The sequence below is a fragment of the Nelumbo nucifera genome, chromosome 3, assembly GCF_055504915.1.
Source record: "Nelumbo nucifera cultivar China Antique chromosome 3, China Antique-T2T, whole genome shotgun sequence".
Lineage (NCBI taxonomy): Eukaryota > Viridiplantae > Streptophyta > Magnoliopsida > Proteales > Nelumbonaceae > Nelumbo > Nelumbo nucifera.
This window is the reverse complement of record NC_142651.1, coordinates 19,393,211-19,457,269: the sequence shown is the minus strand read 5'-3', so window position 1 is coordinate 19,457,269 and position 64,059 is coordinate 19,393,211. Positions and strand designations below refer to the sequence as shown.

Genomic DNA, 64,059 nt, shown 5'->3' with positions numbered 1-64,059 from the left:
ACCCAAGGCATGTGATCTTATGGGATCATCGAGTGGGTTGTTCTGTTCTCTGAAACCTATCCGATACAATCTTTATTTTGTATCAGATGATTTTAGCCATCAATTTGGTGCCTATGGGCTACGACCATCCGGTTTATGTTGATTTTTGACAAATGATCTTGCTAGTTTGGTGTCGGGAGCCATTGATCAGTTTCTCCTGCATGTCGCAGTTGTGACACATAGGGACCTTAATCCTACGTACCCAACTTTTGAACACATTAGATCACGGCCATAGGCTTCACTTGCATATACAATGCAACCATCCCAGAGACGCTGATTATTCCTTGTGGTTTGTTGAAGCAGCTACTAAAGACTTGAAATCCGCAGCAGTAGTAGGGTATTTAACAAGGGATAGACGGATTCATTGCTACTTCTATCAGAACATTTACAGCGAAGTACCCCTGAATGTGCAGAAGTTATTAGCCTTAGAGAGCTATTGGAGGTGGCACTTAATCCAAAGTTACATTACAATATTACATAGCTGCACTCAGGATCTTTAACACTAGCTCATTCTTTAGTCAAGCAGGCAATACGTCCCACTTGTATTGATGGAATTTTGTTCAAATTCTACTAACAAAGTCAGAGCATTGTTGCATATTTTGATCTTGGTTCTTGCACTGTAACCAGTAAATCTGAAAACATATTTAGAATTTGGGTGTTGAGAAGTTTGGCATCTTATTCAAATGCCTCAAAATCTTCTCAGCCATCTGCCTTGTGTTTACATCTCCGCCATGGAAAGCACTTACCAATATAGAAGGCAAGAACCTGTCCTGTGATAAAACAGAAACAGATCTGCCTCCATCTCTCACCAAGAACCTCTCAACCAGCCAGAATGATTTTTGTTGCACACTCTCCTTTCTATGCTCCCCCATAACATTCAAGAGATGCTGGATGAGATTCATTTCATTCAACAAACTCACACTCTTGTCCACATCGACCTTGTCATCCAACAAGGTACATAGAGCCGAGAGCGCAGCCTCAACCACCTCAACATTTTCATGGTCCAAACAAGCCAACAGCCTTTCCACAGCCTTGTTATCAAGCAAGCAAAAGGTGGTCTGTGAAGAACAAGCTCCTCTGTGAACTGGGCAGATTTGTGTACTCCGCTCCTTTGATGAATGAAATGACAGAAGCCTGGTTATCTTGGAGTTGGATTTTTTAAGTTGTGGTGGTCTTGATAGATTTATGGATTCTGACGAAAGGTTCTCTAACCCAATTGCTGATAGTTTCTGAATTTCATCACTTTCTGTTCTTATGAGTAGTTCTGTGAAAACTGATGCGAGGTTATGGCTTTTTGCTAGTAGTAGCACTTGAGATTCGTATAGTGTAGTTGTGAATCTGACAAGAATGCCTACTAGGCCTTCTAGGTATGAAATAGCAAACCTACTTGCTCTTGATCCAGTTATTTGGATTTCATTTATTGTTTCAAGGATTGTAGGGACTGTGTTCTTGTGGAGGAGGGCTAGATTGAGTGTTAGGTTTTGGCGGGGAAGCCTAGCTAGGAAGTTGGCTGAAACTGCATGTTTTTCAGTGATTTGGTTTATTTCAGTTGGCTTCTTGATTAGGCTCTCTGGTTGACCTCTAGTCTTGCAGAGCCTTTCAGAAAGTGTGTGCCCTATGTAGGGTGAAAGTGTTATGAGGAGTTTAATTGATGCAATTCCAAGTTTCTCATGTGGAGAATTGATCAATTCTATCAGGTTGTAGCTGACTTCAGTCTCTTTGACAACAGAAACAATGGTCACTGTTGCTTTAGGGGCATTTGTGAGGCAGAGGAGGATCCTAATGAGGTTGAATTTGACTTCATCTTGGGATGAACTCTTCAACATCTGGATGATTTTGTACACAACATGGTCTGATGCCATTGTGCGACCTTGGGTGCTTACTTGGAGGTCTTCTGGAGCTTGATCAGACTCAAGTATATTTGCAAGGATTGCAACAGATTCTTCCTTAGCATCCATGGGCTCATTGTCGATTGTCCTTTTGAAAATCTCTTCAATCATGATTGGCACCGTACCAGCATTCACAAGTATTCTTCTGTTAGGGCTGTAGGATGAGATCTGAACTAGAGCTTTTAATGCTGCCTTCCTTGTTAGGGAGTTTCCACTGTGCACCATCTTAATCAGAGGTGGAGAAGCTCTCTCAGCCACATGTGTTCTGATCTGCCGTGCAAGAACAATTTCTCCAAGGCACCTTGCCATTTCCATTTGCATCTCTTCTGTACCTGTTTCAAATTTTTAAGAAAACAGAAGTGGTAGAGTCTTGCTAGATATTTGAGTTAAATTGGTGCAAACCATCTGGTTATGGTTTCTTGGGAGATATAACACATATATCTATTTAGAAAGTTTAGTAGTTTAGTGATTCTCAATTGACGATTATAAGCCATTCATGAAAATGGTATTTCCAAATTTTCATTTATGGATGGATATAGACCTCCTAAAGGGAACTTTCTCAGAAACAAATAGTGAAGACATTTCAAAATAAATAACTTGTTCAATTTTCTGATCAAATAACAATTTTATGTTTTTAAGTGGAAAAACCAGTATCTACTCAAATTCCAGGTGATCTTGACTCAAGAGAAGATAGGAAACATCTTTATCATGGACTCATGGTTGCTTCATTTTGTCTTCATTTATGTAAGATCTGTTTGGTTTATGTCCTATTTTAACCTTTGCATTGGGTTGTAACCTAATGGTGTGTGTGGTCCCACTTTAAGTTACAGTGGGCTTTGCATAATAAAAGGTTTCTTTTGTATGTGGAAAGTGAGAGAGATTTTTAGAGAGAAAAAGAAGCAGTGAGAGAGGGTGCTCTTGGTGTGAGAGTGTTTTTTCCCTGTTGTTTGGGTTCTTTAGGTTTGAGAGAGGAAAGGGAAAACAGGTGTACAAGAGTTAAGGGTTAGTTTGGGTTCCAAACCACATGGTACCTGTATTGCTTCTCATTCTCTTTTATACTGAAGAATGGTTTCATCTCTCCCGTGGACATAGGAAGTAAGGCTGAACCACATAAATCCTTTATGTTCTTGGCAACTTCGCAGAACTTGTTTTTCTTGTATTTGATTGGATTTACTTTGTTTTTATGTTTCTATTGGGTTCTCTTGGTTGTTGTTTTATCTCAAACACTGTGGTTTCATCCTGTTGGTGGTTGTTGTGAGCCTAACAAGATCAAACATAACAAAAGAACTTTTTTTTTGGAGACATGCCAGAAAGATGATGCTCACATGTAAAACCTGTGAATATCAGCCATTTATTCTACCATAGTATGTATTGAAATAGTTTATTCAAAATTTAATGAATCTTAAAGAGAATATATTTGATCAGAAGGTTTTGTTGAACTAGTGATGCATATCATGAAATATTAAGACATTATCTCACACAACTTCCACCCCCTTCTGAGGAATATCAGTCTCAGGAAAAAGAAACAAGTAGAAGGAATGCCTACATGGAAAACTACAGTATTAGGTTTTTGTCATCTCTGCATAAGTGAATGTGCAGATGATAACACACAGAGGGATACTGATGATGCTGCAAGATTTGATGATATACCTTCAATAAGATGGTGTAGAAGTGGTTCCAAAAGGCCATTCTCTGCCATGCACATAACATTTTTTGAAGATGTTTCCAAATTCTGTAGGATTTCATCAGCTTTCTCAGCAGCAAAGGGATCATAAGAATAGTTGTATTTCATTGTGATCAGCATCAGAATGCACCCAGTAACTGATCCAATCTTCTCACAAAGTGATTTGCACCTAGAAAGCTCAAGCAAGAACAGCAAAGATGCATGTTTCTCTGGAAGGTAGTTACTTGACAACATTTTGATTGTTGTTGGAATTGCCTTTGTCTGTTCAATGATATCCTGCAAAGAGATCCAAACCATGTTGCAATTTATCAGATGTAAGTTTTCATTTTTGAAGTCTCTCCCCCCCCCATTGACCAATCAAAAGTTTCATATAGTTACATAATACAGTTACTGTTTTGTTGTCATACCATAGAATAGGAACATCATCATGATATACAGGGAATAACACCATGTAGGCAAGGAAAGAAGGAAATATGCAGTGAAGGTTTTATACCTATGGTCAGAAATGTCAAATTCCCAACAAGTAGCAAGTATAAAAAACTTTTTCGATTTATAGTGTCCATCTCCTAAAGAAGTCACTTTCCCTTATATGGAATGTTAAACTCTTTTGCCAATGTCAGACATGTTTTAACCCAAACGAACCCAATATGCCTATTAATTTTGAAAAAAATTGTCATAATTGAAAGAGATTTCCCTTATATGGAATATTAAACTTATTTTATATATAAGACATGAAAAATGATAACTAGAAGAAATGGTCATCCAGTACAACCACATAACTAGTCAATTATAAAAACCATGGTGTAATGCAGGGATCAGTCAAGCATTAGTTGCTCCTCATTAAATTTGTGTTGCATTGGTAAAGGAAAAATAACAATATTTCATGGTTAGAAGTTAGAACGAATTAAACCTTGCCCTCATCATCTTCCTTGACTAGTAACCGTAATGTGTCCAGTGTTGCACACCTAACCTTCCTGTCTTTATACTCCAGAATATGAGCAAGTAATGATAACATTCCCATGTTACGTGCCTGTACTTTATTTTGTTTCTTCTGTTGGCAGAGATCTTGCAAGTCCTTTAGTGCCTCAAGGATCATATTGTCTGAGCTGGCTAATGACAAAGCTGCCCGGGCAACTTTTATCCTTGCTGCTTCATTTCTTTCCTTCCACTCTTCTATTGTGGTCTTTAAAGCTACATTGGTGTTTAAATCTCTAGTTGATAGTTTTTTCCCTGTGGTTGGGCAGATTACACCTGAACTATCTTCAAACTTCTTGAACCACTCTGTTATAGCCCTCCTCTCATAGGTCACTCCATTTTCAATGGTGACTGGATCATCCATGATTTTCTGTGTGAGTGGACATATGAAAGCTTCATATAGAGGCTCAATGTACTCAGCCACCTGTGGCAATGTTTTCAAATACTGGTTACTACTGTTTCTAAGGCTCACTTGATCAATGAATTTCATGCCTTTAGGGGAGCCGGTGAGATGTAGCATATCTATTGACTGGAGATCATCAGTGAAAAACTCGGCATTGATGGAATAAAGATCTGTTTCTATTGCTGTGTGTTCTTCCTCTGGTAACTGTTTCAGAGGCTGGACATGTATTGTCTCTTTAGTCTCTGGTACTTCAGTCTGACTGTTTTCAAACTTAACATTTTGAATCTCCTCTGAAAGAGACTGGACCTGTACTGCATCTTTGGTATCTGATGCTTCAGTTGGACTAACTTTAAAGTGAACATTTTGCATCTCCTGTGAAAGAGACCTGATTGCAACTTCTGCATATTCCTGCTCTTTGAACATTGAAGATGGTATTAAGCTCAACCCCTCACCTATGTCTTTTATCACTCCCTCCAGTTGTTCTATTATGCTTTTGACTTCTGCATCTAGAATTGAATGGCCTTTGGTACGACATTTTTCCATGAGATCCTTGGCATGATTGATGCTTTTAGTTAGAGTTTGTAGAATCTCAATTGCATTTAGTGGTTTATTCTCACTAAACTGCAACTCAATTATTGCTGGAGAAGTTCGATCGAGATAGCATCCAACTTCCATGAAGTTCTCCTGTTCTATCTCAACACATACAACTGAGGCTGTGATCTCAGAAATTGTAGCCAATAATGTCTGTCCAAGAACTACAATTGGACTTGTATCTTCAACCAGCTGAAAAGGAAACGAAACAGGTTATTTTGGTTGTAGCATGGGACCATTCCCAAGTTGCTTTTACACTTCCAACAACTGGCTACTTATTATGTAAACTCAAGTCAAGAAGAAAAAGAAGAAGAAAATCCTTCCATCAGAAAGAGAGTCTCAAACACACTGACCCACCAAGGGCCTAGTTTATCATTATACTTTATTTCATATGTAAATATATAATTTGAAACAACTTAGTTCAAACTGTGCAGTATGACAAAATCAAAAGAACATACTTAGAATTAGCTAAGGACCATGCAATAGGTTTGCCCTTTCAGGTGCATGAAAGTGTTTCTTAATAAATAGCCCTACTTTAGGAGAAATAATTAGCTTTTTTTTTTCATGCCCCTTGATAAACCTGCACTAAAAAGGCAAGTTTAGGACTTCTCTAGGAATGTAAGACCCATTCAGTCCTGCTATGGATTGCCTACTAAACAGGACTAGTGTCTCTGATACTATTATAGCTTGATAAGTTCCTAGAATGACTGAATTTGGCCTTGTGTGTATCCAGTGAAGGGGATGACAATGTAATAATGTGTTGAAGTGCAAAGTATTACTCGGGTAATTAGAGAGAAATTTCTAGGAACTTATCAAGTTATCAAATTATCAAAATGAAGTGAACCACCCAAAGTTGGGAGAATGACGAACAAACCAAAGAGGGCCCTCAATTGTCATACTTGCATTAGTTTGGGGCTAATGCTGATTAAATATTAATTGGGACTTTAGATTTCTTGGATGCAAGTGCTCTTTGGAGACATCTTTTTGTTGTCTCAGAATTCTAAAAGCCACAGATCAAGAGTGTACCAAAATATGAACAGTAAGCGGATATTAAAGAACCTGAGAACCTCTTGTTAAGATTACGATGCTTGGAGACTGATAGAAATCAACTAAGAGTGTAGCTCTGTCAGAGTTCTGATTCTAAAAGCCACAAAGGAAGCTTAAAGTATTGATAGTTGGCATGTGTTAGAGAACCTGAGAAACCACTCAGTAAGATTAGGATACTTGGAGGCAGATGGGATCACCCAAAAATCCAAAACTACCATTCTGTCAGAGCTCTGATCCTTTTCTTTTTCTTTTTTTCTTCTGAAAAATAACAGGGTTCTGATTTTTATTTTCTTGTTTTCTTTTGGGAAGGAGGTAGGGAATATAGTAAACTTGGTCAAAGTGGTACTCTTTTGGCTCTTTGCTTCAGTTCTTTCCCTTCTCAGCTCTCAAGAAGATGACTGCAGCGGATTACCTTGAAAAATTAAAGCCTGTAAAATGGTCTGTCCGTGCCCCAAAGTTGAGGCATGGGGCAGTACCTAGTGATAGCATGTGAAGCAATTTCTCTGACTTGGAATGGTTCAATTTAAATCTCCAAATCCTTACAAAGAGTCAATCTGTTATTACCTTCAATTTTTTATAACTAAAGAAAATTCTATTGAGATTAAACTATTACCTGATAGTTTAGCTTTAACTGAAAATTTGAAGAGCAAATCTGTTATTACCTATGAACTCTACCTTGTTTTCCAGACGAGTTTTTTTTCTGGGTTTGCCAAAGAATGAAAGAAACAAAAGGAAAAAAAAAGGAACTTGTTTTCCCAGAGTTTTCATTTAGTTTTCGTATTTACAAACGCTGTTTATGGGCTGATAATTTTTTGGTTCATCTTAATTAATACTCCAAAGTTAACCACTATGTAATCTATCTGAGCTCCAAAAGATTAGCATCATCCCTCCAAATTAAGTATGATCAACCTTTATTTACAAGTTAGAATTTAGAAGACTCATAATGATAAACAAAAAAGTTGGAGGAGATAAAATTAGAATTGCTTACCGACATATGACTGAAGTCAATGAACTGCTATCTCAATTGTTCTTCCTGGTAGGAGAATCCAACCTCTTATAAGTTCTCCACTCCTCATGGATGCTGTTCAAGAAGAGAATCCAACCTCTTATAAGACACGTCACTCTCTCTCTCTCTCTTAAATGACTTAGTCACAGTGGCCGGAGAATGAGCAAACTTGAACGGCTATGGATTGGTGGGAGCTTCTTTTCTGCCATTTTTTAAAGGGTTACTTCAATGTGGAAAACCTGAGTACTGATTCGCATGCTGATTGAGATAAATCGTGGTGTAATATCCAATGTATTGAATCAAGCGGCATCTGGGTTCCGATATGAATGTATCGATTTATCTCAGTTTAAGAATTTAATGAATGTAGATGTACTCTAGCAAGTAGCAACCCATTGAAACGGTCTCTTCTTGCTTCTAACTCCATAGCCCGTGCACTCCAAGCAGCCATGGACTTATCAAACATGAACTCATGCTGACGTTTGTGTCCCCAACCAGTGCAATCCAAGCTTAACGAATCACCAGGACCAGGTGTAACTGCTAGCCCAAAAGTTGATAAAGTGACCGTTTGAGAGGGTAGAGAAGGCTCGAAGCGCAGCGCGCTGCTTCTGGCTTTCCGAGGTGGGCTCTACACTGAAGCTATATGTTTGGTGAAAAATCGGGAGAGCCCAAATCGGCTAATTTGAAGGGCTGTCCTCATCCTCTTTGAATATAGCTTATCCGGAGACCAGAGCGTTTCAAAGCAGCTAATTGCTGAACATTCAGAGGGTTCGGTGGGCGGTTGCTTCCATTATTTACTTCCGTATGGGGAGAACCCCTTACCCACATCCCAAACTCAATTAATGCTGACGATGACTTGGTTATCGAAATGAGAAGATTAGGTTAAGACTTAAGGGTGAAGCCTAGTAGATTAGGTTACATACTTTTTTGACTTTTCTACATGTTTTAATTAAAAATAACAAATTAATTATTATTCTATTAGTTATTACCATGTCCACAATGCCTCCTATTACTATATGTGAGCCAATTGCTTTCTTTTATTAGACTTCTTAAGTGAGAAAATAACTCTACCCTTTGAAATTTGTAGCGTTATATCAATTTTTTTTATTATTTTTCCTTCAACATGATAACATTCCATCAAATTTCTTAATTCTTATTTTTCAGAGAGTTGAATTGTCGTTATTTTTTCCTCTGTACGCTGTGTTTGGTTGCAATGCAATTTTTGTTTTTACTAATACAACTATATGGAAGTTAAAATGTAAATTCTTGCTTAATTTTGATTTGGATTTTACTTAATTCTACTTCATGTCTTAATTTATTTTATTTGCATTGAAATCAAATAAAATAAGTTGAAATTTGAAACAAAAATATGTCAGAATTTACACTTAAATCATTTGCACTGCTATGGGTTTTGCATCAGCACAAATTTATTTGTATTGCAACTAAACACAGCAGCAATGATGCAACCGTTGGTCTACCTCCTTGTACGGGTGTCAATTGGATTGGATTTGGTCCAATCTGATCCAGTCCAATGCAAGCCCATTATAAATGGATCAGGTCCAATCCAGTCCAATTAATATTTTGGACCAATCCAATTCAATGTCTGGACTATCCAATCTGTTCGAATTCGTTTTGTTTTAGATTGGTTTCAACCTAAATCTGATCCATTGACACCTATATTCTTCTTTTATATCAAGGGACCAGATATTGGCTTAATCCAACCCAATCCAATATAAATTTATTATGGATGGACCAGGTCCAATCCAATCTAATAATTATTTTGGATCAAATTGGTCCAATCTAATATGTCTTGTCGGTCCATCCAATTCGTCCAAATTATTTTGGACTGGACGGATCCAATCCAAAAACAGTCCATTGACACCCTTGCCTCTTCGGGTAAAATTGCACAATTAAAAAAGGATCCTTCATATTTTCTAAATGGAGAGCGCAAAGAAGGGAGGTGAGAGTATTCTTAGCACTGACAAAATTTTCTTCTTCCGTTTCATCTTCATTTCCTTGGGAGTTGGGATCTCTGAAGCCAATCCACACTGTAAATCTTGGCGTTTCTTCACCATGCCGTCCAAACCCATTTTGGAATATACGTGCGTACGGGTGACTGGGTGAAGAAGATGATGATGATATGTAAAACGAGATAGGACCCGTCCTGAAATAAACATGAAGGTTACCAGTTCTACAACCCATTTTATAACGTCAAGCTACTTATTATATTAACGTTGATTAATTGTAAATTAACCAGAAACAAGATCTGATTAGACATTTCAGCTTCCAAAATCTTATCTGTACAGCCTTGCAGTTGAAGGACCCATATTTACCTCTATTTTTTTCAAAAAAAAAAAATAAACATTTACTTCTACTTTTTCTTGGTGTTTTGTTCTTTGGCGCAATAAAGGAAGAAAGATTCTTTTCTTTTCATGTGAATAAAGAAATCATCAAATACTTGCATGATGCAAATGATTGGAATATTACTAAAACACCTTTTATAAATATTTAGACGATCAAAAGATGTAATTGAAACTTAAGAACTGAATTTTCTTAACTAATTTAATTAACTTAACTTACTTCGCTTAATTAAGTTATTTTCAATTATTAAATTAATTAAATGGTGTAATTAAGTTATGGGAAATTGTCTAAAACTCACCATGAGTTTTCAGCATTTCTCTTAAATTCACAACTTTTCAAAACGTCTAAAATTCACCATGTCAACAAGTTTTTATTTTTCAAAACTCACCTTCCGTTAGTGTACCATTAATGTTTCTTAACAGAGGTGTCCATATCAGCATAAATAACAATTTTTATGACCAAATCACCCTTGAATGGCAAGTTAGAGGAAAGGAGTCTTTTTCATTTTCTTTTTTTACATTTTAGTGTTTTGTTATAACTTCTAATGTTTTTTTATAATTTCTTTTTTTTTTTTTACATTTTTCTATTTTCTACAATCTATAAAATTTTCTGCATTTTTTGTTATTTATTTGAAATTTCTGTGTTTTTCTATAATTTTTGGTGTTTTTTCTACAATTTTATTTTTTGATTTTGTTTTTCAATTTCTATAGTTTCTATAATTTGAAAATAATTTTTTATTTTGTGTGCAATTTCTATAATTTTTTATATTTTTGCAATTTCTGTGTTTTTATGTATTTTATATTTGAAAATATTTTTTGAGCTTTTTTCCTTTTTTTTTCATATCTAACTATTAAAATATATGTATATATTTTATATTTTCTATGAAGGTTAAAATGGTAATATATTAACAACCGTAAGTCTCTTTAACATCAAGTTAGTGACTTGATGAGTTTTAGACATTCTGAAAAGTTGTGGTGAATTTAAGAGAAATGCTGAAAACTCATGGTGAGTTTTTGACAATTTCCCTTAAGTTATTAACATAATTTAATGTCCTTCAATTTTTATATTGATTTTTGAATAGGTTATTTTCATTGTATAGTCTATATACAAATACGAATTAATAAATTGATCAATTATACAACAACCTACTAAAATATCTATACCTCTTGAAACCTCTCAAAACTCTCTCACATCCCCAATAATAACAATATATATAAGTATGGGAAATGTGCCTAGATGTGACAATTGGGTTGGGTGGGTCGGGTTCAGGTTGGATCAAGACATTTTATGTTGATTTTGGGTTGGATCAACAAATGCTGGATTTTGACCCTAAATGTTCAGGTTAGGATTGGCCCATGGGTCAATTCGGGTCATTTTTAAAATAACTATAAATTTAAAAAATAAAAAAATATATATAAAAATATCAAAATTGAAGGAATTAACCTTAAAATTCCAAACATGATATAAAAACTTAAGCATTCAACAATTCAAAGAGTAAATGATAAAGAGTAAGAGACTAAATAGTAAAAATTAAATGGTGGAAACTTTTAACAATACATAAATAGTCCCCATTAAAATTGACAATCGGATCAATGAGTTGACCCATGACCCAACCCGACCCAAGCCAATTTTCCTGGGTCGGGTCGGGTCAATCTCAAATTCAGGTAGCTGGATATGAGACATTGACCCTGTTTTCCAGGTTGGGTTGGGTCAACTTTTTTGCCAAGTCTGCATATGGCCGATGCAACTGAAACGTGTTGTGGGGTTGGTGTGTACAGACTCCTGAGTGATTTGTTGTCTATGAGATTTATACCGTACATGAGGCCGTGTGATAGCACCCATTTATTTCGGGTTCGACCCATATTATAAATGGGTATTGTATGATTTACAGTGTCCATTCGTCAACTATTTTAATAGATTCGTATTATACACGGGCCCTGCATTATTTGTAAAGTAAATGAAATTCATATATTTTACATTGCTTATTTGATAGATAACTATCCCCAATTAGGAGTGTTAGTGGCCTGCTGGGTTTAGGGGAGACAATAATGTTATTGTGCTGGTTGTTTGGGTAGTCACGTCCGGACGAACAATGCTGAAATCTATTTTTCTTATTTGGGTGGCTATTTAGAAAAGGGAGAATTTTCATAAGTTTAAAGTGATGATATTACTGTGACTATCTATTAAATACAGTAATTTATTGATAATTACTGACGAATAACAGTAATTATTGTTAATTATAATATTGATAATTAATTGTTATTAAATTTTAGTAAATTACCAATAAAATATATTACTGTTACGGTAATTTAATTAACAATAAATTTGAATGTATTGATAACTCAAATTAATGATAAACATTGACAATAATTTATAATCAACGTTAATTATCTTAGATAAATTAAAACTTGGTTTAAATTTTATTAGTCAGTTAGAATAAATGTTAGGTTTTAAAAAAAAAAAAAAACATTTTGATTGATAGTATTGATTGCTTAATTAACACAAAACTCCCATCCACTTGCCTTAGTAATGATGCCAAGGTCTTCAAGCCAATGTGGAATTCCTCCTCACAAAATTGGTCCTCACATTGGCTTCACCATGCACGAGGAACATATTCCTTGAATTAAAACATACAAGCATGAACTTTAATGGCAGCAATTAGTATTGTTGGAAATCAGTTGTTGATATCAGCATATCAGCATCCCATCTTTGTCCCTCCCACTATTTTACTATTATTTGGGGTATTGTGGGAAGTCAGTTGTTCATATCAGCATCTCATCTTTGTCCCTCTCCCACTATTTTACTATTTTCCCCCAAAACAATAATTTGGTTAAAAATTAACTATAAGGCTTAAGTTTACTTGGCGATATTATAAGGCTCCTGTTGCTCCAATTTTATTTTAGAAAGCCCGCGCAACGCACGAATCCCAACTAGTACAACATTCAAATGTTAGTATACTTTGTCTTGGTTAAGTATATGTGTAGTAGTATATATGGGATGGGTTTGGTCGAGGTCAAATTGTCTCCATTTGACCAGATCAAGTTGTTAAGTCCTAGTTGGAGCCTTGAGGCGCTTCACTTCGGGTTCCATTCAAACAAAACAATGTGTAGTTTGGCAAATTTTTCTGGAAAGATTTTTCAGTAATTTAATGATAAAAAGACTATTAAGGCTCAGTTTGGAAAGTGTATAAATGCAAATATGTACGGCGTAAATATATACAAAATATAAGGTTTTGCACTCTACATATTTGCATTTGTATTCCTTTCAAACTCAGCCTAAGCTTTTGAGATATTGCCTTTAGGCTCAGTTTGGAAGGATACAAATGCAAATTTGTAGAGTGCAAAACCTTATATTTTGTATTCTTTTGTATGTATTTGCAGTGTACATATTTGTATTTGTACTCCTTCCAAATTGAGCTTTAAAGACAATGATTGTTTGGCAAGTGGCTCAGTTTATCGAGCTTATAGAGGCATGTTTAGAAGCTATTTGTCACATGGAAAGACCAGAAAGTTTCACTTGAAGCTACCTGAAAATTTGGCGTTTTCAGTCTTTTTGTGTCTTTCCACATACACGTTTTCTTGTCTTACCAACTTTAGGACCAAATGGAAAGAAAAGACCGAGTTTCAGTCTTCCAAACTTGTCGAAGCCCAAAAGTCCACATGAAAAGATTTGCTAGACGCCACCCAAGTTGAAGTTCAAGTTGGAGGCACTTCACTTCGGGATTGATTGAAACAAACCCAACCTGTTGACATCCCTACCGGTTATGCATCCTATACAATGCATTAAAGGTAGGGGTGCAAATGGATCGGACCATGATCCGATCCGATTTTTTGTTGGATTTCGGGTTGGATAATAAGATGCAAATGAAAATCGAATAGGATTCGGATCACCCCCTATCCGATACAACCTATATGTATATTTATAAACATACTAGTAATTAAACACATGCGCTACACATGAGAAATTTTCTTCATATTAATTACTTGAATTGTAGATATATCATAATTAAGATAGAAGATGAAAATTAACAAAAGTAACAATATGATTAAAAATAAACTAAAATGCTTGTAGAAAATAACAATTATTATTATTATTAAATTTTTATCATAAATAAAAATAACTTTTATTTTAACAATCATTTTTTTTTAATTTGATGAATATATAACATAAAAAATGTTCACCAATGTTTTCGACAAAAATTCTGTACATTTTTCATTTTTGGTGTTCTATCATTTTTTAAATATTTATTATTCAATTATGCATCATGAGTTTATTTGAAAAGTTGGACCATTAACCCACCATCTAGATATCTAGATAAGAAAATACCTTTGCTTTTATATTAGTTTTAAATTAGGGAAAGATATAGTTGGAGCCAGTTGTACATTTAAAATTAAGCTACAAGTTGGTCCATAAACAGATAAAATTCTGACAATTGGCTCTACATTTCAAATTATAAAACCCTCAATATGTCATCGAATGCTTATGTGACTGTTGCCAACATGGGACTCTTAATCCATATTGGACACAACAAAAAGCTTACATCGAAATTGCCCTTTAATGTTGGGTGATTGGAAAAATAAAAAAAGGATTTTTAGTTTCTCTCTCTCCCTCACACTCTTTCACTCTCATAGTCATCTTTATCTACTCAACGACTGTGTGACTTGAAAATAAATAAAAATGTTTTTAGTTTCTGTATTTATGGTCTCTATATCAATTTCTCTCATTCTCTCTCTTTACCTATCGTTCTCCCTCAATTTCTTTCATTCTCTTTCATAGTCGATCTCTCTTTCTTAATTTCTATCGTTCTCCCTTAGTTTCTCTCCCACTCCCTCTCTAGTTCTTTTTTTTTATTTTCTTATACACTTATATGGTATTAATTAGATTGTATAAAAGAGCATGAGACCAACTTGGTATGGTTAAAAAATCATTACACCAATTTGATAAAAATTCACAAGAAACTCTTGGCTATGAAATTTACACCAACTGAAGAATGATAGAGATTGAGGGAAAAATGAGATATTGATCGAGAGGGAGAAGAAAATGGGAGATTGAGGGAGAACGATAGAGAGAGAAAGAGAGGCTTTGGTTTAGTTATAGACCAAAGCTGAAAGAGTGGGAGAGACAGATGGACTAAGAGTATTTTGTTGTGTCCAACATGGACTAAGAGTCCTATGTTGGCAACAACCACATAAACCTTTGATGAAATGGCGGGGTTTTTTTATAATTTGAAATGTAAAGCCGGTTGTCAGAGTTTTGTTGGTTTTTGGACCAATCTGCAACCTATTTTTAAATGTACAACCGACTTTGACTATAATTTTCCCTTTAAATTATATATTTCATTTACATTATATAAAATATTTTTTCACTTATCGCACTTAACTTTTGTTTGTTTGTGGTATCATTTGACTCAATACACTAACCCACCATCTAAAAAGAAAAGTAGTTTGATTTCTAGGTTGACATTAAATTTTGTATTACATTTCCATCATTGATAAAATTATTTCTTATGTATAAAACATATTTTTGTTCAATATAATGAATGCATAATATTAGAGATGTACCCAATATTTTATTTTCTATAAATATAACATTAGATATGTGCCCAAAATTCTTTTATTTTTTTTTGTGATTCTTTGTATTTTATATTATTAAAAATTTTATTATTTGACTATGATTTTAACCGAAAATTGAACCGAAAATTTTGGTTTCAGTTCGATTTTTATTTTTTTAGTTCGATTTTTAAAATTTCAGTTTATTCAATTCGGTTTTTAACCGAATGCTCACCCCTACATATTAACATGATCCCGAGTTCTTGGATTGCTTGCTAAAGAAGTAAATACCTCTATAACGTAAAGAGTGACTTCTCAATCAATCTCTTCTTCAGTGTGGACCCAAGAATCATCCTCCCTTTGAAGGAGAGAGAGATTCTATTAAAGTGGCGCCAGATGAATGATCATTTGCGGCAACCTCGGATGTCACATGACCCAACGACCTCCAATAACAACCAGACACGTTTTCCTTTTCAACTTTTTGAAAAGAGTAAATTTCTTAAACTACCCTTATGGTTTAGCTAATTGACTAAATGTACCCCTAGTCCCCTACTGTTTGAAAATTGAATGACACTACCCCTATTGTTTCTAACAATTGATTAATCCTTCTTTTTCATTAACGTGTGTCAACAGAGATGTGAAAAAGACTATTTTACCCTCTACTATAGGTTACTCGGATCTCTCCCTCTCCTTCTCCTTTTCTTCACCGGAACTACCAGAACCACAGGAACAGCCAGAATGGCAGATGATGACCGGATCTCAGATCTGAGTATCTCTCATATCTCAGATATGGATTCCTTGAGAGATAGTCAGATCTGGGTTCCATACTCGAATATTTCCCTATCATTATCCTCTTTCTTCTGATTTTTCATAATGGAATCGGGTAAAATTGTCACATCTATGATCCGCAGCGACCATGGAATCGGGGTCTGGCAACAGTTGATGCCGCAACAACCCTTCTCGTCGACTTCTCTGCCTGAACAAGTCGAGATGCAACCTACTGTGCTGTTGTCTTGATGATTATGAACGAAAGCACGGTTGTTGCACTCGACTGCCACGAAGACATTGCCGCTTTGTGAGAATAAAAATGGGCTTCCTTCTAAACTGATGCGTCCATGGACTTCTGTCTCGTTGGGGCTCGAGAATGTTGGAACGTTGATACACAGTTCTCCATTCATCAATATGTTCAGAACTTCGAAGCGACCAGTGCTTAAGCTTAGGAAGGATTTGGGGTGGGTAGAAGATCGATTGCAAGTTATCAAAAATTGTTTGCTTTTGGAGCATGGGTTTCCAATGCCGAAGGGGAAGGAAATACTGACATCCCCACATCTGTCTTGGCACCTAGGCTTCGCCAAGGATGTTGCTTCTACGGCCGGTGCTTCTTTAAGCCATAATAGTATCATTAATGAAGATAAGAAGAACCAAAGCATGAGACGCAGAGCCGTTTTCATCTTCTCTGAAGTCTGAGCAATCCTAGGCAAATTGGGCTCGGTGAGGGTTGGTCAATCCTAAGCGAGAACCGTGCCTTAAGGACCTTACTCAGATCTGGGTTCCTTAAAGACCGAACCAGTTCAGTTTACTGTTGAAAGGAAGAAGACAGTAAAGGTAAATTAGATTTAAATATATATATATATATATATATATATATATGTCACATATATATAAATTTAATGAATGTAAACGGTAAGGGTAGAGTTAGTCAATTATCAGAAATAGTAGCAATAGTAGTCAATTTTCAAACGGTAAGGATACACTTGGTCAATTAGCTAAACCATAAGGGTAGTTTAAGAAATTTACCCTTTTGAAAATTAATTGTGGCATCTAATTTAATGGGCAGATTTGTGAGCAAAATCCAAAACAACTCAGCGCTCTTTTGAGTTCTGCCAAACCCAGCCAATTAGCCTCCCCTCCCCTTTCAACCCCCTTCTCTCTCAGCAACCCTACCCCCATTGAAATAACTCCGGAACACACTGGCGATCAACATTAGCGTGTCTCATTCTAGACCGGTCTCTCTTCTCCTTCTGTTTTGTACACATGAAGCTTGAGCTTCTTTTCTATTATATTACCAACATTTGTACATGCTTGCCTCATCAACAACCCATTTGTAAGTTGCTATAAGATAGTTATCATTTGTTTCATTTCTTTTCAATGTTTTTCGTTTTCACGCTGTTTTTAGTTTTTAACATCCTTGCGTATTCTGAACTAAGATTAAGAATCCATAATCTTTCATTCATGGTTATTGTTTATTTGTTTCTAGGGTTCTAATGTTACTATATATCTTCTGTGATAAGTAAGTTCATTTGATCTGTTTAGGAATAAAAAAAAGAAAAGAAGTTCAATGTCTCTGTTTTTAGTGAGTTAATGCTTTACATTGATATGTTCTCTGGTTGTGAGTGCACAAAATAGATTATTTTCATTTTAATTTTATGTCGAATTAAATGAGGAAAGAGAAAAAATATATCTATACTACTTTAAAAAGCACGAATAGCCTTAGTAATATTTTTGGAATTTTTTGAGGACAAAATTTACCTTTTCATATTTAAATTTATTGATAAAATGAGGACAAAAGGGTAATCAATTATAAATATTAAAACCAGTAGAAAATATACAATTATAAGATATTCAATGCATTCAATATATCCTCATTAAATCCAACACTTAAGGTATTAATTTGCATTCACCTTCATTGAATCATATGTTTAAGGCATTTTTATTTCTTCTCATCATTAAATTCTATTAATTAAATCTATACATAATAAATTAATAATTCCAATAAAATAAAAACATACTTTTAAAATCTACCCAAAAAAATAGTGTTTTCATCTAGGCAGTGGTACGAAATTAAACCATTTCATGTCAAATGGGTCAATCCATGTTGTCACAATTAAATAATAAAATTCAAAAATAGATAAAATGCAAAAAATATAGAAATTAAAAAATTGGGAACATTTTTAACATAATATATTTGACATATTAAACAATAGTAAGTATGATAAATAACAAATGTTTTTATTAATGATGGAAATGAAATGTTAAATTAAAACCAATTAGAAATAAACTATTAATGGATAAAGAAATGTTTTATCCAAAAAAATTAATTTTAATTTTATAAAAAAAAATTATTTTGAAAAAGAACTATTTTCTTCCCTCCCAATGGTGGGTTAATAAATGATGTCATAATTAAATAATAAAAAATTAAAATATATAAAATATAGAATACAAAAAAAAAGAACAAAAGAATAAAAAGAATTGGACATATCTCTAATATTGCATATTCATTATACCAAATAAAAATACATATGAAATGTAAAAAGAAATTTTATTAACAATGAAAATGGAATGCCAAAGTTAAAATCAACGTATAAATGAAATGATGTCATAGTCAAATAATAAAATTTTTAAAATTATACAATATAAATAATAACAAAAATAAAAAATATTTGGGCACATATCTAATGTTATATATTCATAAAAATAAATATTGGGCACATCTCTAATATTATACATTCATTATCAATGATAGAAACGTAATATAAAATTTAGTGTCAACCTAGAAATCAAATTATTTTCCTTTTTGAGTTGTGGGTTAGTGGTTTGGGTCAAATGCATTGACCGATGATATAATAGTTAAATAATAGATCTTTAAAAAATAAAAAAAGTATAAGTAATCAAAAGAATATATACAAAATTATATATTAATTATGTCAAACCGAAATTAAGTATGTTAAGTAAAAATTATTTATATAATGTAGATGATATATAATTTATAAAAAATCCAAAAGTAAAGCTATTTTCTTATCTAGATGGTGGGTCAATGATCCAACTTTTCAAAGAAACTCATGATGTCATAATTGAATAATAAATATTTAAAAAAAGATGGAACACAAACAATGAAAAAGTACAAAATTCCGTCACATTTGAGAACATTTATAATGTTATATATTCATCATAATAAATAAAAATATTTGTTAAAATAAAATTTCTTTTTATTTATGGAAAAATGAAATAAAAAATTAATAATAATAATAATAATTGTTATTGTAATTTAAAACTTCCATATGCAACGCACATGCACATTTATTACAAGCATTTGATTTTATTTTTTAATCTTATTCTTACTTTTGTCAGTTTTCATTTTTATCTTAATTATGATATATCTAAATTTTAAGTAATTAATATGAAAAATTTCTCACATGCAATGCACGTGCTTAATTACTAGTATATTTGAAATTTAAGTATTTCACTTTAATGAAGTAGCAATTCATGTTGGAATGGCTATTTTGATTCGAACTGTTTGATTGGGTCAGAATCTCATTCTCATTTCTGCTGGAATGGCATTCTCCCATTTGAGTGAATGGCCATTCCCTGCCCCTTCCTTGGGAATGAAATCTCATTCCTACTGATTTCAATTCTCATTCTCATTTTTGTCTGATCCAAACAGACTGGGAATGACCATTCCAATTCACACTGCAAACCAAACGGACCCTAAATATATGTGATGAAAAATTGAAAATAATTAAAAAAAATACTTATATGTTTTGCTCTTCTTTATATTAACTGTTATCATTTTTCTTTTCTTTTAATAATTTATTAAAGTGTTCAAAATTTAAATCGGATTGGATCGGATTCATATATCCCATCCTTCCCAGATTCGTCTTCAAATCACCATTTGTTTTTCTTTAAATTTTAAATTTAAATTAATTAGAAAGCTTTCTTATTTGTGCATTGTATAGGTTGCATCATCTGATAAGGCAAGTAAGTGTTTTTAACTCTAAATTTAATATTTATTGCAATACATGTTTATTTGAATTGAACTTACATGGGCCCAGTTCAATTAGACCATGCCACTTTAATTTCTAGTAACAAAAACCCGTACATTACACGGGTCCCACTGGTGAACTACTAAAATATTATACATCAAGGGCTGGCTTTTATTTTATGTGATATTTTTTTAGTAGGGTTGCAAAATCTGGTATTGGATTTGAGGACTATTCGCTGCATTGGACCTGGGCCCTCATGCCCAACCCTTCAACATTTATTCTATTCTAAAACGAGCTCACCCTGTTTTATTCTATTCTACATTCCTGATGAGTTTTTTGTTTTTAAATTCTTTTGAACGTGTGACATGATAAATGCATCTTCAGAAACATGGAAAATATATTTTGTAAACCAATGAAATGAAAAATAAGCCAGATTTTTGGTTGAGATGCTGAATTTAACGTGTATAGTTAAAATCTAATATAGTTTAAAGTTTCAATTAAATGAGAAAAGTCAGAACATCATTTCAAAATTTCTCTCCTAACAAAGAAGAGAGATTCACGTAACACCATAGGTTAAGTGATGTGGATACGTTGAATTTGTATTAACTGACAAATCCAACTTGGAACCTGATGAGGGCCAATGACTGACATCCCTAGCTATGCATTATTATAAGGACTTATGTCTATCACTCCTATAAGGTTGCTGAAGGTGGATTGCACATCTTAATTTCCCATGTCACATGCGATATGTACGTCAAGAAGTGTTGGCTGTTGCTTCCTTTTATTATTTATTATTTTATTTTTTTAATATATTCTGCTTCAAGAAACAATAATGGTTGTGTTCTGTTCCTGCCTCTCCACGTCAAACCACTATTGCTAACACCGTAACAATCCCCAAAATTATATCCCTTGATTATTCACCATTGTTTTCATCCAAAAATTATTAGCCATCAACACATGCAGTTGTGCCACCCTCTAAGAGAGGCCAAAATAAATGAAGGCTCACGTCTATTTATAAAAGTGTGAAATTTTTTTTGGACTAAAAGTATTCTCTATTTTTTGTTTGACAAGGAGTATAAAATTCATTTTATGTTAATTTTAATGTCTATTAAAATGGTCATATTTGTGTATTTAATCAATCTCTAATGATAAGGGCTTCAATTATTACTTTCCACCTTATTTAATACCCGCTCATTAAATCTTATACTTAAGGTATTAAATCCTATTTTCTCTTATTAAATCTTATATTTCTAATTTATTTTTCACTAATAAATGATACTAATTAGATCTATGTCAATATTTTTAACAATATAAACTCATATATTTTAAAACTGATTCAAAAATAAAATCGTTCTTTATCCAAGTGGTGGCTAACCAATTCAATCATCCGAATCAAATTGATCAACCTATAAAGTCATAGTTAGGTAATAAAATTTTTAAAATAAAAATAAATATAGAAAATTACAAAAGATGTAAAAAAATTAGATACATTTATGATATTTTTATTAATAAAATTAAAAAAAATGTAATAAAAAATAATTATTTTTATTGATAATGAAAATGAAATATAAAAATTATTAATAAATAATTCAACTTTTGGATTAAATGTGTTAACCTTTAATGCCATAAAAATTAATAAACAAAATAATCACATAAGAAACATATCTTTTTTGGATCCAACCCCAATTTTACATGTCTTGTTGACTTGTTACCGTAAAACCAATTTAATACTGAAATCAAGTGATAAAAAATATAGAAAGATAAGAAGGTAAAGCAAATAGAAAAACTCAAAGAAAAGTTAGGCTTATGACTTAGGTCCAACGTGAAGAAGGAGATGAAATAAACTGTAAAAAATGGCAATGTAAAAATACAAAATTATGCAAACACTCTCACTCTAATAGAAACCTTAAATTCCAACACACTCCAATTCTTACTCTTTAACTTGTTATTAATCTTTTCGTGCAAACCAAAGATACATAAAATAGCCCTAACATCGAAACATAATTTATTCAAATTACGTCTATAAGCTAAAAAATAGATTGAGTTTATAACATCCCAAGAACTCCACTTCCACCACAACCTAATATGAAAATTTGCCTTTTGGTTATTTTCCACAAATATAGGTCGGGAAATGGAATAGATTGCAACAACATTTCAAAACATAACATGTAAAAGAAAACTTCAATGTCAGATAAATTAGTTGTTTTCACTAACAGATAAAAATAAAAAGGCATTTAGCTCAGCTAGTTCAGTTTTTATTATGAGAAGGCCCCATGCCTCACATCTGTGCCCCACAGCACATCCCCACCTTGTATTGGGGATATCTCGCAGTAATGTTTCATCACTTACCGTACTTGTTATGGGGAAATGTTTCCAATATAAAGTGGTAATGTGTTGTGTGGCGCAGATGTGAATTCCCCTCTGATGCAAAATTTATTGACTTTCACTCTAGGAATTTACATCTGCTCCTCACAAGAAGGCACCCCATAATGTCCCACAAGGCATCCCTTCCGTGTATTGAAAGCATCTTCTAATGATGAAACTCCCACTTCTAAAAGAATGCAGTTGATTAAGGGGATGGGATTAGTGACCACAGGTAACAATAGTGTGTGAAAGAACTATAACGAAAATAATTTATGGAAAAATACGGACACACTCATGGGATATCTGATTTCCACTGCATAGCTATAAACATCCCCTCAATTATTTATGTATATAGATGCAATTGCAGAGTTGATAATTGATACCTTTTTCTTTTCAGCTTTCAGAGCAGCCTTCATCCTCTTCTTTCTCTGCCGATTGCCATAAGCGTCAGCATTAGCACTTCTCCATAAGACTCAGCATTAGCATTACCAATAATCGTTAGGGTATCACGTACATTCCAAAGCGAAGAATGAAATGGGCCCACTGTAGTGCTGGATTCATGAGTGTTAACTAGATTCCAACCTGACGATTGCAGACGGGCTCCACTTGCTCAATCAAATTTCCGAAACCATTAACTTTTATTTGTTTGGACTTTGGACCCACCTCTCTTTTTCTGCCTCCCCTGCTACTTCAACCTCCCCCTACTTGTGCTACACATGTCATAGGGGCTGGCCTATATTTCCCCTCCAATAAGTGGGCCCACCGAAATGATCTGCGCGTTGATTAATTAGCATCCAATGGCTTTTCTGACGATTAGGGACTTGATTCGGATCCAGTGTTTCTTGTTGATTCATGGTCGTCTTGTCAACACATTTAGATGGGATGTGATGGTGCGCGATCATGCTATTTCTAGTTGGAAGGCGGTAAATTGGACCGTTCTGCAAAATAGCGGATTAGAAAATCCGGGGTAGCTAATCTGATAAGGTCGCTCCGATGTTTAAATTAGTACTTTATGCTGTAAATGCGACCTGAATGTTTGAGAATTTGAGTGCTAGTGAGTAGAATAATCACGTACACTTTTGCCTTGAGGTTTCATGTCTCTATATACTGGAGTAGTTGTGGGCGTTACAAAAGAGCTCTGGGATCTCCGGGCTGTGGAGATGAGGTTTGTTCTGTTTTTGAAGGAGAGTAATATATTGATAAGGTTTATCTTTACCTCCGATTCAGGTGGAGCCGGGACGAGTTCTCATCGTGATCTCGAGAAATTTGGGATCTGTTGGCTCATTGTGATCTTGAGAAATTCAGGATCTGTTGGGGAGGCCTTTGGAATCGGTTAAGTGGCGTTTCCGCTCATTAGCTCCGAGTTGGCACTTTGATTCTTTAGTCTCGAACTGGATTAGGTGCCAAGATGCCTCTACACCGAGGTGGTTTTTTGGGCCGAGGTGGCTGAATACCCGAACTTCGAATTTTGCGAACTAGGCTTGTCTGGTTGAGTTGTCACCCTTCGATCAGATCGCGCCTACGTGTCCCCTTCTTGCTAGGTCGTGCCAAATCACCCTTCATCAATTGCCCCCCACTCCTTGTGCCAGGGGTCCTAACCCGATGCGGGGAGTTCATGAAGAGTCCAGGTGGATTTGGTGCGAGGTCTTAGTCAATTTGGAGGGCGAACCGTTGGTCGGGCCTGTTCAACCATCTGGCTCAACCACGAAATGACCCAGGTCGCGTCTTGGGCACGTGCATACGTCACACTATTTATAGATTCCGCAGACGCCAAAGGGCGTCAACCGATTTCGTCCTCGGGTAGCGTGCAACTGGTTTTCATGGGAGCCTTCGGATCATACAAGTCTCAACCGTTGATTGCTGGATGTGGTGAACTATAAATAGGGGGCCGAATGGCCCATTATCTTCGCCATAAATCATGCAATTGAGCTCTCCTGAGATCGCGTCGGAGTCCTTCAACTTGCCACTCTTCCCTTTGTGTCTGAGGTCATTGTTCCCCTTTCCTTTTCCTGTCCAATATGTCTAGTGCTAGCATAGATAGGCTACTTAGCGACTCTAGCGAGCCCGAGGGTGCCGAGGTGCGGTCCTCGGCTCCCGCCAGAGAGGCCAGCTCTTCGCTAGAGGGCTCCTCTTCACACCTTTTAGGGGAAACACCTTTACCCGACGTCGGGCCATCTCGGCCTGAGGAACCTAAACCTCGGGTAGAGCGACCAACCTCTGGAGAGGGGGTCCCATCTTCTTGTCGGGGTCGGGATCCAGACGACTTCGGCCCTTCCACAATGACCTCAGACAGATTTTTGTCCTTGGTAGCCCATTACCGTCTTCCCAATGTCCTTACCTCCAGTACTTCTTTGGGTCAATACCCTTGGGTTCACGGTCACCACGAGCTCACGGTTTTTGAGGAGCAGCTCGTAGCTGGGTTGTGCTTCCCACTCCACCCTTTCATCATAGAAATCATTAAGTTCTTCGACATCACCATTGACCAGTTATACCTGAACTCCATCCGAACCATTGTTGGCACGACCTCACTTTTCCACGAGTATAACCAACCTCTTACCCTAGACATCTTTAGTTAGATCTGCTCCATCAAGAAGAACTCTTCTTGCCTGTGCGGGGACACCTGACAGAGCTATTATATTTCCCCTCGCCCTGGGTTCAAAATTCTATTTGGTAAACCGAACAAAGTACCCGCCTGAAGAGGAGGTACTTCTTTGTTCGAAATCCTGAGGGATGGCCATTCCCGACTCACTGGTGAGTGGCCATTAAGGACCCCGGAGTGAGGCTAAATGTTGAGACTAGGGTGGTCATTAATTCTTGGAGGGACCTCGACCTTGAAATGAAAGATTTCCTGGCTAAGGAAAAGCTTGTACGAGTTGGGCTGAGTCCTCCTGGTAGGCCTCCACCTCAGCACACACATCGCTTTTCCTTTTTTTATTTTTGCACTTGCTTCAGTTCGTGACTAACTTTTTTCCTTTTCTCATACAGAAGCTATGACAGGTGTTGATGCAACTAACCTTTTGCGGAGTGTTAAGAGGGGAAAGAAGAGAAAGGCCTCGAAGAGGTCCCGTCAGGAGGAGGTCGGTCCTTCGGTTCTTGCCCAACCCGAGGTCGCTGCACCAGAGCCGATCTCGATCGAGCTCCCAGAGGAGGAGGTTCACCCCCAACCTCTAGTTGTTGACCTAGACGAGGACCAAGACAAGGGGACCCCACCTCGCGAGCCCGAGGGTACTTTGACGCCCGAGCCTCAGCCCCCGAAGGAGAGCATAATGACTCTGCGGCTCGGGCTTCTTAAGAGCAAGGATGCCATGTTTTCTGCAGAGGTCGAGGAATGGGCTGACATGCCAATGAGTCAGCTCGGAGGAAGAGCGGCTAGTTACTGTATAGTGGTGAGAAACCTACCCCTTTGTTTACTTTCTTATTCTTCTGTTAATGGTACTTACGTCTGTTTTTTATTTGCCAGGTGAACTCCGCTATCCATTCACTCGTCTATTAGTCTGAGATCCATTTGAAGCAAGCCTAGGAGGCTGAAGAAAATGCTCGGAAGCTTTACCACGAGCTGGATTTAGCTCGGGGTGAGGTTCTTTGAGCCAAGAAGGGAGCTCGGAGCCAGGAGGAGCTGATCGTTGTACTGACGAAGGAGAAGAAGAAACTCAAAGGGGAGAAGGAGGCTCTCCTCTGGGAGAACGAGAACCTCGAGGCGATGATCAAGGAGCGCACCGAGATCTTCGACACCACCATCCAAGAGGCATAGGTTCAAGAGAGAGATCGCGCCATCGAGGAGTTCAAGGAGTCCCCTGAGTTTCGCGAACTCCAGGTCGAGTATGGATCTAACTCGTACCGGTCAGCATTCAAGCTTTGCAAGTGGATGATGCGGCGAAAGTTTCCCGAGCTCGACTTCGGATCTGTTTCCATGTCCACTGTCACTCCTGAGATGGCGAAGGAGGCTGGCGAGGAACCCAACTTCTCTGAAGGGGAGAGTGACGATGAAATTCTCGAGGCGAGGCCATCAGGGGAGGTAGGCCAAGAGGACGTGGAGGAGAACCACATGGAAACCGACCTACCTACTGGAGGGGATTCTGGCAGATCTAATGCTTAGTTGTGCCACTTTTCTTGGACCCCCCTAAATACAATGTATATCCCGGGCCTCCGAGCTCGGTTGTAGTAGTTTATTTTTTGTACTTGAACTTCTATATCAATGAAATACAAGTGTTTTGCAATCTTTGTGTGCAAATTTTTCTAAGTGTAGATTACTCCCGAGCTGGCGAACTAAACCAAATAGGAGTGAACTTTTTTCTAAGTATAGGTTGCTCCCAAGCTGGTGAGTTAAACCAATTTGGAGCGAACTGTTTTCTAAGTATATGTTGTTGCCGAGCTGGTGAGCTGGTGAGTTCGACACTAGTAAGAATGATCTAATTGCCATTGTATGCCAGGGCGATCAGACACTGTAGGGTACATACCCGATCTGTCTATGCCTGGGTCACTTATTTGCCTAAGTGTTGGTTATCCCTAAGTGTCGAGCTAACGAGCTTGACTCCATGTGGGATTAACCTTATGTTGTTGTATGCCGAGGTGAATTAGACACCATAGGGTTTGCACCCGAGCTGTCTATGCCTCATAGGCGATAAAGATTTGTATGCTTATGCCGAAGAGGTGACTAGGACTTGTCCACCTATGCCAAAGAGGCGACTAGGACTTGTCTGTCTATGCCGAAGAGGCGAATAGGAGTTGACTGCTTATGCCGAAGAGGCGACAAGGACTTGTCCGCCTATGCCGAAGAGGCGACTAAGACTTGTCTGCCTATGCCGAAGAGGTAACTAGGACTTGTCGTAGTGCCGAGGTCTTCTGTTAGATCGGCGCCATAGCCCTTAGGCTTCTAGGAGTGACTCGCAGTCCTCTTTCAAGTCAGTCGTCTTTTTCGACTAGTTCGGTGGTCACATAGACTTGAAGAAATTTTGCCATTGAGTTACAAGTTCATAAGTAGTACCTTCTTAGGTTATCGATATTCCATGCTCGTGGTACTTGCTTCCCTTCCAAAGTCTCGAGCTCATATGTGCCTTCCCCTAATACCCGCTTTACTTGGTATGGACCTCCCCAATTCGATCCAACCTTGTCAATGCCGGGCTCAAGTACCATAACCTTCCGAAGAACCAGGTTACTGACGCGGAAGTGTCATTTTCTGACCCAGACGTTATAGTACCGAACTACTCTTTGTTGGTAAGCTGCGGTCCAAATGTAAGTCAGGTCTCGTACCCTCCTCTACCAGGTCTAGGTTGGTATGGAGCTTGTCATCATTCGTTTCCTCATTATAAGCCTCCAATCGTAATGTGGGCACCTCTATTTCCGTCGGGATCACCACTCCTGTACCATATGTGAGGTTGAAAGGGGTCTTACCTGTCGTGGTCTTAATAGTAGTTCAGTAGGCCCAAAGGACACAAGGCAATTCATCCACCCACAATCCCTTGGCACGGGCTAAGCGAGCTTTCAACCCGCAAAGTATCGCTCTGTTAGTTACTTCTGCTTGCCCGTTCGCCTAGGGTGTGCCGCCGAGGTAAAATTTTGTTGAATCCCCATTTCAGCACACCCGTTTTGAAACTTAACATCTTCGAACTGCTTCCCATTGTCAGATATCAACACTCGAGGTAGTTCGAAGCGACATACTATGCTTTTCTAGAAGAAATTTTGTATGTTGCGGGCTGTGATCGTTACCAAGGGTTCGGCTTCCACCCACTTCGTAAAGTAATCTACTGCTACAACCAAGAACCTCCTCCACCCACTTCATAAAATAATCTACTGCGGAAAGGGCCACGGGCTAGTGAGGTATTTCAAATCAGCAGCAGGTTGATGGTGAATGTTGGCATGCCTCTGACACCTGTCACACTTTATGACGAGCTTGAGTGCATCTGCCTTCAACGTGGGCCAATAATAGCCTTACCTTAACACTTTTTGTGTGAGAGCTCTGCCCCCCAAGTGTCCGCTGCACAAGCCTTCATGGGTGTCGTGAAGTACATGCTCAGCTTCTGAGGGTTGCAAGCAGCACAGATAAGGGAGCTTGAAAGATCTTCTGTATAGCTGTTTGTCTACGAGGACGTACTTAGCTGACTGGCGCTGGCCGCATTGCGTTCTGCAGGTAGGGTCCCGTGGAGCAAACAACTCACAAGTGGGTCGATCCAGCTGAGTTCCGCTTGTGATACGAGAGCGACCTCTTCTGCCCCTCGAGAATGCTGGGCCAAGGTAAGTCCTCTATGTACACAGTTCGCATGGTGTTCTACTCGTGCTATCTAGTCGCGACAAGGCGTCGGCCTCAGCGTTTTCGGACCTCAGAATTTGTCTGATAAAGCAGGAGACGAAGCTGCTCAAGATCTCTCTAACTTTGGCCAAGTAAGTTGCCATAGTGGGGTCACGGGCTTCGTACTCACCAATGACTTGTTTAACCACTAGTTGTGAGTCGCTGCATAAGATGATGTGCTTTGCTTTCATTTCCCTTGCTAAGGTTAACCCGTCGATCAGTGTTTCATATTCTGTCTCGTTGTTCGATGCCTCGAATCCGAACCGGAGAGCATATTCCAGCTTCACTTCGCTTGGACCGTACAGTATCAGTCCTGCACCACTTCCCTGCTGGTTGGACGAGCCGTCGACGTGGAGGATCCAGGGTTCCTCGTCCTACGTCAGTTCCACTCTGATTGGGACTGATGCCGCATTGGTTGAAGCTCCCGTCGTGTGAGTGAGCTCGGTCGGCTCGGGGGTCGCTGTGCTAAACGTGCATTCTGCTACAAAATCGGTCATGACTTGAGCTTTGATTGCTGGCCGAGGCTCATACCGGATGTCGTATTCGCTTAACTCGATGGACCACTTCGTTAATCTCCTAAACAGCTTAGGCTTGAGTAGAATATGCCTCAGGGATTTGTTGGTGAGAATGACGATAGTGTGGGCCTGGAAGTACGGACAAAGTTTTTGGGCTGCTTTGATTAGTGCGTATGCTAATTTCTCGATCTTCGGATATCTAGTTTCTGCATCCTACAAAATTTTGCTAACATAGTAGATGGGTCAGACCCAATCTACTTCTTTGATCTGTACCGAACTAACCACTTCGTCGCTCATAGAGAGGTATAGTTTTAACACATCCCCTTCTTCGGGTCGAGTTAAAACTAGGGCGTTACCTAAGTATATTTCCAGCTCGTCAAAAGCGAGCTGGCATTCTTCAGTCCATTCGAAGTCCTTACTCTTTTTTATGGTTTTAAAAAAGGGTAAGCACCGGTCTGCCGATTTGGACATGAAGTGGCTCAGGGCGGCTATCCGACTAGTCAGCCTCTGAACCTCTTTTATTTTTCAGGGTGGTCTCATGTTTATAATCGCTTTTATTTTGTCCGGGTTGGCCTCGATACCGCGCCGGTTGACTATATAGCCTAGAAATTTATCCTAAGTGACTCCGAAGACGCATTTATTCAGGTTCAATTTCATGTTATATTTTCGTAAAATTTGAAAAACATCTTTTAAATCGTTTAACAGAAAATTTAAAATTTGAAAAACATCTTTTAAATCGTTTAACAGAAAATTTAAAATTTGGGTCTTTACAACCATGTCATCAACATAGCATTCTACTTTATTGCCGATTAACGGCTCAAAAATCTTATTTATAAGGCGCTGGAATGTTGCCCCAACATTTTTCAATTCGAAGGGCATGACCTTGTAACAATATAACCCAAGCTCAGTTATGAAAGCGGTATTCTCTTCGTCAGCAGGATCCTTCCTAATCTGGTTGTAACCGGAATAGGCATCCAGGAAGCTCAGCAACTCATACCCTGAGGTCACGTCCACTAAGCGGTTGATCTTGTGTAGTGGGAATCAATCTTTCGGGCAGGCTCTGTTCAGGTCGGTGTAGTCAACACACATGCGCCACTTGCCATTGGCCATTTTCACCAGAACCGGGTTAGCCACTCAGCTCGGGTAATGGACTTCCCTGATGAAGTCTGCCACGAGGAGCTTCCCAACCTCTTCATCGACTACCCTCCAACGTTCTAGGGCGAGGTTGCGCTTCTTCTGCCTTACTGGCCTGACTAAAGGGTCGGGATTAAGATTGTGAGTTATAATTTTATGATCAATTCCGGGCATTTCTACTGCGGACCAAGCAAAAATATCTAAATTTTCAAGTAAGAAATTTACTAGCTGAGTTCGGAGTGGTTCGCTGATCGGGGCACCGATTTGGAGAGTCTTGGCTGGTTCGGCAGCAGAGACTGGTATATGGACCGTCTCCTCTTTCGGGGTAGCTCGTTCGTTGAGATACTCTACTGGTCGCTCAAACTCGACATCCTCTGCTAGCTTTACTTTTCCTTTTAGGGCAGTCACGTAGCATTTGCGTGATTCGAGATAGTCACCTTGCACGACTCCCACTCCATAATCAGTTGGGAACTTCATCACCAAATAGTAAGTGAATACTATCGCACGTAGAACATGTGTGATGGGTCGACCTACTATGCTGTTGTAGGGGGAGGGAGTTGCGACTACCAGGAACGTGTACTCAAATTGCACAATGTTTGGCCACGTGCCGGCTTCCACGAGTACTGTGATTCGACCAAGAGGTCTGACCTCCTCATCGTTGAACCCTACCAAAGGAGTATCTGCCGGTTTCAGGTCGCTCTGCTGTAACTGTAGTTTGTCGAAGGTCTTCTTAAAGGGTATATCTTCCAAGCTACCTGAGTCTACCAAGATGTGTTTTACCTCGAAGTCATTAATTCTTAGCTTCACCACTAAGGCATTATCGTGAGGGTACTGGAACCCGCGCGTATCGTCCTCAGTGGAGTAGATCGGTTCTTCGAGCCGATGTCACTTTAGCGGGTTCTCCCCTACATTCTCTAACTCACAGACTGAGGTCCTCCCGACTGCTGATGTACACCCAACGATGATGGACCCGCCAGTGATCATGTTAATTACCCTACGGATTGGTTTTTCCTTTGGCAACTGTCACGGTGGTTGCTCATTCTGCATGTTGACCTTGGGGCCACTCCTCCTCTATTCCCCCTGTCGATCTGTCTGTCGATCTACTTGTCCCCTCTCTTCTTGCAAGATGAAGTTCTTCAGGTATCCGCGGCGGATAAGTTCCTCGATCTCATTGCAGAGATTCCTGAAATTCTTTGTGTTGTGTCCATGATCTCGATGAAAATGGCAGTAAACATTTGTGTTTCTTGTTGTTGGGTCTCCCCTTAGCCTGGGAGGCCATTTGACGAAAGAGGAGTCCTTAATAGCCATTAGGATCTCTCATCTCTTAGCGTTCAAAGGCGTGTAGCTCATTCTCTCCACAGGTGGGGTCCTGGAGCGCTGACCTGACTTGCGAGTTCGCGAGGGGGATCCGCTTCTTGACTTGCTTCTTCCCCTGCTCGGGGACTTGATTTTCTTCCTTTTCTGCCCACCATTACTCGTTCCTTCATTCTCTTTCTTCCTTTTTTCGGCGGTGGGTTGTCAATCTTTTGATTGATCTCCTCCTCGGTACCGATGAACTGATCTACTAACTTAAGAAATTCGATGATGTCCTTTGGTTTGTTAGCTACCACATGCCACTTAAACTCTTTATGGGTGATTTCTTTCTTTGCTGTAGTGAGGCGTACCGCCGGGTTGAGGTCCGGTATCTGCAAGCAAGTGTCGTTGAAGTGCTTTATATAGCTTCTAATTGATTATCCTTCTCTCTGAACCACGTTCAGAAGGCTTTCCTATGATTTTAGACACTTCTTGTTGGTAATGAAGTGCATAGTAAACAGGTTGGCGATCTGGGACCAGCTTTCGATGGAGCCCGACGCGAGGTTCCGATACCAAGTTCAGACTACCCCCTTAAACGTAGTGGAGAAGGCCACACACATGCAGGACTCATCGGCCCCAGCTAGGTGCATATGAGACTGAAAAAAGTCCACATTGTTGTTGGGGTCAAACGACCCGTCATACTTGTCTAATGGAGGCATCTTAAAATCTTTTGGCATTGGAGTTACCAAGAGCTCGGGAGACAGAGGGGATGACCAACAAAGTAGTGGAGGCACAGTCTTCGTAGTCACTGAGCTCGTTTCTTCCTTTCCTTTAGCTTGCTCTTCTTGCTGGCCTGGCTTCGTCGGCGGGCTGTTCCTGGCCGAGGGGTGGCGTGTTTTGCGACGTCACCGTTGTTGGTTCTTCACCGGCTCAGCGTTGGTGCTGTTGACTTCAGTCTTGTCTGGTACTTCGGCCTTGTCGCGAGGTAGATCCTGGTTCCTTCTCGTTGGATTCTCTTGGTTGTGGGGCTCGAACTGGCTATCGCGATGGACAGAGAGGTCTTGTTTCGAGATCGCACCTCAAACTCCGAACTGGTTATTATCTGCTCGCGAGCTATCATTTTCTTGCTAGGAGTACCGAGGCGGATTGGGCTGACTATCCCCATACCTATTTTTGAGATTTCCTTGCGAGATTGGAGGAGTGTGCTAACCATCTCTCCTCCCACAGGGTGAAACCCGACTCCTGAGAGGAATCGGTACACTTGTGAGGTCTCTACACCCCGATGGGGAGATCGGCTGATGTTCTGGTTAGTTCCAGGCCGATTCGGGTTCTGGCCCTAACGGGGCCCTAGGTGCCGGGGTGGAACTGGCTACTGGTTCGGTTGTAGTGGAGGGAACTAGTGTTGATTCTGCTGGTACAAATAGTACTGTTGGTACTGTTGGAACTGTTGGACCTGCTGCATCTGGATCTGAATTGCCCGAACGCACTGGACGTGGTCATGAAAGTAGGAATGCCCAATTCCAGGGGGAACCACGGATGGCTCAGAGAAAGTCGCACCTACCACTGGGAAAGTGGGACACTCACTTGCAAGGTGCTCTATGGTGCAGACAATGATGGGACTCCGGACATTGTGAGCAGAATGGTGAACTGGCCGATACATACCGTAGGACCTTGGAGGAAGGTTGATTGCTAAGCTTGCCCCCCGGTGACGTTCATCTCGATGCTTTTTCCGGTGTGGTTGGAAGATGCCATTGCGGTTGCGATTGAGTTTGAAACTATAAAGAATTAGGGATGACCTTTCGGTCGAATTTCCACAGACAACGCCAATTGATGGTGCGCGATCTGGCTACTCCTAGTTGGATGGCGATCTGAACTTCAATTGGGCGGCGAATTGGACCGTTTTGCAAAACAGTGGATCAGAGAACCTGGGGTAGCTAACCCGGTAAGGTCGCTCCGATGCTTAAGTCAGTATTTTATGCTGTAAATGCGAGCTGAATGTTTGAGAATTTGAGTGCTAATGAGTAGAACAATCACACATACCTTTGCCTTGAGGTTTCATGTCTTTATATACTGGAGTAGTCGTGGGCCTTACGAAAGAGCTCCAGGATCTCCTGGCTGTGGGATGAGGTTTGTTCCGTTTTTGAAGGGGAGTAATATGTTGATAAGGTTTATCGTTTACCTCCGATTCAGGCGGAGCCGGGACGAGTTCTCATCGTGATCTCGAGAAATTCGGGATCTGTTGGGGAGGCCTTTGGAGTCGGTTAAGTGGCATTTCGACTCATTAGCTCTGAGTTGGCACTTCGATTCTTTAGTCTCGAATTGGATTGGGTGTTGAAGTATATCTACACCGAGGTGATTTTTTGGGCCGATGTGGATGAATACCCAAACTCCAAATGTTACGAACTGGGCTTGTCTGATTGAGCTATCACCCTTCGATCAGATCACACCTACGTGTCCCCTTCTTGCTAGGTCGTGCCAAATCACCCTTCATCAGGATGACTACAACTTTTGGGGTCACATCCTCTGCCCATAGATTTTAGTCTCAATTCTTGTCACATGGCAACTTCTCAATAAGTGAACTTGTGACTTATTAAAGGTCGTGATCAACGGATCAATGGGCGATTTTTTGTATGCTATAGACTAGAGAAGGTTTGATGTATATGATCCAATAGCTAATGGTAGTGGGACCTTCCTATAGAACTGTTTCCCTTTTATATATGGTATCAAATCAAATGGGCCCACCAAGCATGAGTAGTACTAGCCTACTAGGATCAAATCCACCTCATACGTTGTGGTTGAGATTCATGCCCGATCTCACCGACTTTATCAAACGTCAGCGTTTTATGTTTTTTTTAGTGTACTACTCAATGGTAGGAATGGTCCACTGCCATGGCCCAACGGCACTGTCCATCTGCATCTGCATGACTCAAATATATGAGCAATGTAGACCCCCCTAAACCTAAAGAAAACATTTTTGTATGGCTAGTGGCATAGTAACGGACAAAATAAAAGAGATCCTGTTTCAAGGGTGTCCGATGAAATATAGAAAGGATCTGAGTGGTCCAGATGAACAGGCCTGGCTTGGCAGGCAGGCAGGCAATACGATTAGCCGTGGCAGCGTAAATTATTGTTTTAATTAACTAATGAAGAACCTTGCTTAGATAGTAGGGTATTCTTTTTTTTTTTTGGGTCTGCACACGTCAGATACACGTGGCGAAACCGTGACCGTGCTTTTATAAACTAAGCTAATTAGTATACCATATTTTCATATTATATTACTCGTTTTGCATTATTGCCCAAGCATGCCCATCCTTGAACAGCGTATTTTGTCTTTTTTTCTTTTCCCAAATTTAAATTTCTAATACTGGTGGTACACTTGGCAGACAGTATCATCGTATGACACGTGAATGAAAGTTAATGGCTTAGCTTATGACACGACAAAATTTGTCGAATTTTATTTTGCAATTTGCAGTTTACAATTTTTGGTTGGTATGTGCAGGTTTGCCCTTTCATTCATGCTTTTAATTTTTAAAAAGTTTATTTATTATTCGAGTCTGACGAATAGCAATTATATACTTCTTGGACTAGTCTTTTCCAGCCTGACCATTCCTGGTTCTGGCCTTCGGAATTCTGATACGTTGGAAGCTATTCTCCGGACAAAGACAAAAAAAAAGGTCTTGGAGTTAATTGAAATTACAAAAAATGCCCCTTCATCATTGAATTGAACGGAGAGTCGGATATTCACACGCAACCTCTGACGGTTAGGCGAGTCTTAGCATGAAAAGCCCTTTTTCCGGTTTCCCATCTTAATTGTGGTGTGGTGTGGTTTATGTACAAGAAGACAAAAATATTTATATAGCGTGGTCAACTGGTCTATGCCTTGCCGTTGCCGTCCCTACGAGACGAGATGGTTTCCTTTTTTATACAGAATTGGTGGAGCAACCAGATCCAGATGTGCTTTTGGCTTCTTGAAGGGCTGATGTGGCTACACCAAGTAGTTTCAAACACGTCACCGCTCATTTTTAGCGGATACGTCGTCAATTCGTTTTCCCGCAGCCGCGCTGCTGCTGCTGCTGCTGCTGCTTGTAAATTGTAATCATACATTCATACTAGCGGCCTAGCGGGGTTGGATATTTGGGTTTTTACATTTGGAGGCCTCCTGATCTGATCAGCCCATCCCATCTCCATAAAATTATTCAGAATTATCAGGGCAAAATTGTAATTCACTCTTTTCCCCCCAAAATATCTGAGATTCTGAGCCTTATTAACGCAGAAACAGTATCAGCGTTTCGGTTTTGGCTTATCTCTTCTCTGTTGTCTCTCTCGAGTTTCCTTTTGATGGCTTTTTAGGGTTTTCGACGTCGACGGAGACATCTTTGTTTCGTCGGGTCCGGTAAAAATCGATCAATTGACCTTGAATTACAGTTCGAAACGAAGAGAGACGACAAATTCGAGGTCACTTTAATCCATTGCGTGGAAAAGTGACGTTTATGTTTCATCAAATCGTAGATGAGAACCGTAGAACGTAAACAATACGTGAGGCTCTTTTCTGAGGTCTTTATATCACGAAAGGAAAGGGGAGGTCTTGAAGGAAGGGTTCAGAATCAATTCTCTTCCCTTTTCCTGGTTCCCCATCTCGTTCGTGGTTTGTGCTGGATTTTGCATTAAAGATGTTGGTTATAACCGTTTTGGTTAAAGAATTTGTTGTTTTTCCAAGTTTTATTACCATCTCTTCGTTTCCTGGTTTCGGGAATTCTTATTCGTAATCCCTGGGTTTGCTCTAGGATCTTTCGACTGCACTATTTCGAGACTGCGAGCTGATTCCGAAGTAGTTCAGATCTTCGGATTATTTGATCTCTGTTGTTTGATGGTTAGGGAGCAATAGGCCTTAACAAGATTTGGATTTTGAACGGTTTGGGGTTTTTTCAGTTCCAAGTGTCGAACTTCCGCTTGCCAATTCTTTCAAACCAATCCACTCAAACTCTGAGCCATTCTCGTCTATAATTCAAACCTAAATTTCGATCTTCCGTTTTGATTCATGGTACTTCGAGTTCTAGAGTTTAGATTTAGAAGCTTGTTCCAACTTCCAACTAAGCATTTCTGATACTTTGCAGCTTTAAGCACAATAGATAGCGATTGAACTTGGTTTTTGGGCTAGATTTCTAGCTTTCTAGGTTAAATTCTTCCGCGGTTCTGAGTTAAGCCTTCTATATAGTTCCTTCTCTCCGTAAAAGTTCCTTCTTTTTAAAATTCTTTTTTGTAAATTCCAAAAATTCTTGTAAATACTAATTCTGTTGGGAAACCTACATCAATAAAATGACTATTGCAAACTTTGCCGCGGTGAAGGAGAAGAGATCATCACGAAAGAACAAACAGGTTATTGACGAAAAAGCTCCTTTGTTGCCGAGAAGACAAGATGAAGATTTTGAGTTCCATGAATTTAATGGAGCTTCCTTTGGCGGGGCTGTATTTAATCTATCAACCACCATCGTTGGTGCTGGAATCATGGCTTTGCCTGCGACCATGAAAATTTTAGGTCTTGGCGCAGGAATAGCTTTGATCATCTTCATGGCGTTCCTTACGGAGGCTTCCATTGAGATGTTGCTCCGTTTCAGCAAAGCAGGGAAGACAGTTTCATATGGAGGAGTTATGGGAGACTCCTTTGGGAAGATTGGTAGGATGCTGTTGCAGATGTGTGTTGTCATCAACAACGTTGGAGTGCTTATCGTGTACATGATTATTATTGGTATAATTTTCATCTTTCTTCTTCTTCTTTTGGTTTTTCCCCTCCTTTTTATGTTAGGTTTTCACTTGGTGTAGTCTTAACTTCGATTTGCTCTCATCTGTTGCTTCTGGATGTGGAAAGATAAGGGTCTTTGCAAATAATTGTTGTTCTTCCTTTATTACCCTCAAATCAATCAACAATCCTCATTCATTATGTGTTGTGTGGATAATAATCGATGATCTAATTGTTTTGATGACTTATATTATAAGGTGATGTGCTCTCTGGAACATCTGCAAGTGGAGTTCACCATTCTGGTCTCTTGGAAGGCTGGTTTGGAGCACACTGGTGGAATAGTCGCGCCTTTATTCTGCTCGTCACAACTCTTGGTATATTTGCTCCATTGGCATGCTTTAAGCGTGTAGGTAAGCATGTTTCTATTAATTTAATATTAGATATCTAACAAACGCTTTGTTTGTGGGAGTAAGGAGTTACCCTTCTCAATTGCTGTATCTGGTTAGTATGCTAATGGCAATAGTTTTTATTGCTGATATCCATTTTTATTCTAAAATTTATTCTTAAGTCCATTTCAGTAGGTTCGGATATCCTTGTAGTTTGGTTTATTATCAATTGAAGAATTGTGAACCCCATGAATATCCTGATTCGGTTCAAATTTTGTGGTTTGACTTGTGGTAGGCAGTTCCTGATTCACTTTAAGTTTTATTCCAGATGAATTTAAGGGCATAGTCCTTAAATCCACACTCCTTAAGTCCTTAGCATTTACACTGGATGAATCCCTAGAGGCCTTCCAATATCTTGTCGCTATTTTTGATTATTAATGGCATGAGACAAGGCATTACTACCTTCCTGTATTAGGTTTTAACCTCCAGCCTCGAACTTCCAGATTTTCACAACTAAAAGTTAAATTGCAAATATGGAATTCAGAGTAGTAGTAGATATATATATGATTTGTTGTCATGTTTGTTATTCAGTTTATATAAATGGAGAAATTAATTCTTTATTTAATTAAATGGTCTATTGACTAGCTTTTAATTGTTCTTGTACCCATTGTTTGGTGAAATCAAACAATGTGTCATTGCAAAACTAATCTTCTTAATGCTTGTAGGCTTTTCACTTATTCTAAACTTTTTTTACCTTTTCTCATAGATGGTAGTTTTTATTTTGTTTGGTGACTTCTGACTAGATTCCCGTACTTAATATTTTTGTTGAAGATGTTGAATATATAATGTTATACCGTATTCAGAGTTTCTTTTTTTTTTTTTTTTTTTTTTGTGGTGGGGTTGGTGAAGAGGAGAAATCTCATATTCTTTTATTGTGCAGATTCATTGAGATACACATCTGCCTTATCAGTCGCACTTGCTATCGCATTTGTTGTTATTACTGTGGGAATCACGATTGTCAAGTTGATAAGTGGAAGTATTGCAATGCCCAGGTGGCTTCCTAATGTTACTGATATGACGTCATTCTGGAAACTCTTCACCGTGGTTCCTGTCCTTGTCACAGCATACATCTGCCATTATAATGGTATGCAAGCTAGAAATAGAAACTGCATTATCTTTCTAATATGAAAACAATTGCATAACTGGCATTCAGGGAACATAAAAAAGGGTTCACGGCTTCATGCACAATATTTCTTTCCTTTTTTCCTTTTGTTTCTTTGGCCTAAGTTTGTTCACAATGCAAATTCATTTGCACTGATGCAAAAGTATGGGAATGCAAATGAGATAAATGCAAAGTATGGTTTCTTTAGTTTGTTTGCAATGCAAATGGACTAAAATAAAACTCAAAGCAAAGTAAAACCCAAAGCAAAAGAGAATCAGAATTTACAGTTTTCTAATTTGTACTGGTGCAAATGAAATTGCAATGCAAACAAATGGAGACTTGTGTACTTTACTGAAAAGTGAAAAGGGATGTTTATTTTCTGAATTAATTGTTGCATGTGCTTGGTTGGTGTGTCTAACTTCCTCAACTTCTTGTAGTGCACACAATCGACAATGAACTTGAAGACTCTTCCCAGATCCAACCAATTGTGCGAACTTCACTTGCGCTGTGTTCAACTGTGTACATAACAACGAGCTTCTTTGGGTTCCTCCTTTTTGGTGAGTCAACCCTTGATGATGTCCTTGCAAACTTTGATACCAATCTTGGTATCCCATACAGCTCAGTGCTCAACGATGCAGTCCGCGTTAGCTATGTCATCCACCTCATGCTTGTTTTCCCCATCATCTTCTTTGCTTTGCGGCTCAACTTGGATGGCCTCCTTTTTCCCTCTGCCAGGCCTTTGGTTTTGGACAACCAAAGATTTGCACTGATCAGCATAGGTCTCATTTCTCTCATCTTCTTGGGTTCAAATTTTATACCTAGCATTTGGGATGCCTTCCAGTTCACTGGAGCAACAGCTGCTGTGTGTATAGGGTTCATCTTTCCTGCTGCCATCGCTCTCAGGTGAGTTAACTTACTTTATGTCTGGAACTCGTAGGAGGCAAGCTATTGCATTTTGGATGGCATGCTGTAGTTTTACATAGAAAATAGCCATTTTTCCTGTGTGTAATGCTGCATTCACTCATTGATGTTATGATATCTTATGCTGTGAGACATGTCAATCAAATGAAAATTTGATTGGCAATGCTTTCTCCATAAAAAGCGATAGTGGTGATGTCTCAGCTTGTTATTTTCTTCTGGGAAACTTACAGATCAAATAAATCAAGAAGGCACCAAGGCAAACTTGTGTTTTATGTCTTTATGATTAACTTGATTGTTATCCATAAAAGAAGTGTTTGATGAATAAACAGTAAAAACTTGATCAATTACTTGTTTTCTTTATTTTAATTTCCTACTTTCATATTAAAAAACCATAAGCATTAATGGGGTTTTGCTAACCAAGGTTACACGTACCACAAACCTCCCAACCCCCTCAAAAAGTTTGTGGTTGCAAGGCATGTCAAAGGCCTGTCTCATAAACCTTGCACTTGTATTGTTACTATTCCAGGCCTTGTAATTGAGAATTCATCTTTTATAAATGATATTCTTTCAAGCACATTTGTTGTGTAGTTGCTGCAAGTCTGTTTGTTGCAACAGTCAGGTTAAGGTTTATATGTGCCTTTTTAACCTACTGGTAATTATTTCTGAAAATTAAAAGAAACAAAGGAATTTAAAGACTTAAAACATTAATCATAAGAATTTTTTAGACAAGGACTGAATCATAAGACTTGAATTGAAACACTTCAGATTCACAATTTGAATCATAAATCACATAGTAAATTGTAATATTTTAATAATTACAGGGTCATCATGCACATGCACATGCAGCATGAATTCATGATGGATAGATTTGCTTCTTTACCCCTTGCTATTTCTACTTGCTTCTCTCTCTTTCTCTCCGAAAATTTCTCTTGCTGATTCAAACTTTGGAATGCCCTTGAATTTCCTGGATGATTCCATTGGATAAGAATGATAATCTAACTTGTTTCGTATCTCTTGATTGTTTCAGGGACCCTCATGGCATAGCAACAAAGAAGGACAAGTTCTTGTCTGTTTTCATGATTGTTCTTGCGGTTTTCTCGAATGTGGTGGCCATATATAGTGATGCCTATGCTATGTTCAAGAGGAACTCGTCACCACGTGCCTGATAGCTTCCCCTGTTCGATTGAACTTTCGGTGGTCAGGACTCAGGAGAGTAAACGTGGACGGTGGACCGGTGATATGCACAGAAAGAACTAAGAATAGCAAGATCAATTGGAATCCAATAGAAAATCAGAGTTTTCTGGGATGGTTTGATCGGTTCAAATTACAAGAAAACTCAACTCAATAGTTAAGTTGGGTTGCTCTGCTGGTCTAAAAGAGAATAAATTCTTGTACTGCTCTTTGAGTTTGATATGTAGAGGTGTGTTGATTCAGGATTGCGTTAGATTCAAACGTCTCTTTTTCAATGTAAATGTCGTGTGCAATAAATGTAAATGCTTTTCTTTTTTTTTTGAAAACTTGGTGAGCATTGTTTTTTTTCCGGTGAATATGAATATATGATGATGATAGCTCAAAACTAGCCTAAAGTTGTGGTCAGGCTATTGTTTGCTTATAAAACGTGCATAATCGTTCATACGATTAGTCCGTTTTAGTGATCCTACCATGTCGATAATCAATAAACCCAGCACCAGTAATCCTCCATAAGAAAATAGTTTTTTTTTTTTTTTAATCCAGCCATCTTTTATACAATGTATTGTGGTCACACGATGAAAAAGAAAAGGAAAATTATATTAGACTGCTCGGAGACTGGAGTCATATCTGATGATGCACAATCTGGCCGGTCTTAGCTGTCGATGATCTTGCCTCTGAACTAAGTAATAGGGACCTGAAACGGAAGGAGAAGCGAAGCTCCGGAGAGAACCCGGCGTAAGGGCTCCGAAGCTGAAGTTAGAATCCTTCAAAGGCAAGAATAACCAGATAGTGCGAAAGTTAGCATACCTCGTTCCTGGGGGGTAGAAGCCTTTTATAACCACCTCGCGCACTCACTTCCAGGCTTTCGTCAGGTCGGGCATGATTATTTCTGAACTCCTGCCACTTCGGGTGTCATTTCCTCTGGCAGGACAGGACCGCCACTGTTCCTTTTGTCGGAGCCGTCTCTGCGGCTAGTGATGACGGTTGCAGGTGGCGGTGGCAGGGCACCAATTGAAATGCGGCTGTCAGGCGTCAGATCCCAAATCAGTCAGGTGCGTCGCCCTCGGATACGGACGTCCTTAGTGTCGGGTACGTTTGGCTGGCCTGGTGCTTTGGAAGTGAAGTGTTGGAGTGGCGAGCGAGGTGCCTTGAGTTCGGTTTGGAGTGTTCCGAGCTGCCATGGGCCAGCTCGGATCAGCTTTGTGAGGCTTGGGGCCCAGCATAGTTTGTGCTCCTTGCAGGGAGCTCGGGTTCTCAGTAGGGAGCTCGCTCTTAATAGGGAGCTCGGACTCCCAGTAGGGAGCTTGTTCTTAATAGGGAGCTCGGATTCTTAGGGAGCTCGGACCCTTAATAGGGAGCTCGCTCTTAACAGGGAGCTCGGGCTCCTAGTAGGGAGCTCGGATTTTAGGGAGCTCGGGCTCCTAGTACCGAGCTCGGACTTAGGGAGCTCGGGTTTTAGGGAGCTCGGACCTTTGACAGGGAGCTCTCTTAACAAGGAGCTCGGACTAAGTACAGCGGTCTGGAGTTCGGGCTCAGTAGTAAGTTTGGACTTGCTTCCGATGTTCGCTTTGGGTGCTTTACTGTCCCGAGCTGCTTGCCTTTGCCACGTGTCGGGCGATCACGAGGTCGGGCCAAATTTCCCTTCATCAATATCCTTTTAAACTAACATTCTTTCTTTGCATTTGGGAATGGTCATGGGTTGTATCATTAAATTGATGTTTTTTTTTTTTCAAATTTGTCAATATGGCGCTTGTTATGTGTCTTAGGAGAACTCACCCCTAAAAGCTAGTTGTTAGAGGGAGGGAATCCAGACACATACACCCTACCAAGCATCCCATGTTACCGATGTGGGATCAATGGATCATAACATTCCACCATGCTCTGCAGTTCCGATGCTCATGTAGACTGGTTTTGCATTAGTCCACCTAGTTTCGGCCGAACACTGCAATACCAACATCACCATCTGTGCCACATGATTGCAACTGAGAGGCATAATGTAGGCTCTGATACCATCTGTTATGTGCCTTAAGAAAACTCACCCTTAAAAGCTAGCTGTTAGACGGAGGGAACCAGACAGACCCCACAACAGCATCCCATACTATCGATGTGGGACCAATGGATTGTAACAACGCCTAATTCAATTTTGCTGTTACACAGTCGAAAAAATAATTAACAAATAGAAAGAAAACTTATATTAAATAGATACGTAGGTATCCACCCATACTAGCTTCAAGTATTGCCGTATTGGCACAGAATACCACATAAGTATACATGTAAACCACAGCTTATGACCACTATTTACACCCTTAAAATTTAAAAAGGAAAAAAAAAAAGGACCACTATTTACACTAGATGCGGTATTTCAACAACACTAAATTTGAAAAATGGAAGGTGCTAAACTAATTACACTCGATGCAGTTCTGGAAGATGTACACTAGTCTAGAAGTTGAAAATTGGCGGTCTTTAATCAGTTTGAACCAGACCATTATGCACTTTCACATGGCGTTTCGCCGCTGATATCTCTGATGCCTTGGTTTCTTGCTTTACGCCAATCTGAACCTTGTCAAAGACAAGTTGCTTCATTCAATTACCAACTGTAGGTGATGTTTATTTGAGTCATTTTACCATCGCTGCTAGATCACTCCCATGTTATGTATTTCCTCCAACCTCTTCATGTACTGGGTAACATTTACCTGTTAGCTGGTCAGTTTCTCACTTTCTTGTCATGTCTCCAAATATCAGCCGCGAAAGCTGGATTCACTAGGGAACTGCCTTCTGCAAACTGTATCTTTAATTGTGTTTGAGCACAACCTCTATTTAAAAACACAACCTACTTCTAGGAAACTCAGCATATGCTTTGCTAGCCCATGGATGAAAGCATGCAAACAAAGCCTCCATTGCCTTGTAACTTAACAGCAGAGGTAGAGAATACTGGTAAGAATCATGATGCAGCAACTAAGTATGATGTAGCAAGGCATAAGCTGCAGATCAGTTGAAGAAGTAGGGTGACACCAGAACTTCATGTAGATCAAAATCTCCACACTCTGGCAAAGGAGGAAAACTTAATGCTGGGAAGGACTGTTGAAAGCTCTCCAACAACTGCATATGCAAGCAGGTGATGAAAAACATTATTATTAATATGGCTTTGGGTTTCCAATAAACAGTTAACCAATTTCTATCTAATTAAACTTAAATGAGAATAGATATACTGCAACATACATATGTATGAATACCTTGTTTTAGATGATTCCCTAGCTAGGGAGGACTAAGATACTCAGACATGGATACTAACACAGACACGAGTTGCCAAGTTTAATTAAATTTCTAACATGTACATATTTTAAAAGTGCTAATGCTATAAGGTATAAAGAATATACAAGTGTTGATGCAGTATCCAGTGTCATATCAAGTATAAAGAATATACAGAATATTGTTTCCATATCAGGTATCTGGGTATCATAGAATAAGGAGTTCTATACCGGTGCCTCCCTGGGAGGTTGACCAAAGTAACTGGGTAATTCTTTGTAGGGATATGCTATTTGTTAGGTTTGACAAGCTATTTTCTGTTGTATTTTTTAGCACTATTTTTTTTTTTTTTGATACATACAAGCTAGATGATTTGGAAGAAAAAATGGCAATACCTATAGCTAATAAAAATTGATGTTTATAAATGTTAATGCATGGTTAGAGATCCTTCAGTTGACATGTTTCAATCCAAGAATTACAACAATTATAACTACGTAATATACACATTCCAGTACCATTTTAGATGCTAGAACTGTGAAGAGACAGCACCAGTAGAAGGATTTGACACCATCCACTAACAAAGAATCATAAAACAGGATACCTATAGCAAATCCCATAAAGTTGGGATAGGATTTTTAGAGTACACATTCACCATCTCCTCCAAATAAGTAATCTTTTCACAAGAAAAGGCAAAAATAAATGGAAAAGGTATTGGATTAGAGAGGATTTGGCCTTCACAAAGTTGAATTTCAATCAAGAGTAGCTTCTCTACCCAAGTTGTAATTAAACATTTAAGAATGCAAAATACTTTACATTTTCCATGATTGGTGTTTCATAGAGTTCAACAAATTTTTCTCGGAGTATCTTGTTCATTTCATCAACATCACATGCGTGTGTCCAAAATGAATCGTGAACTCCTGTAATTAGGGAAGGTCAGATGCAATAAAAATGTCAGAAATAGTAAACGAAAAGATGAGGATTGCTACAAACCTGCAAAGTTTAAGCCTGCCCTCTTGCAAGCAACTGCAGTCATCATCATATGAGAACCATCAAGAGAGTGAATAAAGTTGGGTGGGAAGGCTGTTCTCTGTCGCTTAACCATGACCTATAATAGTTAAAGCAATAATGAGGAAATACTTTTACAGGAAAAATTATGGCACAGGAAATAAATGGTAAGAAGTCAGTTCCAACAATCAATAACATGGTAAAATTTTTATAAAAAAACAGAAAGACAAAAAACAAGTTATCAATCTATGTTAGGCACATACAACTAAGATGCAATTAAAGTCTGGCACTGTCGTTGTTCTTACAAAATTTATCACCCGACATAAATACAATTTTTCCCCAAGTGGTTGGATGACATAGCTAATTACATATTTGCATTTAACAAAGTTTCTTTTAATAGATCATGAAGAAACGTTTGGTGAATATACACATTGTCATTACCCAATGCATAAAGTAATCTTGGAATTTTTATCTCACTAATCCCATGTAGAGTACAAAAGTTACTCTCATATATCCTTTGTAAAGAAGCAACTGCAGTAAATATAACAAAAGGGTTCTGGCTGAAAAATCTTGTGCGGTGCTTCACTCTGGTTAAATCTAATGAGGTATAATGGTATATATTTCAAGGGGGAACTAAAAGCACGCTGAAGAGGAATTTTGGAAGAAATATTTGGCTACTTACCACATGATTCATAAGCTCAGGGTCCAAAGACAGTTATCGTTTTGAATGTCAGAAAGATTTAGCATTTGTATTTTTCTCTTATGAAGGTGCAGGTTGGTGTACATCAGTACATGGCATATATTTACTATGATCGAAATGGCAAAACCATCAATTATTGTGATAGTAGGGCTCAAAAAACAGAAAGAGAACAAAAAAATGATTAGCACTGCAACTCTGCAAAATGTACACAAGGAGATAAACCATAGAAGCAAGGGTATAAATCATGACAGGAAATATCATAGGTCACCAACAATAAGAAACTATCCAGAAATTCTTTTATTAGAAAAATGTTTCTAAATATAAAGCGCATTTAAATAGGTGCACTGATGTTTCTATGGAGTAAGATGCACAGGTGCCTGTGTTTGTATATATTGATCAGTGATACCCTATTTCGTTATGGTCTACAACACTAGAACAAAATAGTTTAAAAATTCAATTGTTTGCATGTGAAACTTATGAGCTATATTTGATAGTAAGCTCAAACACATTGATAACCTGCTTAAGGTCCCAAGATTAGAATCTAAAGGGAGTTAAGTGCAGAGGTGGAGGCATGTGAGTGTGTGGGGGAAGAGGGATGATAAAGCAGATTGAATAATTACCTTGTCAGTTTCCCGCTGCAGTGTCAAAACCTGAAGGGAGGTTTTAATCTGCAATCAACACAAAAAAGGAAGAAAAAAACAATTTAGAATAGCCACCAAGTTTTCTCACAGGAAAAGAATGCAACAATGACATTGATAAAACCATGTAAGTGCACATCTAAACAGATATTTCAGAGATCACTTACAAGATGCCTTCCTAATTTGCGGTACGGTTGCACAACAGGCAGCCCAAGAGGGGTGGTCCAACGCACTGGCTGATTTTCTGAAGCAATTATCTGGTGGATTTTGAAGTTTAGTGGACAGCAATTGTAAAACCTTACAAACTAACAAACTAATGATAATTATCATGGACCAAAAAAAGAGAGAAATATAAGAATAAAAACTCAAAAGGGTCCACAGAAACTGATGACTCAGTGACAACCTAGCATAGTTTCATTCCCTTTCTCCATGGTTCAGGCTGTACTTCTGTATGGTCCATATTAAGGGTGACTCTCAAGTGGTGATTGGTTGCGTGAGAGGTTCTTATTCTAGCTGTGGAGATATTGACAGTCTTTAAGTGCCCAGAAAACACAAGAAGAAAGTCTCTAATCCACCCAATCACTTGTTTATCTTTTGGCTATACTTGCATTTTTCCCTGCTTGACATGGGATGCAATTCTTTCAGTGTGTTTGTCCTTCTTAATGGATGGGATCTTGTTCTCATCGAGTTCAAACACACAAGTCTTGCTTGGAAAAACGACTTTATAGGGAAGATATAAAGATTAAAATGAAGATCTAAGGTTCCAAGAAAGATGTGGACAAATAAAGATTTACAGGATTTCAGAACCAACTATCAGAAAAGCTAACCTTCACCTGTATGTTAAAGGTGTTGTAATTTTGTAACAATGTTGCCATTAGCAAAGTGATCTTTTAGAAGATTTAAATGGTGGGGTACCCTCTGGTTTCTGCTATATGGAACAATGATGTGATAGATATAACTTGGTGGGGTACCCTCTGGATAGGCCACCTGTTCAATCCTCAGGTCCAAGTCAACCATAATACCCCACCTTGTATTAGTGTTTTACTTAGCAATATTGACCATTAAAAGTTCAAATAGTTCAACATAAAACTAACCTCAAAAGTAAGGGGTTATTTTGAACACATGGCAAGGGCTCAAATTTGGCCTATTGTATTAGTAGAGATAATCTAGAGGAATGTGTGGGGGCCCTAAACCAACTTGCCATGCTGAAGATTCATTGGTCATCATTAAGCAATTCAACTAGAAAACCTGCCCCCAATATATATAGATAGAGAATCTTGAATGTTATTACAAGAGATAATTCATAAATTCTACATAGGATAACTGAGGTGAAAAATAGGACCAAACCCCATATAAACAAACTAAATGGCTCGCTTTCAAATGCATGTTATACTAAGCAAAATATAAATCATGAAATAGATGATGCACAATACCTTTGCACAGTCACCAAGCCAGCTCATGATACTGCGTGCAGCTTTGAACATCTCACCTAAGGCAGTTATGGTAGTCTGCACAAACAACAAAAGACGATTTTATCACTAAAAACCCCCTGAGAACATATATAAAAGAAAAGGTTGTTGTGCATCTTCCAAAAATGACTGAAAAGTACTATGCACCCTAATGCTGTCTGCAGCAAATACTTCTGTCCAATAGAAGTAAAACTGTAGAACTATCAATTCTTCTATCACTTACTTTTGCCGCATAACAAGATGCACCAAACAGCTCTGATTCATCTGCGATGGCATTACGTTCCTTCAACCTCCTCTTGATCTGGTCACGGGCACCGATGTATGTGACACCATACACTGATGTCATTACTGTTTGCTTCACCAATTTCCTATCCACCTAGAGATGTCCAGAACCAATCAACTGTTAGTTATACCAAAATCGGATACTCTCTCAGAAGCATAATAAAATTACCTAATTCTTATAAACCCTAAATAAGCAAAGTGAAGAAAAAGATATCATTCATGTTTCAGTGTACTCTGACCAGCCTAAATTACCCTACCAACATATGCATCGCAAAATACTATTCAAAATATGATGAGAAAATAAATTAACCTGGTTAATTAAAAGCCTAGCATGCATTGCATTTGGCTCAGTTGTTGGATCTTTCTGTGCATCTCTTCGCATAATATCAAGAACTCTGGATTATGAATATTATACAATCAACTAGATTAGTTCCCAAAGAGATCTGAGGCTCCAACAATTATATCATCGCACAATTAGAAATCACAGAATCATGATATTATCCATTCTTGACTAAGATGAAAATCAAACCCTTCTCAAATCTTAATTTATACTTCTTGATTTTTAACAAACTTTTAGAAACCAGATACGAAATTTCATTACTTGTCAAGCTGGGTTGGAAGCACCACAATAGCATAAGTGTCATTGTGTTTGCTTAGAAAGGATGAGACCTTTTCCTGCATAATTTCATGCCTTTTATTCCAGGAACTGCAATAACATCTTATCCTCTGATTACCAAGTTCAAAAAGGCATCTGTTCTCTCTGCTCCCAAATACTCCCTACAGATAGAAGCTTGTGGAACACCACAAAATCATCCTTTTGTGGCATTTCACTTTTTTATCATGAGACTGATTTTAATGGATAAGAAGCAGGTGACAAGATATTAAAGACCTAAAACCATTAATAGGCCCCACCCCAATACAGCCCTCAGGAACCTTACAGATCTTTCTTCACTCATCAGATACCTTTCCTCCATTTCCTTGAACAGCTTCCTTGTCATTCCCCCCCCCCCCCCCCCCCCCCCCCCACACACACACACGACACACAAACACCACCAGACCTAAGGCCTTATTTACTTGAACTGCATTTTCCACTACCTTGTCCACAATAAGAGAAAATGAGGATGATACAAAGCAAAAGGTCTCAACCATTATCCAAATAGAGGAAAACAGGGAAAAAATGAAGAAAGAAATATGGTGGACAGGCCATATTCCCCATGTTGGACAGAAGGGACAGTCCATGGTGCCTTACTCCATTCTGTCAAAGGGCTAAAATATTGGCAGCTAGATATAATAGCACACTCTGTTGGATCATATCAGCCAAGAAGCTGGGTGGTTCTTTGGCTAGAAGTGAAATAGGAAGGAATACATCTTATGAGGGTTAAACTCTTCCTGATTAAAGCATGTTTATTGTTTTAATGACGTTTATGGGGAGACTATTAGCTCAGCCTAGATTGTTCTTGGATGTTTCCTTTTCTTGTTTTTGTATTGTAGCATGCTACCTAACTCTGGTATATCTGCCTTGTTTTTAAATTTTAATATTTTAGAGAATGGAAGACTGGAAATTTCTCCTTTATGTAGCAACTCCCATTTACATTTCTCTTCCTATGCCATGTGCTCTCTAATTCTTTCCCCTGACGCTGTGCTTGTTTTGATGTAAAAGGGGAAGAAATATAATTAAAATATTTAAAGTGGAAAATTTTCCATCTCCTATGCTTGAAACAAATGGATGCAAAGAAAATTTTACTGAAGGGATGGTTTGGAAGAGAAAGCTTTTATGCATTTACAGGAAGCAGCATACCTAGCAGCTACTCCTGAGTAAACATCTGCAGGTTTATCTCCAGCAACCAGGTTCACTGCAGCTGCTCCCAACTGAATAAATAGAACAATTTGAATAACAAAAAGACAAGAAACATGTTAGACAGAAGCAGACAGAAGTATTAAGAAGCAGTGGATGGTTTAGTCAAGAGTGCATTTCTAATTCCATCTAACAGATAATCAACACAATGATCTAATAATGGTAACATAAACATGAACCCTGCATGTAGAAACCAAAATGAAAGGGAAAGTTTAACAGATGATATTTTTTGGCTAGCTGCACAAACACACAAGGGTGAAAATGCCTTAATAAGACCATGTTAATGGAACCAAGTAAGAAAGAAAATAAAGAATATGAAACATTAGGCCTGTCAACGATTAGATTTTTTTAAGAGAATAACGATTTCAAAGAGACTAGAAAAAGGGTACATGAGAAGATGTACAACTGTAAACAAGGAGGGACTCTCTGAAGAGATTACAAGGGCAGAAAGCAATCACTAAACAAAGAATCCCTATGGACCCCAGATTTGGCTAAACCATCAGCCAAAGAAATAAGTTCCCTAGGGATTCATCTAATCTTTAGTCATCTAGGCCATGATGTCTCTTGCCTCGCCCAGATTGTGTACCAGTTGCCAAGGGCCATGTCCTTCTCCCCTAACCATTTTATGGTGTTTTCAGAGTCTCCTTAGATGGTTAGGAGAGATAGCCCCAAATTCTTTGCAATTTGGAGACCTGTTAAAGCAGCCAAAATCTCACATTTTGTAGAGTCCACAATCCCTATTGGGCCATTAAAAGACCAGCAAATATTTCCATATTCCTCCCTGATCACACCTCCAATCCCTGCCTCCCAGGGATTGCCTACAGTTTTTCCACTAAAGTTTAGTCTTGTTCCCACCTTCTTTCTAACCAAGGGGTCCTGAACAGAGGCTAGAGACAGGGTAAAGGAGTGTAAAATTTCCACTAAATTCCTTTGTAAGTCTGATAGAGAGAAACCTTTGAAAACCTCAGAGCTTGTCACCCATGTGTAACATAAAAAGGTTACATAAGAAATAAGTTCTTCAGTGGTTATTGCCTTGTTTTCAAAAAAATTGCTTGTTTCTTTCTTCCCACATTCCCCACATCACTGTAATACTGCATGAGTCAATGTGCTCCAATAGGCTTTCCCTCTCTTGCCCAAACCCCTACCTAGTCATTGCTTAAGAAGCTCCAATACATGTTCAGGGGCTGCCCAGCTGTAACCAACAAGGTGCAGGAAGTGATTCCAGAATTTTCTTGTTTCCAAACAGTGAATAAGGAGGTGCTCAGTAGATTCACCATCATGGAGGCACAAGATGCAAACGTGAGGGGAGATACATAATCTGCCTTTGTTCTTTTCCTGGATCAGACCACAAGTGTTAATTCTCCCCAAGCCTCCCACACAAAGAAGGAAACTCTCATGGGAGCAAGGGGAATCAAAATTTTCTTGTAAGGAAAAAAAAAAGAACTTTGCTCACCTGAAACAAGAGTCTTGAAAAAAGTCTTGGTCAAGAATTTACCGGCTGGGTGAAGGATTCAAATGTTATGGTTTACAGAAGAAGGGGAAACATAGACCTCCCATAGGGAGTGGAGGATGTTAGTAATTTCATCAATCTTAACGTCCCTTGGAGGTCTTCTAAGGTTCCAACTAATCCCAAGGGGAGAGGGAGAGGAGCAAGATGAGCAAGATGCAATGGTAGCTTCCTGAGTTTCGGATAGGTGAAATAAACAAGGGTAAGATTTCTCCACCAGAGGTCAGTCCAAAACTTAATCTTGTTTCCATCCTCCCACCCTATCTAACAAAGGAAATACACTTTGGTTCCATTTGGTTTGCAGTTGGAATCAGAATCAGAACCAGAATCAGAATGGTCTATTCCTCCTGCCAGTTTGGTTTATACGGGAATCAGAATCAGCTATAATGGATTCTCATTCCCAAGGGAGGGGGAGGGAATGGCCATTCCCTCAAATGGGGGAATGCCGTTGCACCAGGAATGGGAATGGGATTCTGATTCTGCCAACTAAACAGTTGGAATCGGAATGGTCTGTTCCGATTCCAATTCTAGACCCTAATTCCCGCGAACCAAATGGACCCTTAGTGTAAGTTGAGGAAGTTATCCATACCTAGATTTGGTTCAAGACCAGATTGTTCAAACGAGAATGATCTGATGCTGAATGAGGACTTAGACAAAGGGGGGAAGGAAATACTTATATAGGTGTGGTAGAGGCCTGGAAATTGAGACAGAAGAGGAGCCAGGTAAAGGTTTATATCAAATCATCGCGACCATTGCATGCCTAAGAAATTATCAAACTTGAGATCCCACATGTCTCTTCTTTTTCCTCAATTTAAGAAATTTCATTTCTAATTCTCTCATGAGGCACCAATCAAACAACAGGAAAAACTGCTGGTTCAATTTTCCCTGTGATTTGATAAACATGAAAACAAAATGTTTTACTTATGACTGAAGTTTAAATTATAGACCTCCATTTCCAATTATACAAATTGAAACCATCATAAACAGAATTTAGCAATATAAAGTAACATGAATTAATAATGAATAGGAAAAGGCATTACCTTGTCTCTTCCAAGGGCAGCATAATGTTGTAAGCCATTACATGATCCATCCTGGACGCATAAGATAGAAAAACAAACATTAATGAATCAAATTTTCCTCTATTACAGATCTAGATACATATATCTATTGATATGAAAATATAACTCAAATCTAGGTACAGTAAATGGTCTCTCATTTGTAGGGCATAGGAACCAGATTATAAGGCAATTAAAAAAGGTGGTTCCAGGAGAAATTTGATGACATTTCCTGCAAATATTCACAATTAAATAATTTGATTTTTTATATTTCATATACTGTAAACCTCACTTTTTTGTTACTAAAAAATAAATAGATAAGAAGAGAAAGTGTCCAACTTATCCAATACTCTGGAGGTTATTTACTTTTTAAAATTCATTTATTGGTAGCACAAGATAAAATACAACTAGTACAAGCTCAGATGTTGGAAGACCACAACCAAAACACAAGATGCAAAACCAAACATGGACAAATAGATACTTAGGTAAGTTCATATATGAATACAGTTGTACACCCCCAATGCCTTGTCTGGTGCTCAGTATATAAGAATAACCTTGCATGCTCAGAGGAATTTCAATTTTATTTGTTTTCATTTTATAACAGTTCAAAGGAGTTTTAGGAAATATAACAGAATACAAAGCATTTAGAAAAACAGGGCTAGGTGAAAAACACCTAGCACCCACCCAAAAACACAAAAGGACAGACACCAACTGTTCACTCCTATTTACTCCTTTAGCAAGTGCATCTGCTAGAGTGTTAGTCAATCTCCTGATCCATTTTTAACAAGGTTTTCATTCTTCAGGCCAAAGACCTAGCCTCCCATGTTTTTATGTTCAGAATTTGATGAATAAAATACTAATTACTTATATACATCCTTATTGTTCCCTCGCCTGTGAAGAGAGAAAATTTCCCAATAAAAGCCTATGGAAATTAACATTTTTATAGTCCACTTGCATGATTATTTGCATCACAGAAAAATTACAAGAGAAAGATTTTTGACCATAAGAAAGTACCTGGTGGATGGGTATATGTGAGATCATGGTCTCTGGTGAGCAACTCCTTAATGCTTCAGAGAGATTGATGCATACTGCCAAGCACTGAAATGGATCGTCTGCATTTAACCACCAGCGCCTACCTTCCAGTGGTCTGTCTGCAGAATCAAATATATCATCCAAGTGGTTCTCTGTAAATGCTATCCGACCCTCATAGGATAACTTGTCCACACCACCAGCATATAAATTTGCCAAATGTATCTTCAGCCACCGTAAGCCAGACTTTCCAAGAGGACGTCCTTCGGCAAACTCCAAGATTCCTCGACACAGGTCCGAACCAAGATGATTTAAATATGGGTGCATGGGATATGCACGGCCTCGAAAGTCAAGATTGTGTGGATAGAAGAAACCATTCTCATCCTTCATTCTCCTAGCTACCTGCTCTTAAATAAGAAGAATTGGTCCACTCTATGGTGGTGCAACATCTATTAAATAACACCAAAATATGGGGTTGGAAAGAAATCTTCTTACAGCAAGTTTAAGTTCTGTGTCACAACGCTGTGAGTGCCTCTCACTGTTCTCTTTCTTCACAGCCTTAACTTTCCATTTCCATTTCTTGAGTTCTGCTTCATCTTCTGTTTCAGGTTCTTCTGGTAGAGGAACCTGAAGCAGACAAAATTAAAGATCATTTTTATCAAAATAGAAGTTAAGTCAGGGCTTCTCACACAAGTAAATTCAAGTGTGTGCATTTACTAGTTTAAAGTATTATTATATTATATTATATATGCAATGGTGCATGTATAAGTTTGGTGATGTTTGTGAATTTCCATTCAATAACAAGGAAAATTCATCATCATCTTCTAATCCATATCCTAACTATATGGATTTGGCTACATGAATCCTATTTCGTCATTCTGTTATGCCATATCCATTGTCAAATTATGAGCACTTAAATCATTTCTTACTACTTCAACCCATGTCCTTTCTGGTCTACCCCTAGCCCTTCTAGCTCCTTCAACTTGAAACAGATCACTTCAATAACAAGGAAAAATGCAGCCCTAAAAATTAGTTTACTAGTAATTGGTAAAATGCAACTTACATCTTCACGGTCAACCAAATCAGCTAGACGACCTCCACTAGCCCATATTCTGTCTACCACACCAAGTACCCTTTTGTTAATCCTCCATTTGGTATTGCCAAGTGTATCCAGTGCCTGGACAGTTTAGGACATTGTTAAGGCACTATTGCAACAAAGAACAGGACGAAGAAAGTGACAACACATAGAAGTTACACAGCCATAGTCATGAAAGAAAATGAAAGACTTTTTTTTCTATCAGTAACATAACAGAACTCAAGATTAACTTTTAAACAGCAAGAAACATGGAAAATGACAAGGAATGAACCCAAAGTTTTCAAACCTCAAAAATTGGTTCTAACTGCTTCCTTGAAGTCCTCTTAACTGCTTCCCGTTGTTGTCTTGCTCCATGAGTTCGCATGACATAAGATGGTAAAAATAGGTATGCACCTTTATCATATCTGCCAAAAAAAATATATGGGAAAAACCATAACACAGCATGAATTGACCACATAACTTAACAAGAGGAAGTTCACATAAATATCTGGCTAACATTCTCAACTTCTAATAGTAGTTATTGTCTTATATAACTACTGGATACAAGCAAACAGAAACTTATTTACACTGTGATCAAGTAGCTCATCTTATTTGAGAAATAAAAGTGTGACTAGTCAGAACTTACCTTGTTAACTGAACTAAGCATTAAGTTAAAAATAAAATGAACTCTGAAATAAAGACATGAAGTAATCAGTAGATTCTGGAATGTCATACCCTGTCCAATTGAGTGGAGGCACCAACATTGGCATATAAGGGATCACCATGTGCCTTGCCTGTTAGGAAAAAAAGAACATTTGCTTATGATCTAGGGCCTAATTGGCTTAAGTTGAGATTATTATGCAGGAAACAGTTTTTCATTTGGAAACACCTCAAGGACTTAAGAACATACAAGTCTACAAATATGCTCACAAATACATGCAGTAGAGAAATAATTGATTGGTACTGAAACAAATCAACTTCAATCAGGCAACACCAACCTCTCTAAAAACAGTAGTTCAACTTACAGTTCTCTCTAATCCCTTGCGAACTAATGGGTCACATTCAATAAGCCCATATCTTCTGCTGGTTTTCCTGTTGAACAAGAAGAAATGTTCTTCTAATAATGTTCAACATAAACAAGAAAAAAGGAATCTAGGTTTCTAAATCAATCACACAGGACAAAGTCCTCACTGTGATTCTTTTGTAATAGTTTTAAGAGTGTGTCTAAAAGCAGGTCGAATATCCGGTGGGCCATCTGCTAGCTGATCAGCTGGAGATTGTATATAGGCCGTTTGCATCAATAATTCAATAAGATGGCTTCCAACCTGGAATATACAAGAACATGGCATGAAATTTTACATACAGAAAACTGGAGAAACCAGGAGTTTTTTTCCTGTAAATACAATCAAGGATACATACCTTAGCCTGAGCATCCTGGCCCCATGGCTTTGAATCATCCTGGCTCTTCACTATCTGCCGCACTTGCTGCAGCTTTTGCTTTTTCATCAAATCAGTAACCTTTTTCCTTAATCTTTGTTGTTCTTTGATTGCGGGATCAGATTCACCACCTTCTGCTTTCTTATCTTTATCGGTCTTTTTCTTCGTCTTCTCCAAAAACTTGTATATCCTAACCTGATCCATCCCAACATTGTTTAAAAATGAATACTTGGTGATGTGGTAGAAACCCAAGATGGTGAATAAGGGTGAAATAATGATAGTTCAAAACCAACTATATTTGTTTGCCTTGCTTGAGCAGAAACACCAAGTTTTGCCACTGAAAACCTAGCTTCATTCAAGACACAAAGAACACAGAAGGATGAACTTCCCAAGACATAGAGATGTGCTAGTTCGCACACTCATCCTGCAACATTGACTCCAAATCAAAAACCACCCACAGATGCATAAAAGGAGGAAATGAAGAAGGTTTAACACGTTGAGAAAGAGTATAACTAGATAAAGAGTAGCAAACTATATTCAAAAGGAAAAAATGCAATGGAATAAAATTTGGAATCCAAGGCCCAATAAGTGAGAATTTTGCCTCATGCAGCTCTCGAAATACCCAAATTTACATAAGAGTGGAGCTATTGCTATACAAGAAAGCCTCCCAATACCCAAATTTATTTATACTACTATAAAATGCACCAAGGGCCTGTTAAGATTTCTGGACTTTTTCTTGACAGAAATTGCCCATGTTTTTTAATTGTCTTCATTTGAAGATGAGGGCAACAACATCAACTTGATCAATTGTAGCATTTACTTTAGAAAATTTTTTGACAGATGGTGCCTATGCTTTTCAAGCTATCCTTGTTTGTCTAGCCAAGAAAAATTATAAACCCAGCTGTTATAACATTTATTTCCTCATAAAGTGCCTTGTAGGGGTGCAAGTTGGGTGGGCTTGGCCGGGCTTAAGCTCAACCCAGGTCCAACCCTACAAATTGGGCCTAAGGCCCAAGCCTGACGTCAAGCCCAAACTGTCCAACCTGGGCCCAGCCTGAACTGAAATTTGATGCACTCGGGTTAGGCTTGGGCCCAGGCCGGTTGGTCAATCAGCTCACATTAAAATTTAATATAAATGTATGTATATATGTATACATGTATGCATATATATATGGTTTAAATATGCATAATATGTTTGTATTTGCATATGTATGTATATAGGCAGGCTGGGCTCAGGTTAGGATAAGGTAGGGCCGGGCTTGGGCTGGGCCCAGACTGAGGCCCTAAAATCCAAGCCCAGCCCATGTAAAATTGCAGGCTGGGTTGGCCTGGGCTCAGGTTGGGCCTGTCCAAGTTGCATCTCTAGTGCCTTGGGCATTTGTAAAACCACTCCCTTCTAGCCACCAAACAAATATAAAAAAATAATTGATAATCTACACTAAATCCCCCTTTCTTTGAATATAATAACTCTCTATGTGAGGGCAGGAATCATAATTTTAACTACTACAATAAGTTTACTCTATTTCCATTCATTAAGTTCTAAATTTAATGCACTGACTCCCATTCTCTATCATTAAATCCAATATTTGAGGCATTTTTGGTTTTCACCATTAAATTCCACTGATTAAATCTACACCCAATAATTTTAAGGGTAATTTGCAGATTAGTACCCTGTACTTTGGGCCTGGTCTCATTTTGGAACTCGGATTTCAAAACATGCCAATCCAATACCTGAACTCCCAAAATGTCCTAGTTTAGTCCCCACCATTAGCTGTCCGTTAAGTGGCCTGTGAAGGGATGCAAATGCCCTTCGGGTATCATGTAATTTTCTTTATCAACCACCCAAATGCCCTTTGGGTTGTTCACTGTTGCTTTGGTTCAATCTTGATTCTTGAGGAAGAAGATGATAAACAATGTCTTATTTTGAAGGGTAATTTTGACCTTTTCAAAAGTTTTAAGTTGCACATGTCATCACGTGATACAGATGACTGACAGACTGCTAAGAACAGAGACTAAACTGGGGCATTTTGGGAGTTTAAGTAATGGATTGGCATGTCTTGAAATTTGGGTACCAAAGTGCGACTAGGCCCAAAGTACAGGGTACTAATCTGCAATTTTCCCTAATTTTAAGGGCACAAAATCCTATGTTTTTAAACCAACTTAGAAATAGGACTATTTTTTTTGTCCCGGTGAGGAGTAAGTAGTTCAATTCAACCATTTTCTGATTTGCATCAAATGGTTCAACCTTTGATGCCATAATTAAATAACAAAAGATTTAAAAAAATAGATAAAATAAAAAAGATAATAGAAAATACAGAAATTTTGTAGAAAAAATTGGGCACATCTCTAATGTTATATGATCACCATATCAAACAAAAAATGAGAAGTACTTTTATTAATGACAAAAATGGAATACAAGATTTAAAATTGGCCCAGAAACAAAAACCGTTTTTCCATCTAGGTGGCTGGCTATTGATCAACCACTCAGTCAAATGAGTTAACCCATGATGTCATAACTAAATAATAAAATTTTGAAAAATAGAAATAAATACAAAAAATTGCAAAAAAAATTGAAATGCTTGACAGATCTCCAATATCATATATTAATTATAGTAAGAAAGTTAACTATGATAAACAATAATTATTTTTATTAATGATGAAAAATCAAGTAAATATTTAAAATTGACCCAAAAATAAAATCATTTTCCTGTCTAGGTGGTCAGTTAATGGTTTAACCTTTCAAGTCAAATGGTTCAATCCATAATGTCATAATTAAATCATGAATTTTTAAAAAAGATAGAAACACAAAAAATTATGAAGTAGTTCAGAAAATTGGTAATAAACATTTGGGCACATCTCTAATATTATATATATTCAAAAAAATATTATATATGTTTATCATATTAAACAAAAATATGTGTGATATAATAAGAACTATTTTTATTAATGATGGACATGGAATACAAAATTTAAAACCAATAAATCCACTAGTATAGCATGCTTCAATTACTTGTCTTCGTTATATGGATTCTGATAGAGATTAAAATTGTTATTGTTATTATTATCTGAAATCACCACGTGCAACACATGTACACATTTACTAGCCTTCATTTCCCTAGGAACCCATCTAGCCTGAACCTTCAAGGTTGATAAGGATTTCATTTAGCAATGTGCAGGGGTGCTTTGGCCCCGGAACTTTGGTGCAATTGAATTGCATTAGTTTTGTCTCCCTCAAGAAGAAGAAAAAAATGCCTAGTGATCTATAAGTTGATGAATAGAATTTAATTTCTGAGTTCCTCCTAAGTAGGATTGAAGGGTCTCAGGCAGGAACCTCCTCAAACCAGCTGCTGATATTGGTAATTTTCAGTCTCTTTCCAGTGAACTTTTTTTATTGATATGCTACTTTTAATAATCTTTCCAATGAAGAATCTGTCTCCATATGAATTATCAAGATTCAACATGACCATGGGTTTTTTTCTGAACATACAAACACAAGAAGGGAGAAAAATAGCTGAAGATAACTAAGACATGTGAAGCTGTAAAAAAGTTAGATGCATCACCTTTTTAATTTTTATTTATTTATTTTGATAGGAAACAGTAACTTTTGATTAATAACTAAAGAAGTTGCATTGATCAGAACCCAAGACAAGAGTGCTAAAAACAATTACAAAGCATCCCAAAAGAGTTCCCCTCTATTTGTCCCTTGTTTAGCTAAACTATCGGCTTGTTCTACCACTTGAAGTTGACATCAATCTCCCTTGTTAAATGAAAAATCTCCCTCATGACCTGTCTGTGGGTCCATGCCCCAATTTCTAGTCTGCATCCACCCTATCAGTAGTTTTGAATCACCTTTCACTTCATGTTGCTGAAGCCCCAACTGTTTGGCCAATTTCAGCCCATGGAGAAGGGCCACCAAACATTTTTATCAGTAACTTGAAAGAGTTTCATTGATAGTATACTCAGTGTATATTTACAGCAGGTACACCATCTCTATATGTTTAATAACATTATATATAGTCCCAATACTGCTAACAAGGCCCTCCTAAGAGAGCTGAAAAAACAGTTTCAGTCCAGATAATAACCACTACACTTCATGAGCTAGAGAATTTGCAAGACAATTAGCAATTAACGGACTGAGGCACCAAAGCAGGCACTGCTTCTAATCTCTAAACTAGATGTCTTGCTTCCTAAATTTGATGTCTAAAGGTCTATAGGCCAGATATTGCACCATTCATCCAGCCAATTACAGTTTTTGAGTCCCTCCAATCATTAGATGCATCACTTGTTATTGCACATATGATAAAATAGACATATATAGAAAACAAGTGAAACAACATTTGTGCTAGAAAGGCTTCACAATTCTCATTCTTGAACTGATTCTTACTTTCTAATCTGCTTCTGTCACTCACCTTTGCCGCACTCAGGGAATCTATAATATTTGGTCCAAAATGTCCCCTCACTACCACCAAAGGATACTATAGGCCATCTGTGATTTTTTTTTTTTACTCTTTTGGAACCGGTAAGCCCATTTGTGACTGTTTATCCTTTTTTACTTTTTGGTTCCCCATCTCATATCTAGAGTAGAACGTATGCTGTATTTCAGATAAATGATGTTATCTCGGTACTGATAAAAAAGGTAATTTCATTCTTGATTTAACCTCTCCGTTGGTTCACCTCACTAAGTTTGAAACATTCCCTTCCCCTCTCTTAAAGTCCAAAATGACTTTAGTCATATTTCTCTACATCTCTTAATAAATTATTTATAATCAACAAAAAGAAATTCCAAAAAAAACCGAGAGAAATGGAACCCATTTGCAGGCAGTCAAACATAAGTTTTTCATTCAAATGGGCTTCTACTGCTTATTGTACTGTCTATCAGATTTGACATTTATCCATTAACGCGGTTGAACATGAAGTTACCAGATATATATAACAAGATGGATTTAGAGAAAAAAAAAGAGGTTAATATTTGTCTTCCATCCATTTACAGGGATGGAAATAAACAGATTCAAACTAGAATTTAGTTGTAAATAAAAAGAAGAAAAGGTCTCTCTCATTAAGTAATAATAAATCAAGTACTTGATTCAAATGAAAGATCACCTACCTCATTCTCAATGGCTTGACCTATCAGGCAAGCAGCTTGGACCACCCTAGCACTGCCATGTTCTCCTCCCGTCATTAGCAACCCCACGAGCTTATGCATCGTAATAACTGACATCATCTCTGCTGGCAATTGATCAAAATATGGAGCATAAGCAGCCCTGTTCTTTCCTTTCCTACACAATTCCTGCTCTGCTGCAATGCAATCACGTAATGGCTCGAACCAACCAAGGAACAACGACTTCATGTAAGGCAAATTGGGAGCCAGTTTCTGTTCACACATGTCCATAAGAAGCTCCTTGTACTCCTTGGCAGCCTGTTCCCACGCCTCTGTCTCAATCTTCACTTGTCTCCTCCGAAGCAATAGGTACTTCCCTTGCCCCATTCCTCCAACCAATTTTGTCTGTTTCTGATGACTGAATTCAAGTTCCTTCTCTTCTTTGCTCATCTCCTCCAATAATTCCTGAATCTCGTCAACAACAGAGACATCTTCCTCCGCATCCGTTGAAGAGAGAACCTCGGCAACACTAGCGTAACCCTTGGGATGATTCGAAAACCTGGAAAGACCCATCGAATTCCTGAAACACCCAAAACTGAGTATTCCCAAATCGTCTTCTTTGGATGGTGATTCCCCATTTCGAAGAAAACAACTTTCAGAAAACCCGGCATTTATGCTGCTTTTGAACTCAAACTGTCTGGCTTTATCGTGAAAAACGGGATACTGAGAGTAGCCCACAACACCAAAAGTGCGTAACATAGAAGAGGAATCGCGGGAAAAAAAGTTCGTTGAACAGGCTTGTTTCACTATATTTCTCCACATCCCTTTTGCGTATGTTTGATGGCTTTGGGTGGAAACTAGAAAGATTTGTATTTATCGTCTGGGGCTAAATAATTTGAACCAAGTTGCTTAGGTTCGTAGCTGAAATCAGAGTTTCGTTACTTGACATAAAATTTTACAGTTTTCAGAAGAAAGAGGATAAAGGATCAGAATGAACGAAAAAGATAAATTGATTGAAGGAACAGTTGAGGCCTGAGAGCAAAGCTTACGAGATTCCAGCTCATGGTTTCGAGGTGGGAGGTGGGCGGTGGGCGGGGAGAAGGTAAGCCCTTCTTAAACCTCCGTGGCTCCATCTGTAACTGTAATCTGTATTGGTAGGAGACTAGAGTGACTGACTGTCTAGCTGTATCCCGAAGACCCTGTTGGGGCGCATCCGGATCCATAACTCTGGTTACAGTTAAGTTTTGGTAGAATAGAAAAGCAGTGCACAACATCGACGAGATCAAATCAGCCCCCACATGCACATCTCAGCCTGCATTGGGAACATCTCCCTAGTTGTCTCTTAATATATAGTTGGGATATATTGTAGGGCGCAAATATGTATGCTGGAGGTGATGGGGTCTGCTCCTTACAAATGGGCACCTCACAAGCACATCCACGTGCATTGAGAACATCTTCTGTGAATTATAACTAATAAATACGGGAGATGTTCCCAATGCATGATAGGATGTCCGTGTGAGGCGACAGGTGTGAGGAATAGATCTGGTCTCATTCTGGAGACATCAGCGGAGCCCACCAAATGCCAAGATAGCATATCTGATGGCTGAGAGCTCTCGATCAAATAGCCTTGCTTAATCGCTCTTAGCAAGTAGCAACACGCTCAGCTGAGTTCAAATCAACCCCCTACAAGATAGTTTCCACAATGTCCTACAGTACATCTCCCAATGATCAAATACCAAAAATGATGAGACATTATCGAGAGATTGCCCCATACACGGCAAGGACATGTTATGAGACGTTGTGGGAAACTATCTTGTGGGAGGCTGATTTTAACTCTGTTCAGCTAAATTAAGGGGTTGTTTGGTAACGGTGGCATTTATAAGATAAAACATTTTATACAATTTTTTTACACCTTAGTGCCTTCAGACACCATATAAGCCAAACAGTGAAAAATCGATCTTAAAAATGAAAAACGTCAAAATTGGTGTTTTTTTGATAAATGGTTCACAGGATTTTAGAGAGCGGCTCAATCAAAAACTTGCTGTGTTTTTTTTTTTTTTTTGTTAAACACATCTACAATGCTGAATTAGCACCGTTTCTTCGAAAAGCTGCATCAATACCAAACACCATCTAAAAGGGAAACAACAAGCTTCAATAAGATCTTGCCAGACCGCCATTCACCGCTGAGGCCCAGATGAGATCACACCTCCAAGAACGAAAACACACCCTTCAACCAGAAGAGAAAGATCTCTAAGGCATGGAAGCATCACAATTGACCTTTGTCTACCTCCTCCCCGCAGTGTTGTAGATGACAGTGAAGGGGAATGGCGGGGCTGTCTATTTCATATGTCATGGCCAAGTAACTAACTCGTC

The 64,059-nt window shown here is 38.3% G+C and overlaps 3 protein-coding genes across 5 annotated transcripts; 1 reads left to right on the top strand and 2 right to left on the bottom strand.

Moving 5' to 3' along the window:
- Positions 1 to 534: 534 nt before the first annotated feature.
- Positions 535 to 8,459, bottom strand: LOC104600282 (putative U-box domain-containing protein 42). Its single transcript, XM_010263151.3, has 4 exons — positions 7,617 to 8,459; positions 4,523 to 5,773; positions 3,579 to 3,888; positions 535 to 2,260 (listed from the first exon to the last, which is right to left on the bottom strand). Exons 1-4 carry the CDS (start codon positions 7,620 to 7,622, stop codon positions 684 to 686), a joined length of 3,144 nt encoding a protein of 1,047 aa, XP_010261453.1. The 5' UTR covers positions 7,623 to 8,459; the 3' UTR covers positions 535 to 683.
- A 28,092-nt stretch (positions 8,460 to 36,551) lies between these two features.
- Positions 36,552 to 41,675, top strand: LOC104600274 (amino acid transporter AVT6A-like). The gene is made up of 5 exons (XM_010263139.3): positions 36,552 to 37,639; positions 37,888 to 38,040; positions 38,957 to 39,160; positions 39,616 to 40,081; positions 41,127 to 41,675. The coding sequence occupies exons 1-5, from the start codon at positions 37,210 to 37,212 to the stop codon at positions 41,263 to 41,265; spliced, it is 1,392 nt and encodes a 463-aa protein (XP_010261441.1). The 5' UTR covers positions 36,552 to 37,209; the 3' UTR covers positions 41,266 to 41,675.
- A 1,781-nt stretch (positions 41,676 to 43,456) lies between these two features.
- On the bottom strand, positions 43,457 to 62,999 carry LOC104600254 (DNA-directed RNA polymerase 2B, chloroplastic/mitochondrial-like). Of its 3 annotated transcripts, XR_016084761.1 has the most exons (20): positions 61,693 to 62,999; positions 56,571 to 56,783; positions 56,343 to 56,476; positions 56,177 to 56,243; positions 55,887 to 55,945; positions 55,459 to 55,576; positions 55,140 to 55,253; positions 54,572 to 54,703; positions 54,062 to 54,478; positions 53,033 to 53,083; positions 50,429 to 50,499; positions 48,941 to 49,025; positions 48,572 to 48,724; positions 48,313 to 48,387; positions 47,047 to 47,136; positions 46,862 to 46,909; positions 45,527 to 45,641; positions 45,350 to 45,453; positions 45,052 to 45,137; positions 44,253 to 44,389 (listed from the first exon to the last, which is right to left on the bottom strand). XR_016084761.1 is itself a non-coding variant. In XM_010263112.3 (19 exons), exons 1-19 carry the CDS (start codon positions 62,506 to 62,508, stop codon positions 44,279 to 44,281), a joined length of 2,973 nt encoding a protein of 990 aa, XP_010261414.1. In that variant the 5' UTR covers positions 62,509 to 62,999; the 3' UTR covers positions 43,457 to 44,278. The 3 variants fall into 3 exon arrangements, 2 of the variants coding, with proteins under 2 accessions (XP_010261414.1, XP_010261422.1); XM_010263112.3 differs by lacking the exon at positions 45,052 to 45,137 and having other exon boundaries at positions 43,457 to 44,389; XM_010263120.3 differs by lacking the exons at positions 45,052 to 45,137; positions 45,350 to 45,453 and having other exon boundaries at positions 43,457 to 44,389.
- Positions 63,000 to 64,059: the final 1,060 nt, after the last annotated feature.

Bases quoted from the DNA above. Each gene is read 5' to 3' on its own strand.
- LOC104600254 (XM_010263112.3), bottom strand. From the start codon at position 62,508: ATGTGGAGAAATATAGTGAAACAAGCCTGTTCAACGAACTTTTTTTCC. The intron at 50,500-53,032 runs GTAATGCCTTTT...CTATTTATTCAG, and splicing joins CTGCCCTTGGAAGAGACAAG to TTGGGAGCAGCTGCAGTGAA. The intron at 45,454-45,526 runs GTTTGTAGCAAT...CCCTAATTACAG, and splicing joins GGCAGGCTTAAACTTTGCAG to GAGTTCACGATTCATTTTGG.
- LOC104600274 (XM_010263139.3), top strand. From the start codon at position 37,210: ATGACTATTGCAAACTTTGCCGCGGTGAAGGAGAAGAGATCATCACGA. The intron at 37,640-37,887 runs GTATAATTTTCA...TTATATTATAAG, and splicing joins CGTGTACATGATTATTATTG to GTGATGTGCTCTCTGGAACA. The intron at 38,041-38,956 runs GTAAGCATGTTT...TTTATTGTGCAG, and splicing joins GGCATGCTTTAAGCGTGTAG to ATTCATTGAGATACACATCT.
- LOC104600282 (XM_010263151.3), bottom strand. The intron at 3,889-4,522 runs GTTTAATTCGTT...ATCTCTTTGCAG, and splicing joins AGGAAGATGATGAGGGCAAG to GATATCATTGAACAGACAAA. The intron at 2,261-3,578 runs GTATATCATCAA...AATTTGAAACAG, and splicing joins TCTACACCATCTTATTGAAG to GTACAGAAGAGATGCAAATG.